Consider the following 72,089-nt stretch of genomic DNA (forward strand, 5'->3'; position numbering starts at 1 on the left):
TTACTGTATGGCAACTATACCTCAATAGAGCTGTTTAAAGAAAAGGAATTAGTTGGTGTCAAAACGCTGCCATACCTGCTATAATTAAGAAAAAACTTTTAAATTTGGTTACTTACTTTTATTGCTGGTCATAGTACTAACAACTATTTAATTTCATCTTTTATATTTGTCAAAATTTAACTTGAAATTGTATTTGGCATCTGTCCTGATCATGCCTGTTCTTTATATTTATCTTTGTCCATGCTAGGAAAATTGTCACAGTCTGGTCCTCCAGCCATAACTCCCCTTTCAGGCAATTTAGCTGTTAATACCTTTTCCTTATTTTCTTCTTATTGGATGAAGACAGGTTATATCACCAGCCCTTGTTCGGCTTGCAAGTCTCACACATTATATATTTCAACCCATGGTAAATAAACCATATATACATTCAGGTTCAGTGGAGAAAACACATAGCAAATGAAATTTTCATAATGCCCACTAAACATTAAGGTTCTAACCTGGCTGTAAGGTACGGAGTATTAGTTGCTTCCCAATGTGGCTTAAATCAATTTCCTCAGACTGCATTTATCTACCTTTTTTCTAGGAGCCTTGGTTCTGAAGCATTGCCAGTAAAGAAATAGTGATTTTCCTCCTGAAATTTATAGAGATTTCTACTCATCCCACCAAGAGTCAAAAGAAAAAACAGTAACTTCCTAAACACTCATCAGTCATTAAGAATTTAATGCACTCATCAAAGGTTTAAGAATTATTTCATCCAAACTGAAAAATATATATATTTCTTCATACTCTAAGGAAATTTTGATCTTATATTGATCAATCACATGATGAGTTGCCTAATTTTTAATTTCTTACATTTTTCCCTTTAAAAACATTTTTAAATGCTAAATTAGTTCATTTAAACATGTACCATTAAATTTAGCTGAAATACATGGTTAGATAATATATAAAATTTACATAACACCTTTCTAATTTCTTTTTTAAAAAATTTAAAATTTATTTATTTTTAGAGGGGAAGAGAAGTTGAGAGAGAGAGAGAGAGACATCAATGTACAGTTGTCTCTCATGTGTCCCCCACTGGGAACCGGCCTGTAACCCAGGCATGTGCCCTGACTGGAAATTGAACTGTGATTCTTTGGTTCGCAAGCCCATGCTCAATCCACTGAGCTACACCAGCCAGGGCCTTTCTTATTTCTTTATATCACATTGTTGTAAAATTGTGAGATTAGGAAGAGTTAGTTGTTATAAACCCACAAATTCATAGGATCTTGAAGTGACAATATCAAGGCTTATTTACCTTAATTGAATATTTGCTCATCACTTTGTCTAAGTTTAGTTTCTTCCTATCAATAAAAATACAAACCCCAACTTGCTAAATATTAGGATTTTTAGTTATGTGCCAATATTATTACTTAATTCTACAAGAATACAGGTGGGTATTACTATCTGCATTTTTGCACACTAAAAACTTAAGATGTAGGGAGTCAAAGATGTTTCTCACAGTTTCACATTCTGTAAGGAGCAAACTTGAGATTCATACCGTTCTCTGTGTGATGATAGAATCTGTGCTCCTTCTTTCCCACTGTCAACCACATCTCATACCTATATAATAAGGAACATATAAAAATTGAATGAGATAAAAGGTGAAAGTGGATGGTATAGTGCCTAGAAAAATGGACTCTTAAGAAATGATAGTGTTCTAATGCTGTTCGAGCATCCCTCAACAGGTGGTCAATTTACCCTCCACTGGAAATCCCAGTGACAGAAGGTTAGCTACTTCACATTCTGTTCCAATTCTGGATAATTCCTAGTCATAGAAGATGCTTTCTTATACTGAACTGAAAACTGCTCCCCCATAGCTATCACCTCTTTGACCTATTTCTGCCCTCCAGTTGGAATATTGATTGCAATTTCATTAAATTTAGAGCTTAATTTAGGGAGAATTGGCATCCTTACAATATTGAGTCTTCCTATGCAAGAATAATTTGAAACTCTGATTAATTCAAGTTTTCTTCAAAGATGTCCTGCACAGGTGATTTTCAATAGTGTATGCCTTTTGGTGGTATTGTGACATAGTGGAAAAAGGGCTACTTTCATTCAAAAACAATTTAGGTTCAAATTGTGAATACATCTTTTACTGAATAAGAATTTGAATTCTCATAGTCTGCTTCTTAATTGATAAAATGAAAATATAATCATCTACCTCATACAGTTGTATGTAAAAATGCTTTGCACAGTGTCTGAAACATAATGATATTCATTAACATTAGCTACTATAATTAATATTGATCATCTGGACTATTTTCTAGCATTTTAAGAAAAGACTCAACACACTGTTTTGGAAATCTATACTAAAGTGTCATTGTAAAAAATTCTTCCCAAATTAATATAACAGCATGAGTATTTTACATTGTCATACTTTTTTTTCAGAAGATAAAAGTATATAAGAACAGGCTTTGAGAGTGTGGGGTCCTGAAAGAGACACAACTGGGCTTCAATACTGATTTCTGCATTTATTAGCTGTGTTACCTTGGGGAAGTATTGCCACTTGTTTAGGCTTATTTCCTTGCTTGTTTACATGAAGGGAAAATATAGTGCTTACTGAAGGAGCTTGAGTAGTTGAGCTTTGAGTATTAAATGAGACTGACACTTGCTAATTTTGCTGCTGAGATTATTAAATGAGATAATGCATATTAAAAACATACATAAGAGTGGATATGTTACCATGTCTATTTCTGTAATTGTCATTTTTCAAACCACGACATATTTGTAACAGGATCTATAAAACAGACTTATGGAACCAGCATAGCAGGGGCACGCTGCCTTGATATAGGCTACTCATTGGGAAACCTGCTAGTCCCATAAGTAAGTTCCTTAACACAGCTGTCACTGGCTTTATTTGTTCATCCCAAGAGAAATGTGGTTTTTTTTAACTACAAGTCAGAACTGGAAGAAAACAGAGCCCACTAGAAACTCTTCAATAATCTCATTTTCCAGCAATACAAGAATGTAATTTATTTCCTTATGATCCTATACTCATATCTTGTGTGAATACTAAGCACTCAGTATTGTACTGAACACTGTACTATGGCCATCATTATTTTATGAAACCAATGATTTGATATATTCATTAAAATGTCTATAAATACTAGGACTCCTTTAATTTAGAAGATGTGGAGATATAAGAATATTGCTTAGTAAAAGGATTAACTCTATAATATAAACATTCTAATTTTTTAATCCTTAGCCAAGGATATATTTATTGATTTGAAACAGAGAGAGAAAGAGAGAGAGATAAACATTGATGTTATAAAGGAACATCAGTTGGTTGCTTCCTGTATGTGCCCTGACTGAGAATTGAACCTATAACCACTTTGGTGTATGGGCAACATTCTAACCAACTGAGCCATCTGGCGAGGGCATGAGTGTTTTAGATATTGCAATAAGAAAGAGAATTTATGGGGGCAGCTTTTAAATCCTGTTTTGTTTTTTTAAAATCCTGTTTCTTAGAAAGTTTCTGAACTTAGTCCTAACTAAGTTACTTCTATCATCTGACAGTTTGCCGTGAATTATTCATGTGGTATGTAAAAAGGGAGGTATTCTCTACCACATAAGGAAAATAATTTATATTTTAGCAAATGTTCGCAGATGATGTCCCTTTTCCTTTCTGCCCAGTGAACACTCACACTATTATAAAAGGAAAATTATCAACTCATTGTGTTAGTTATTAAGTAGAAACCTTTGTAAAGCGAGCAGAAATCATTATTATTTTATTTTTTATGTATGAGAGAAAAGTGTTTAAAATCATTGTACCTAAATTAATTGGTTTATTGCAGTTATTCAAAGCTATATATCAGAGCTACAATCTCCTTTTCCAGTTGCAGTCTTATTTCTCCTTGTGGTAAAGGAAATATCACAGGATTCAAAATGCAGTGAAATATGCATAGCCAAATAACCAGATTATAATTTGTTCCTTTTTGTGTCTTTATTTAATAATGGTTAAAAGTCTAAATGGTTACTTTTTAAAACTGACTGTCTTAAAAAACGGTCCCCTCAGCTTCATTCAGTATTTGTGCTGGAACAATTTACTGGAGTTGGAAGAAATGCAATTATTTTTGACTGAGGAATAATGTAGGAGAAAAGGTTTTTTGTTTGTTAGCTGTAAACACTAATTGTCAAAAAATAAATAGACTGAGTTATTGGGGGGTAGTTCTAATGGCAAACTATTCTGTGATTATTCCTGTGTTGTTCCATAAATTATGAATTTAACTCAGTGGAAACAAAATCAAGTTTTTCTTTCTCTAAAAACAAAATATAGGTTCTAGTTCTTTTACTACTAGAACTGCTCCCTTCTAGATCCCAACCTTAAATATTAACTTGTTCTGAACTTGAGTAAATAAAAGGTTTGAGTCTAATCCTGTCCTAATATACAAGTAGTGAATTATATTCAAACAAATAAGACAAATAAAAACTTTTGATCAAAAGGTACTGTAAAACACCTCATTTTTATATTTCATGTACTCAGCTACAGTAAAATTTTATACCGTCTAGAAATCTAAAGTAATCATTTTATATTCTAGTGTGCTGAATAAATGTCTGCTTTGAGTAACAATGAAAGTGAATAATTGTATTCTAGAAAATAGTTCATGATAATTTTTTCTATTAAAACAGGAATCAAATTGTTAAAACTTTATGGTTTAACTGGCACAGAGAGTGAGTTAATCATATTTTAAAAATAATGTCTTACTAGGTAGAATTTATTGCTAAACATTTTATGTCACAAGCAAATTTAGCAAATATTTTTCATCAGTAAAAGTCACAGTTTACATACTGACAAAGATCTTTAGAATTCCACAAAACCATTGTATTTATTTACAAATGGCTAAATTCGTAGCAGGTTTTGAATTAATTACTGAGTGGAAACTCAAGCAAGGTCTTGTTCATATGCATGGTGAAGCTGTATTACAGTTCTAAAGAAATGGGTAAGTGGAAAGGTTGATACCATTTATCAGCTATCTACTAGGTCCCAGATACTATGACAAGTAACCGTGAATACCATTTCATTAATTTTCAAATAATATCTCACTAACTTATTATTAACATCATTTTGTAGGTGATGAAATCAAGGCTTGGAAGTAAGTGATATGCCCAAATTCATAATGTTAGTAATGGGTAAGTATAGTAGACACAATATATGGTCTACTCTGGTCTGGTCTGACTGTGATGTTCTTGCTTGTTCCAAAAATTGTTCATTTAACCATCAAGCATATAATAAGATCCTACTATGGTTCTAGCTCCCTGATGCTGGGCTATGGAGATTTCTTTTTAAATAATCAAGAGAATCCCAATCAAACAAAAAGAAATAAGCACAAACATTTCATACTCATTTGAAATTCTACTGCAATAAGAGCAGAAGAAATTATTAAAGATGTAAGATCAACAAAAAAGTTTTGTAAGCTGGAAAATAGACTAGTGATAACTAACTTTGGCTTCAGTAATTTCCATTCAACTAAATTTCTACATTAGGCTATTCTGACAACTCAAGTTCTTTACTTCTCGAAAATTTTCTCCTAACTTTTTTGGACAATGTCTTTGTTCCAATTTTCCCTGTTCTCTCTTTCTGAAACTCTTACCTATTAGAGTTTGAAACCCATAAAACTATTCTGTAATTTTCTTATCTTGTTTTTACTATTTATCTTCTACTTTCTAAGATATTGCCTCAACTTTAGTTTCAGACTTTTTAATTTTCAATTTTTAGTATTTTGTTTTGTTTTTGTATGTTAACATTGCTTTATTGTTTCTGAAAATTCTTTTCTATCAATAATCTTCAAGTTCTTTTGTTGATCTATTATTTCTGAAAAGAATAACATTACGTTTTTTGTAATGAGTTCGATATTTTCTTTTATCTTTCTGAGGTTATTACTATAGCTTGCTATTTAATTGATTTATACAGTTGCTTAATACACCTATTGATTAATTAATTAGTGAGGTTGATTTTTCCCCACTACCCAACTCCATAGTTGGAAAGAGTATATTATATGCCTAGCCGATTCATTTTTCATTATTACACTCATAAAATATCATGTTTTTTCCCCTTAAATTTTAAATTAATTGCTATCCCTCATGGCTTTTCCTAATAACAAAAGCAGAAATGAGTCTTTACATGTTGGGAAGAACTTATATTCTTTTCTTAATTAGTGAAGAGGATTCTTTCTTTGGAGAGCCAGCAAGTAGGGAGGACATACAGGAGAGGGGAGGGTACACATTCCCCAAGGGAGCCATTGATTTCCCGGATCGTAACTACCACACACGAAGCACTTGCTTTGTGCCAGTTTGCTGAGTGTTTGGCTTGTATTGCCTAACTTAATCCTGATTATAAACAAACAGGGCAGGTATTACAATCATTTAGAGATGAGGAAACTGAGGCATGGATAGACTTAATAACAAGCGCCGTGCCTACTGCCTGGGCAATAAGTGATAGAGAAGAAATTCAATCTTATCTCTAAATCAATTAAGACACAACACTATAATTAACCTAAAATACAATACTGCCTCTTCCTCTTACCAGAGAGTAAAAGGAAGCAAAGTTGAAGCTGTGCTAGCTCATCTCACTACTGTTCCTTAAATAAACAAACCAATAACCAAAACCCTCATGCCCTGAAAGCTAGGATTGGGAAAAGAATAAAAAAGATGAAATGTTTTCCTTTTCACACAGAACAGGGATAATAATCACAAGGACAATATAAGAGCTCATTAGCTCTTAATGAGAAACTCTGATTTATTGGTAATGAAAGTTGGCTTCAGTATGTCCAATGTTTTCTAATGTGCAAATGATACTGAAATGGCAATGAAATTTGGTAAAAAATTAAGTTAAACAGACACAAACATAGGTCTGCATAGAAAGGAAAATAGGATATATAGCAGAGCATAAGATATGGTTTCAGATTCAACACTCCAACTAACCTTTGTCAGTGTTGGTGAGCCATCATATAAGAACATTCAGAATTACCTGGGAAGGCTATTAAAATGCTCCCCCATTTTCAGATTATATATCTACGTGAAGCCAGATTTTACTAATATATTTTAATCAAAATGGCATATTTTCAGTAGATTAGATAAAGATACAGATATGAGATTCCTACTCTTTTCATTAAAGCAGATACTAAGGAGATTTGAAAAAATATAAATATTGCCACTCTTCCTACTATATTTATTTTGGAAATATACTTGTTTTTTGTAAAATATGTTATTCAACTATATGTACTGGGATCAATATGTCTTTTTCTAATTAAATAATAAAGAAAAGATCTTTTAATTATCTGTTTTAACTTCTAATACAGTAAATCTCAATAGACGTAATCCACATAAAAACACTCTTTGGATCCTAGATAATTCTTAAGAATCTGAAAGGATTCTAATAACAAAGAGTGTGAGAAACACTGCCTTAGATAATAAAGAGGAGATATCTAGAGTTTATAAAGAAAAAATTTAATATAATTACATACTTAATACTTCAAAAAAGGATTTGTGTATTAAATTTAAAAACTGTACTTAACAAATATTTCATAGCATGTAAAACATCCCAGGCATTATTCTAAGAGCTTTGATAGTATTAATTCATTGTGTCCTCTGCATAACTTTATAAAGTAAATACTATTAATATCTTCTTTTTACAGATAAAGATACTAAGGAGTAAAAAATAAAGAAAACAGCTCAAAGTCACATAGTAAGTATTAGGAGCATATTTGGAGCTAAGCAGTGTGGCTTCAAAATTTGTCCTGTTATATTTGTAGGTGACAAGATGTGACTATGAAAATGCTAACCGTTTCTGGGGTGAGAGCAGACAAGATGTTTTGCTTGTTTCTATTTTAGGGGGAAAGTTTTGAGTTCCGTAGCGTTAAATGTGATGTTAGCTCTACCCACAACTGTTTTTACACAATCAGTGCAAATGTCAACAGAGTGAAAAAGGAAAATATCACCTTAGTATTACTATGAAATTAGATTTTACCCTTAGAATATCTGATAATTGTCTTGTGGGTCCACATGGGTCATAGACCTCATTAGGAGAATCCCTGAATTAGGACATGAATGTAACTTAAAATCCTTCCCTCTATCCTACAGACAGCTATGATCCTAGGAGATTTCAACCTACATGTAGGTGGTTCACCTTACACTACATTTTACCCATTACTACAACTATGTTTTATGTACACTTAATCCATGTTCTTCACTCTGACAGCAGCTACTCCCTGGATTTTGTCATTGTCTTAAACTGCAATATCCCTAAAATATTAATCTTGACTATTTTCAAAACATAACATTCTGTCCTTCCAGCCTCCTTACTCTCTCATTCCCACAATTCCTAGCTTTTAACCTACTGGCAGCCTCTAGTCTCTGAGTTGCTCCATTTTTTCCAGACTACCAGCATCCTCTTGACCACTCTTTTCAGCATAAACAATATTCCACTGTTCATAGCTCCAAAAGTCTCTACAGCATCCCTGCTCTCCTTTGCCACTAGCACTATGATATGCGAGCTCAGGGTGTTCCAGTAATACATCATCAGTGCTGCCACATTTAGGCTTCCTAAGCGGGGTTAGAGTGAGGCTTGAGATGAAGGTTGGGAGAGGTGAGGAGGAAAAATAAATACCTGGTATGTTGATGTCTATCCAGATCTGTGGTTTCTGATTCAGTTGTATTACTTACCCAGGTGCTTGCCATTTCCCTGCATCACTCTTTTTTTTTCATTAATGACCCAGTGATCCCACTTCTGAGAATATACCTGAAGGAACACAAAACACGAATTCATAAGCACCCCTGTGTTCACTGCAGCATCATTTATGATCATCAAGATACTGAAACAGCCCAAGTGTTCATTCGGTAGATGAGTAGATAAAACAACTATGGGACATTTACACATTGCGATTCTACTAGGCTGTAAAAAAAGAAAATTTTATCTTTTGCAACAGTATGGATGGAACTGGAGATCATTGCGCTAAGTGAAATAAGCGAGGCAGAGAAAGATAAATATCATATGATTTCACTCATATGTGGAATCTAATGAACAAACTGAACTGACGAGGAAAATGCTGACAGACTCATAGATGGAGAGCAGGATGTCAGCTAATGGGGGAATTAGCGGGTGGAGGGATTGAGCAGAAAGGAAAAAGGACTCATGGACATGGGCAACAGTGTTGTGATTACTTGGGGGAGGGGAGTATAAGAGGACTAAATGGTAATGAAAAAATACAATAAAGTTTAAATTCTAAAATAGAAAAAGAGAGAGTGAGAGAAAGAAGGGAGAGCCTATGTACACACATACCTATCTATATATCATCTGGTATAAGATACGTCTCATCTGCTGGAAACAAGAGACTCAGAAACAACTTTCCCAAAACATCCAAAACCACAATCACTATTAGTTTTGATACTAACACCACTGGATATTGTACGTATGGTGTGTGTGTGGGGGGAGAGAATTGGGATCCCCCTTTAACAAGATTGTTGAATTTTGCTCTAGATCCAATTGTTTCACAATGCATGTAAATTAAAGGGGGATAAAAATCTTCCATGCAACAGCTACAAAATAACTCAGAGCAAACTTTTGCATTATTGACCAACATATATAACCTGAAAGTACAAAGAGCCAAGGGGCTAGAGGAGTCAAAAATTATCAATATGATTCTTTCTACAAGAATTCAGTGCTCCATGGAAGCTGTACACTAGTGAAGTACACATCTACAACAAGGTGGAGAACAGTGATTAAACAAGACTGATCCCTTGAGGAAACCTACATGATTTTTGCAAAGTCACACATGTAGAATCTGTGAGAGGGTTTTGTTCTCTGGATGGGGAATGAAATGGATAAATAATGATGCAAAAATAGAAATGACTGCATTTAATTAAGACATTCCAAGATTTTCTTCACTTAATATATATATTAAGTGGAGCAAATTTAATATAATTACATACTTAATACAAGTATGCAATTATATATATGTATATATAATTATATATTATATAATATATATGTAATATATAAAAATATATTATATATATACACTTAGAATTCAGTGACAAGTATGTCATTAAAAACTTTGGCTATATAAATAAAATGGCTCATGAGAGAGAGAAAGGAGGGAAAAGGAAAGGATACAAGGGAGAAAGAAAAGAATGAAGAGGCAAGAAAGTTTCCTGCTCAATGTTCTTATTCTAGAAAATAAAATCACTATAGAATTACAGGAACATTTCACCATGGAGAAATTATCAGTTTAGAAATTAGGCACAAAGATACATATAAATGGCAGTTTTTATAGATAGAGTACTTTCAACTAGGAATGTGTGCCAAGACTGGACTATTTAACTGTCACAACAAATGATCTGACATAATACCTAATTTTATCTCTAATTCTGTATTTAAACCTAAGCTTTTCTGAATAATAAAATATCAAGTCAGTGGAGTAAAACTCGAAAAACCCCAGAATTTGAATAAACTGCTTTTCAGAGGATAATAAACTCCTTGAGCTTGCCTTTTTGTTGTTGTCATATGACTAGCACCAAACACACAGTGCCTGCAGCAGTCAGAAAATGAAAGACAAAACGATTCATGGGTAGATGGTCAGATATATCAGGGAGCTGAAACAAACAGGCAGATGACTTGAAATGTAGGGCAGAGTATCCAGAAAAAAACATTAATTCAGAAATACTTCCAGGGAAAAATTGGTTCTGATCTCTCAAGTAGCACCGGTAAAAGACCTTTGATGTTGTCAAAAGCATTGCTCCAAAAACAGCCCAGATTTTCTGCAATGGAAAAAATGTAAGACCATGTAAAAGATAGTGAAACCTAAATACAAAATGTCAAGCTGATCTTCAATAGAACTAGATTAATGAAAAAAAAGAAGGGTGTACCTTAAACAATATTACAATATGCAGATTAAAAAGTACATCCATCCTTCCTTTTAAAGTTAAGAAATGTAAAAGAAAATGTGGGGAGGGGGTCAGTATTAGTTAATGTATTTAATTGAAAAATAAATATGTTAGAATTTATTACTAGAAATGGAATTTATTAGATTGGTGAATGTAGGAAATGTATAAAGATTTTTAAGACCATGTGAAATATTGAAATCATGAAGCAAAGATTGAAAAATATATGCATTCTTGTAACTGCAAAAGTAAGAGCAAACAAGACAGTGGAATTTATGAGAGTGGGTCAGTGAAGTACATGCACTTGAGAGACTGGCTGTGAGGGCCCACTCTCAATGAACTGGCTGTGTGCCTCCTTTCTACTGTTAGAAAGGAGTAAGAAAAGGCATGCAAATCGGGAAAATATCAGTCAATGGCGGTGTAACATGGGTTCAAGTGAAAACTAGTTTCTCCTGGAAAGAAGATCTAGGAAGAAGTTAGGAAAGGGTTTTTTCAGTGATCAAAGGATGAAGTCACACAGTGAATAGTCTTGGATTATAGATAAAAGAGGCTGCACTTAGCATGTGTAGTCTTCTACTTCTCAAACACTGAGGCCAGTGATATGTCCACTAACTGGGAGTTTTGGTATCTAGAATGAATTAAATGCATTGTGCCATCACACTGTTCCACCTGTTATGTCTGATGAAATTCTGAATGGAGGCAAACTAAAGAGAAAAATAAGCTATTTGAGTCAGCAGTTACCATACCCCCAAAAGGTTAATGAAATGAGATAAAATAACCAAGAAGTGGGAAAGGATCAACTCAAAAAATAGGCTTCTGACATCTAGAAAAAATGCCAAAAATGTTTGTGATCAATAATTTAAAGTGGAAAATAGACTTGTTTATCAATTACAGAATTCTTAGAACCAGAACTTGGACTTTTAAAGCAGTAAATTCTGAACAAATAAAGTGACACTAGCATATCAAGTGCTAAATAAAAGGAACATATTATGGCAAACAATAGTACGGACTAAAAATACAGATAGCTGCAAAGAGTTTTAGTTAAATTCATAGCTGGCAACTCAGTAATTGGTGGTGACAGGAAAACAGGATATATTTAGAAGCATATTTTAGTATTTGAAGCTAACATTAAAGAAGGCAATTGTTCAGTACAGTATTCTTCTGGCATAGTTAGTTTCTGAGAATTGGTGTAGACCAAAGAACTAGCCAAATAGGATGACTTATATGCTTCCAAATATGAAAAAAAGCCACTGGTCGCCTTCAATAAAAAGGTCAGCGATTTTGAATTCTGGTTAATAATCACTTGTAGTGATGATAGCGGTTTGGGATATAGGACCTTTGTTTCAAATTCCTTTCTACCTATGGATATGTCTATACAAAAAGACTTTGGTGTTAACAGCACAATTTGTTCATTCCATAAGGTACAGCTTATGCAAAAATGAAATGATACATTACGTGGAAAAAATCTTGTTTTGGGCTATACAGTCTTTTTCAATCTTTCCTGATTGGGTTTATTTTCCATCCATTAGATAATGTCCAGCATTACTGTTGCATATGCCCTAGTATTCAATAAGGACCTATTTCACAGTGGAAGTACTACATTACTGACTCTTATTTGCCTTAATACTGAGCCCCTGGTCTAGATCTGGCCACTTGTTCTGGCCATTCCCATCTTTTATCAGATTAGTGATAGTCTGAGCCTAATATTTGTTTTGTACTTGCCCTTTCCTGAACTTGTGTTGACAGTCAATTTCTTATTTGTCAGAGTTCCTTTGAATTAATTTCCTCTTTTTTCCTGCCTAACTGGGTTATTGGTAAATCTAATAAGGAGGCTTTTTCTTCCATCATTCAGAGCATTGATAAATGTTACTGGAATCAACCTGATTTCAAAGGAATATCTGTTACATGCCTTACCTTTGTATCTTCTGCTTCTCACGTGAGTCCAGAATTTTTCCCTTTGAGAAATTATCACTGATGGACAGTTCAGCATAACAGTGGTTTATAGCTAAGTTCAATCATTTTAATTCCCCTTTGCTAGCACTGATGTTCCCCAGTTCTTGACTTATGTGGAAGCCATTAGATTTATGAATGCTACCCAAATAATGCTGTCCATTCCCTATGTAAACATAAAGCTCTAGAAGTTCTTGAGGAACAAAGGTAATCTTTATGACATACAACACCATATATAATTGACCAGACAGTTGTTCCTATTTGATAACTATGCAGCCTGAAGATATTAGGTTGTGTCATGTTCATTTTACAGGTGGAAACCCAGTCATTCTTTGGTGGTCATACAACCAATCATGGTGAAACTGGGGTCTTAAAAAAGTGTCACATCAAAAGTTTGCCTTTGCATTATGTTAAATTTCCTAATGAATCAACAGAGTACTTGTTTTAGCTGTACTTCTGAGATTCAGCAAGGCCATGTGAAATAATTTGAAGGGAGAGTTATGTAAGTGATCTCTTTATTGCTGGGTGTGATTTGATAAGGAAGAAATTTAAATGTTATTAAATGTAATAAAATTAAGCTGTATGTATCTACATTCTCATTCAGTTTAAAAAGCTTTGAATGTGTACATCTGTGTTTGTCATATAGTTGACATCCAGAATGCAGAGATACTGAATAACTCTGTCAAACAACAAAGCTCCTTGACACAGCTAAAAAGCTGATATATAAATAAGAACTTAGGAATGCTTTTGACTTACCAAACAAGGAGACTCTTTACAGTTCATTCCTTCATGTATCACTGCATTAAAACTGTTGGAAAGGTATGCACCACACTAATTTTCATAGCACCAATATCAATGCAACTGCTGTATATCCCACCTATCCAATCACTAAACTTCCAGACAAACAGTTGAAGAACTGGTCAGCATCTCACCCAAAGTCTGCACGGTGTGCCAGGGGGGTGTCATACTACATACGGCAAAGGAGCATCTCCTTCAGAGTAATCACATTTGCCTATTTCCAAGCACGGTGGCAAAGAAGCTTCTACATGGCAGTCCTCAAATTGGCAGTCTAGTGTAAAAATGATAGCAAGATGTCTGACCGCTCATTATCTTACTTCCAAAACTAAGTTAAACATAAGTTTTTAAGCATTTGTTGTATTCAGTAGAATTTTAAAGGCTAAGTGTTACAGAGTTCACATGTTATAAACTAGCAGAAAACATAAGAAGAAATAATTAATATAATTTAGACTATTGAATATATTTAAGTTGATTTATTTAATAACACGTATGTAAATGCTTTCAATGTGCCAGGCACTCTTCTGAGTCACTTACAAAGGTTAACTTCTTTAATCCTCAAAGCAACCCTATGATTGATGTATTGTTATTATCATTCTCATTTTTCAGATGAAGAAATTGAGGGACTAAGAGATTAAATAACTTGTTTAAGGTCATATTACTAATAAATGACAGAACTGGGATTTGACCCCATCTAGTCTGGCACCACATTCTATGCTTTTAAGCACTATTCAATTCTACCAAACAGGAATGGAAGGCCTATAGCAAGTTGATAAGTCTTTCATTTATGACATTATACATGCTAAAATTTGTACGATACAAAACATAATCCTGACACCATACATAGCAGTATATGCATTTTAAGCCCCTATTTTTGTTGCACAAAGATTATATTTTCATGAAATTTTATGATGATGAAGTTTCAAATTTGAAAGAAAAAAATCTAAATTGGAGTAATATAATTTTTCCCATCATTTAGAATGTCAGGCAAAAAGGTAAAATGATCACTTTTCAAAAAGCTGTGATATCACAAGACAGCGAATCTTAGAAAATGTAACAAATCTGAACTCCCTGTGACTCTGGAACACTAAGGATGGTGTCGGGTGCACAGCAGAGGGTTGGTCAATATTTGGGATAAATGGAGCTGCCTGCTGGCAGATATTCCTTCATAGGACATACTTACATTTCCATCCCTAGAGGTAAATTTTCCACTAAACTGTTTTCCTTTCAGTATGCCCAGTCAGAAAAGATCACCTATTTGGTACCTAGCACCCATCGCGGAATTTTTCTTGATGAAATGACTGCTGGCTAAAGGTAACATTGTCTTGTCCTTGCCCTTGCCTTTCTACTTCTTCATTTCCGGATCCTTCATCAACCTCATTTAGAGAGTAAGATGATAAACCCATTCATGCAGAGATGCAAATAACTCAGGGAACTCTGAGCATCACTCTACCAAGTTGTATTTAAATCATAACAGCAAATGTAGGCATCAGCCAGTTGGGCTAGGAAAGTATCTGTTTTCAGCTCCCCCCAAATCATTTTATCTCTGCAATCTTTCAATAAGAAAAACTTTGCTCCTCTACATTTTACTTATGAGTGTTGTACCGAGGGGGTATATAAAGGAAACCTCAGCTGATAGAGAAGGCAGCAAAACTGCAAAACCACTAACGGAACACAGACAAAAAGGCCACATCATGCACAGCACTCCATTCCTTATGAAACTAAACGATGGTTGACAATGAAATTCAAGCTTCTGATTCTTATTAAGGCTGACTATTGAAACTTGATTAGGCCTATAATTACATGCTGCTTGAATCAAGAATGTCAAATAATGGGGCAGGACCTCTATAGCTGAGGAATCAACTTACAACCCACATTGGTCCGAAACAACCTGCTCAGACAGCACTCAGTCATAAATTGTCCTGAATTTAACCTCATAAGAATTATTGGGAGGATATTTTTGTCAAGTACCCCAAACTGAATTCTTTATTACTGAAACTCTAGCTGGTTCTGAGTAAGAGAGGGTGAGAGAGAGAAAGAGAAAGAGAGAGAGAACACAGATATGGGCAAAATGCCTGTAATTCTGTGGCTAACAAGTAAAATAAAACACAATTACTAAATTTTATCCAAATTTATTATGCATAATTACACAAAACTAACCGGTTTGATTAAAATGATTAAATTTTATTTCCCCTTTAAAAAATTATTAAATTTTAATTTTTGGTTGATTATGCTATAGAAATAACCTATAATTTTTAGCATTTGGATTAAAAAGAAATAAAATTTGATGTACTACATGCTAGGAATATGAATTGTTTAAATGTATAATTAAAATATAGTATTCTCTGTTCACTGAGGTTGAATAAAATCTGATTTAGGGAAAGAATAAATAGGATGTGCTCACAATGTGATGTATAATGTGTGTAAGAAAATTTGTAGTTGTACCATGGGAAGTCTCCCCAATTCTTAGTTTTAGGAATTTCACAATGGCTACCAGTTACATGCACTCACAGTTACATCAGTATTAATTACCTGTCATAAACTAGTAGCAGGTCTGGGTGAAGGCCTCAGGGTGTATGTCACATGGCAGCTTAAAACTGGTAAGTGTACACAAGAGCTGTAAAGCATTCACATTAAAAACCAGCAAGTCTAGGCAAAAGCATCCTAATCTTGGTTTTTTTAAAAATAATCTTCCCTATGAATTCTATGACCTATGATTACCTAACTCCTTAGCTCCACATCAGCCCAGTTGACTTAGACTTAACTCTACTCCTTCCTGGCCAACTAAATTAACTTAGGGTTTCTGGCAGTAACTATACTTAATTCAATTCCATTCTGACTAGGCTTGTCCTCCAGCTTAATCCTATGGTGTAGACCAATCTACTACTGCTGTTTCCAACATTATGCTTCTCTTTTGGGAATAACTGACTTTCAAAAGCTGTAAGAGTATATAAAAATTTAGTTCTGTCTTAGAGGTTAGGAATTCTGTTCCTTATTCTGCAAAAAAACAGGGCTGTGACCTTGGTGTATTATCTACCTTTTCAATTTCCTGAATTATTTCTTTTGAAATGTGATGGCTGGATTATATGATTATTAAGATCTTATAGAAATTATGGTGTCAGTTTCATATTACCGTGTCAATGCAATCATTTTATCAGTTCTGAGAGTAATAGTCTATTTGATAGTAGATAAAGACCAAGCATATCATAAGATGTAGTGCCAATGCCTATCAATAAAATAAGCCAAGAAATATTTTAAATGTTTGATATGTGTGCTTCTTCCTGTAATTCCCTGTGAAATTATTTTATCATACAGTTTACAACCCTTCTAGTTTCCATGTTCTGACGGGAGATCGGTTTAAATCAGTGAGATGTTAACATCAAGCTATCTGCATTTTTTCAGCTTTTAATTTTCAAAACATCTACAAGTAAAATGATTGTTTTTGACATTATTTGACTTTCTTGATTCAAGTAGGGTGTAATTATACCCCTGATCAAGTTACTGTAGACAGCTTGAATCCAAAGAGAGATACCACATATGGAAGTGTTATGGTTAATCACAAACAGATACAACTGGGTTTTTGTTACCACACATTTATGCTTGAGGTGACATCTACTTTTTACAATAAGTATAAGAAAAAAACACTGTACATATGCTAATACATATATGGTTTTCATTAAATTTGAAATATTGAAGTCGGTGTAAATTTAAAAACAATATTCCCAGGCTTGCAATGTATGTTTATAAAGACTTAAAAGTATATGGATTTATTTGCTGTTAAAACTCAGTTTTATCATTCTGACCTGGACCACAGAACCTAAAATGTAGAATCAACAATCAGTTTAAAAATAACTTCAGGAAACAACAACAACAAAAATTCAATCTGTTTGAATTTTTGTAGATACAACCTGATTCATGTAGACACAACTTGCATAATACTCTTATTTTAAAAGATTTTATTTTTTATTTTTATTTTTTCAATTTTTTATTTTAAAGTATATTTTATTGATTATGCTACTACAGTTTTTTCCAATTGTTTCCCCTTTCTACACCCTCCACCCTGCACCCCCAGACCTCCGGCATTCTCCCCGCTTAGTTCATGTCCATGGGGTATGCATAGAAGTTCTTTGAGTTCTCTGTTTCCTATACTATTTTTACCTCTCCCCGTCTATTTTATGCCTACCAATTATGGTTCTTATTCCCTGTTTCTTTCCCCCTCCATTCCTCCCTTCCCCCTTCCCACTGAAAACCCTCCATGTGATGTCCATTTCTCTGATTCTGTTCCTGTTCTAGTTGTTTGTTTAGTTTTCGTTTTTGTTGTTGTTGTTTTTAGGTTCATTTGTTGATCGTTGTGAGTTTGTTGTCATTTTACTGTTCATATTTTTTATCTTATTTTTCCTAGATAAGTCTCTTTAACATTTCATATCATAAGGGCTTGGTGATGATGAACTCCTTTAACTTGACCTTATCCGGGAAGCACTTTATCTGCCCTTCCGTTCTAAATGATAGCTTTGCTGGATAGAGTATTGGATGTAGGTCCTTGCCTTTCATGACTTCAAATACTCCTTTCCAGCCCCTTGTCTGTAAGGTTTCTTTTGAGAAATCAGCTGACAGCCTATGGACACTCCTTTGTAGGCAAGTGTCTTTTTCTCTTGCTGCTTTTAGGATTCTCTCCTTATCTTTAATCTTGGACAACTTAATGATGATGATATTCCTCTTTGGGTCCAACTTCTTTGGGACTCTCTGGGCTTCCTGGATTTCCTGGAATTCTATTTCCTTCATCAGATTTGGGAAATTTTTCTTCATTATTTGTTCAAATAAGTTTTCAATTTCTTGCTGTTGTTCTTCTCCTTCTGGCACCCCTATAATTTGGATATTGGAACTTTTCAAGTTATCCCAGAGGTTCAAAACTCCCCCTTCATTTTGTTGAATTCTCGTTTCCATTCCAGTTGGATGTGTATTTCTCCCTTTTGTTCCAAATCATTGATTTGAATCCTGGTTTCCTCCTTATCACAGTTGGTCCCCTGAATATTTTGCTTTATTTCACTTTGGGTATCTTTTATTCATTTTTTTCATTTTTTTGACCAAGCTCAATCAGTTCTGTGAACATTTTGAATACCAGGGCTTAAATTCTCCATCAGATAGGTTGGCTATCTTCACCACTTAGCTCTTTCTGAAGTTTTGCTCTGTTCTTTCATTTGGGCCATATTTCTTTGTCTCAGCATGCCTGTTAAGTTGTAAGGGGGTGGGACCTTAGGCATTCACCTGCGCAGGGCAACCCTCCTTGCTGTGCTGTGGTGCTACGTTTGGGTGAGGGCCAGAGAGGGAACGATGCAGGTCCCCTGCTCATCTGTAGCACACTTTTCAAGGAACTCTCATGTGAGACTGGGAGAAACTCCCACCGTGGCAACCGCTGTGGTCCACAGCCACCTCTCAGTCTCAGTTTCCTGTTCAGCCAGCCTCGCCCACATGGTCAGCTGACTCACCTCGAGTTCTCTCCATGTGCTGCCTTCCTGGTCTGGCTGTTTTGTTTGACTGTTTCTTTAATTCCGTGTTTGTAGCAGTTCCATGTAGTTTGATTTGGGAAGACTTCTGGTTGTTTATTGATTTTAGATGGGTTGTTATCCTCCTTTTAGTGGCGCTAGGAAGTGAAAGGTTTCTACCTACACCTCCATCATGGCCAGAACCTCCATAATACTCCTTTTGATGACTTCACATCAGAGGTACTATAATTACTGCAGAGCATTTATCTCACAAAGTCAATTTTCAGGAAATGAGAAGCTATAAATTCTCATACATGTTATTTGCTTGTATTTCTATTTACCATAAACTATCTTCTGGGATTACCTTTATTGTCTTCAATCACTAAAATGAAGGTCAATTTCTGAAAATAAAATGAAATTAGTATTAAAACAAGACTCGAAGAGACCAAATAGAATTATCACCATGCTAAAAAGTTTGTTAGTTTAAGTAAGCAACGACTATAATTCTTCCTACCTACCTCGGCTGAAATGTCAACATTTATGAATCCTCTAAATGTTCCACCCACAGGAGGTCAAAATTTTAACATTTTGAGATTCTAAATATATAAGGTGCTAAAGCTACATTTAAAATGTAGTTACAAATTAACTACTAACTATAAATTATAAAAATATAGGACATTTAAAGAGATGGTATAGAAAAACAAGTATGTTGTACAGAAGAAACCTATTAAAAGGATGGTACAAAAGCAAAAACCTTTCAAAATAGGAAGCTTGAATCTCCCAAATCTATTTTCAAGGATTTAATCTAATGAATGGAAAATAAAAGATAAAATAATAGAAAGTTTGTATTTGTGTCAGCAATAGAAATAGAAAAGCCCGTTATATTTCAGAATTTTATGATTGCCAAGCAATAATTTTTTTTTAACTTTAAAAACACTTCAGAATGATACATTTGCAATACTTAGTTCTTGGAGTTCAACCTTCTATCACTTACATCCCTGTTATGGGTTGAATTGTGTCCCCCTCCTAAAGTCCTAACATTGGATACTTGTGAACATAACTCCATTTGGAAATAGGGTCTTTGTAGATGCAATAAATTTAAAATGCTGACATTAGGGCAGGTTCTAATGCAGTATGATGAGTGTGTTTATAAAAGAGGAAAATGTTATGTGAAAACAGAGACTAACAGGGGAGTGGGCCTTGTGACAAGAGAAGCGGAGGCTGGAGTGATGCAGCGGCAAGACAGGGAATGTGGAGACTGGCAGCCACTACCAGGGTGAGGAAGAGGCAGAGAAGGATTTTATGCAGAAGGACAATGGCCCTGTGGCACCTGGTTTTCAGACTCCTAGCATCCAGATTATGACAGTAAATTTCAGTTGTTTAACACCACCCAGTTTCTAAGCTGCCCTAGGAAACTTATATAGTCCCTAACCAGCAGGTTTCATATTATGTTGGTTATAAAGGAAAATGTGAACAGTATGAAATAAAGCTTGATATGACAGTATCTTATCAGCCATCCTGCACTCATGGGTGACAGCTTTCAATTCTAGCGTATAACTGAAGACAGCCTGAGGTTTAGATGTTGTAAGGCTTGATGTTTTAGACCAGCATTAGTTCAGGGTATGACATCCTATTTTAATTTATGGAAATGTTGTTTTCTTTCTATAAGGCTTATTAAGAATTCATACTGAGAAAGTTTATCTTGCAAATTTAGAATTTTTTTTTTTTTGTGGAAGCAAGCAATTGACAGTGGTTGGTTAGGATGTCTGCTTTTTTTTTCTTTTCTGATTCTGGACCAGTTCTCATTTAAAATGGGAAAAAGAAAGAAACTCTTTGATCTTACAAGCATATCTTTATTTTAATTAAGCTCTAAATGGAATTTTTTAACTTGAATTAAATTCTTTCCTTGTTACATATGTATTTATCTTGAAAAGTAAAGGAGGCATAATAAAGAATAAGAGTGGAATTTTGTGTGTGTGTGATTTCAGCTGTGCCTCGATTTGGTTAAGATGTGATAAAATACAACGAGGCAAAATGAAGATGCTTTCTAGGTGTTTGAGCAGTGTCTTATGGTGATATCAAACTACCCACCATTAACCATTTTAACAACAAATTTCATCCTTGGTTTTTCATCTAAACAATGAAAAACCCATGTCTACAAGTATTTATAAGCAGTATTACTGTCTCCTTTTCTGTTTGGAGTGCTCCAGGTAATAGAAAAAAATGAAACTTTATTTCTTTAACTCTAAGAAGAAGATTACAATCTGTTTGAGAAAATAGGATGTATAGTAGATCCATTAAACAGTTAAAAAATAAGACAGCAAAATTTAGGCTGACCCTCAAATTTTGTGTGAAATGTCAGCTTTCCACAATCACAATTTTAAGTGTTAATTGAATACTGAAGTTTGCCTAAAATTTATCTAGAGATGAGAAAGCCTAGAACTTTACAGATATAAAATCAACTTTAGCTTGGGGTGTGACTTTTGACTCTGAATTTTTTGTTTGTTTTTAAAAAATAGGCCTTTGTAGATGGAGTCACCTGGGGCCTGAATGGTGGAGTCAAAGAAGACAAGGGACATAGGAACTGAAGGAACTGGAAAAAGAAATCCCACTCTAGGATAGCAGTAGTGCGGTGGGGAGGATCATCACTAAAAGAAACCACAAAATTAGAGTTGTATTGTACACTCTTAGTACTATAAAACAGCTAATATAATGAGATTGGTATTATCTGCTTGTAATATTGGAAACAGCAAAAATGACTCAGACAGAAGTGAGATAAAGAAAAAGAAGGTTGTATCTTCAATCAAATAGGCATCTGACATCCAAGCAAGGGGAAATCTATTTTCCCAGAATGCCTCAGTCAGTACTCTACCAAGTGTCTGGCCCGCCAGAAACACCCCAAAAAACAAAGAAAAACAAACCCTGTCTTGTAAACATGCTTTTTGTCTACTATTCGTGTCAAAAACTTATGATTAACTCCAACTTTTACACAGATGGGCGCTAGGGATTGAGACTGCTAGAATAGTAAACTAAACTGGGATTACATACCTATAATTTTAAATAGTGTTGATTATATTATATTCAATACATATAATATTTCATATCCATAATTTTCCCCTTGGAATATGCTATGGTTTTTGTTTTAGTTTTGTCTTGTTTTGCTTTTAGAGAAATGCAGTTCTTTTCCCCATATGTTAGATATATATTAATTTAATATAACCCTCTCAAAGGTAATTGTATGATTGGAAAGCAGAGTGGCTACAAGAATGTTTTAGAGCTAAATCTGATCAGATTTATTGTATGTTTGATTGACTGGGGAAATGACTTTCAGTTGACATCTGAGCCAACAAGTTAGCTGAAATAAAATTTTGCTTAATACCTTTGCATCAATAATCTAGGCACAGCCTCATTGATTGAGAAAGTCTGATCAATAGAGTATTACAGGCTGCCTAACTGTAACTTTGCTCGACTTTTTTGCTAATTCTGCTGATGACCTTCTTACCACTGCTTCTCAGGTTCACCTTTTTTCCACTTTGAAATTCAATTTGCTCTATTTGCTGTTATTTAAAGAATTTACACATCCAATTGATTTTTATCCACCTGCTATGGTTAGTATATAGGATGCACAAGATTGCACCTGATTCTGGTGAAAATTTGAAGCTGCCTAAGTAATAAAATACTTAGAAAGTATTTTCATCTCAAATATCTTGGAAAAACAGAACAAATAAATAATGGGGCCTAAAAATTGAATAGCCCATTTTTTTGCAATGAATTACATACCAAAGCATCTACAAGTGTTAAAAGGGATATTATCAAACTGAGAAAAACAGAAATAAAAAAATATCTGGCTTTCAGAATAGCAATATAAAAAAGAAAATAGGAAAAAGACACCCTATGGGAGAAAGAAAGCTCATGAAATGTGTTGTAGCTCAATGTAATTTAGAAACAATTGTCAAAAATTTTGAAGTCTGAGATTTTAATCTACATGCAGCTAAGAAGTTAACCTGCTGCAGTTTCATGGTTGCTAGCAGAAGACACAATACCCCTGGGTCGGAGACACAGAACTGTATAGCTCACAGCAATAACAGTGGCTAATTTGTCAGCATTTGTGCTGTCCCCCAAGCCCTAATTCCCAAGAGCCATGTGAAAAGGACCAGGTAACACTTGCACATAGCATATTTGTGTTACAAAAGAGGAACCTTGAACTTGGTTATCCTAACCTTTTATAGCAAAGCACACTTGTCCCTTATTCCAGAGGGACACAGTGTCTCCATCTTGCAAGACTTTACAAACATCCTTGAAACAATAATCCAGAGCAAAAGTAGATACTGTCTTGGCTTGCAAAATCTGTGGAAACAAGGGAAACTCATGGAATTGTTTCCCAGAAAGTATACAAATAAGTAACTATAGGGGGATACAAATCCCCCAATTTGTAGTTATTAAAACTAGAATAGAACCAGGTGATCGCGGTTCAGTTCCCAGTCAGGGCACATGCCTGAGTTGCAGGCCAGTTCCCAGCAGGGGACGCATGAGAGGCAACCATACATTGATGTTTCTCTCCCTCTCTCCTTCCTTTCCTCTCTAAAGATAAATAAATAAAATATTTTAAAAAATAATAAAAAATAAAACTAGAATAGGCTGAGATATGAAGAACCAGGTTCTCCCAGTAAGTCCCAGACTCCTCAGTTTCTTGACTATGTCACCTCCAATGACCTTTTCCACTCTAATACCGCCCCGTTCATTCTCATGGCTGACTGTGGAGTTTCTCATCCCTCAGACCAATCCTGCCTCTGGAAAACTAAAATTAAACATCATCTCATCCCTCATCCCTCATCCCAAGCTTCTTCTCTTTCAGGCCTCACTTAGTGACTTCACCTTTTCTTCAGGACCTCTGTTACCTCTCCTGCATCCATGTTTATTGAAAATCATTAGTCTCAACATACTTTCCTTTCCAGTTTAGACTTCATTCTCCAGCCCTTCAACTCCTCTCATGTCAACATCTTCAAATTCCTCACCTCATTAATTTTCCTGGCAGTTTCCCAATAAAATCTCAGTTTTAAATAACGTTAACTACCAGCTTGTCTCTTAGGGATACCTGAAATGCTGGGTGCTACTAGTGAAAATCACACAACTGTGCAGATTGGTTTCGATCTAAATGGATAATCTCCAATCTCAGTCTGATTCTCAAAACCTCAAAACAGCATATTTCTAGCTCCCTTACTCTTCTTAAATCTGACTCTAACTGACCCACAATTACAGAAAATGAGACTATTCCCTCTGCACAGAAAAAAAAAAGGTAGAAGCCACCAGATAAAAATTCTCTTAACACCAAACATGTAAAAATAACTGTACTGCCATCTATCCTTCATCTATTCAAATGGAGGCAATGCCTCTCCTGTGCTATGAGACAGGTAAATTCTGTTATCCATGCCTTGAAGTTGTGTCAGAGTCTCCTAATTGTCCTGCAATTAGCATTGTCCCTTCTTCTGAGCCAATACAATTACAAAATTGTAGCTGGAAATGTGACTATTGAGAATTAAGACTACAATTTCTATCCATACCTTCAGTTAAGTGTGGTTATGGAATAAAAGCAAAAATTATGTATCTATGGGGAAGGATTCTTAAAAGGAGTGAATGTAATCTTCTCCCTCTCCCTTCATACTGCTGCACGGAACAGGGATGTCAAATCTAGAGCAGCGATGTTCAATAGCAATTAAATAATTCCCCCTTACTTGCGATTTTGTTTTCCATAGTTTCAGTTACTTGAAGGCAACCATGGGCTAAAAATATTAAATAAAAATTTCAGATATAAACAATTTATAATTTTTAAAAGGGACTTATGTCCAAGATGGAGGTGTAGGTGGATACTATACTGTATCTCCTTGCACAACCAAAAGAAGGACAAAAATCAATTTAAAAACAACAAAAAAACAGAACTGACAGAAAATCAAACTGTATGGAAGTCCAACAATCAAGGAGTTAAAGAAGAAACATTCATACAGACCAGTAGGAGGGAAGGAGAAGGGCAGCTGGGATGGAGAGGACTCAGGCAAGGCAGTAGCTGGAAGAGCAGGTGGTCTCATATTTGCATTCAGATAAACTGGGAGGAACAACTGGGGAGTGAGACAAACCATGCAACCCAGGGTTCCAGCGCAGGAAGTAAAGCCTCAAACCTCTGACTGAAAAAACCTGTGGAGGCTGGAGGAGAAACTCCCAGCTTCACAGGGCAGTTTGTTGGAGAGACCCAGAGGGAAGGATAAATAAAGTGCAGATAAAGTCAAATTAAAGGAGTTCATCATCACCAAGACCTTATTACATGAACTGTGTTAAAGGGTCATATCTAAGAAAAGGAAGAAGATCAAAAATATGAATAGTAAAATGACAACAAACCCACAACTATCAACAACTGAACCTAAATAAGACCAAAACCAAAAACAAACTAAGCAAGCAAGTAGAACAGGAACAGAATCACAGAAATGAAGATCACATGGAGGATTATCGACAAAGAGGAGAGGTGGGGAATGGGGGAAAAAGTGTAAGGAATAAGTAGCATAAATGGTATGTAGAAAACAGACAGAGGGGAGTTAAGAATAGTATAGAAAATGTAGAAGCCAAAGAACTAATATGTATGACCCAGGAACGTGAACTAATGAATGGGGGGTGATGCAGGTAGGAGGAGGTGTGCAGGGTGGAAGGGAATAAAGAGGGGTAAATGAGACAACTGTAATAGCATAATCAATAAAATATATTTAAAAAGGAAAAAATACAGCATAGGGCAAAAGTATATCTACAGTTATGCATACGCAAAACGGTTTATTCTTATGTTCTTATTTATTAATTATTCTATTCTTTTTCATATGAACAACTGTAAACCAATTTTGCCTCATCCTATGTACCCCTGAGCCTCATTTTATGTTTTGATTTGAGTGCTTCCCATTTGCAAATTGTCTTTTTGGTGTGTGCACAATAAACTCTTACTAATTACTAATTTTTTTTAATTTTTAATTTTTAGATTTTGTACCATTCTGAGTAGCATAGTGAAATGCCACAATTCCCCTGTCCTTTATGTATAGGACATGACTCATTCTTTTGTGAGTATCCCACCGTTCAGCTCACCTACACTACGCATGCTCCCCACCCTTCAGTTATTTAGCAGCCATCTTGGTTATCAGATCAACAGTAGCTGTATCTCACTGCTCGAGTTCGAGTCACCCTTATCTCAGTCTTAACTATTCTATATTATCTCCTACTATGCCTAATTTTTAATTAAGCTTTATCATTAGTATGTATACATAAGAAAAATACAGTATGTATAGGATTTGGTACTATTTGCAGCTGTAGACAGTAAGGAGTCTTGGAATATACACCCCATGGGTAAGGGGGATTACTGTACAATGTAAGCCCCAAACACAAGTGACATAAGTTATTTTAAAGTTTCTGCAAGCCACATGAAAAAAGTGGAAACAGACAAAATTACTTTTTAATAATACATCTCATTATTGAAAGATATCTAAATTTTCAAAATTCCAACAATTAATATAGAATAATGAACAAAGCATTTTACATTTTTGTACTATGTCTTCAAATCCTAGTGTGTGTCTTCTAGTTATAGAACACCTCAATTTGGTGAGAGCATCAAATCCTAACCACTAGACCACCAGGAAGCCTCAAGCACATCTCAGTTTGGACTGGCAATGCTTTAAGTGCTCAGTAGTCCATGTGGCCGGTGGCTACCATATTGGCTAACACAGGGATAGAATTCCACTGTGAGGGTGTTAGTCATAAAAAAATAAAACAACAATATGGAAATAAATCAGATTCCTTACAAAGCAACATCATACCATACCACACTATTACCTGGAATTTTGGATGACAATAAAAAAAAATAAGTTAAGACCAAATTATCCTAGATTTTCTGTCACTTGCAACAGAACCTCATCCCCTTTGCTTCATCGGAAATTTATTTCCATTCTCTGCCATATGTTTTACAGTCACTATTCCATCTCATCAATAAACTGAGATAAAGGCAACCTAGCCCAGGGACAGCAACATTGTGGAGTAGTTAAGAGAGGGCATTGACTCTAGGGCGGGGCTGCTATTCATTTCATTCCAGCTTGACAATGTACTTGCTAGTGACCTTGGGCAAGATACCTAACTCGGTGCCTGTTTCCTCATGTATCAAATTTGAAAACTAATAACATTAATCTTGTATGGTATATACATACCATATATATTTATATTTCATGGTAACCATATATATGTGTATATATATATATATATATATATATATATTATTCAAGTTTTTTCATCTTAAAGGGTAGTAATAAGTAATAAAAATAAATCCTCTACTGCTTGTCAGTTACTCCTTCATGGCCAAATTACAAATTTCCCATGTCCATGTCCCCACTTACTCATCCTATACAGATGTTTTAATCCACCACAATCTGGCTTTCCCCATGTCCAAGTATTTTATATTTCATGTTTTTTATGGTTCACTTAGTATTTTTTCCTTTCCTCTTTGGTCATCTTTTCCCATGCACCTCATATACCTTAGTCCCTATCTTAAAGTTTTTCTTCTTTCTCTATGTCTTCTCTGGATTATCTCCTCATTCCCCTGGTGTTCACAGTATCTCTCAATATAAATAACATTCCTGTGCTCTACACCTATATTAATGTTCCACTTAGATGTTCCACAAGGACTATATTATCTTCCCTTTAAAATCTACTCTTTGTAATGATATTGTTATCTCAGTGAATGTCCGGACTACCTCTCTGATGTCCCAAGCCATGAATGCAGGTGTTATGGCATTAGCTTTTTGATGCCTTTCTCTCCCCCAATCTCGCCAGAACAGTAACCAAACTGTCCTAATCCTCTTCCTGAAATAAATCTTCATGCTCACTTTTCTCCATCCCCACTGCCATCCACTTATTCAAGTCGCCATTATTTTATTTGCTGTATTGTCTTCTATGTTGTCCTCGATCTTCAGTCATAATTGTCTTTGATCTATTCTCTACAGTGTATTTCACAAGCAAGATTACTTATTACACTGCTTAAAAACGTCTCACCCTGTCAAGAAGAAGCCCAAAATCTTTAAAATGTTTTTAAAAGTCTTGAATTTTCGGTTTTTTGCTTACTTCTCTGATGTCCAGTTTGCCATTTCCCATCCCCGGCTGCCTCACATGCCAGGCGCAGGCTGATTGAACTTATTGCAGCTTCTTTAGCACACCAAGCTCTGTCTCCCCCACTGGCATTATTGGTTTACTCCCCGGGATCTGTTCTTCCTCTCTGCTACTGGGTAGCAGCTTGATTCGTGTGTGCGATTGATTTAAGCGCCCGAGCACTCTGAATGGCCAAACGATTCAATGTGACCTCATGACCCATAACCCAGTTATAGGTTCAGGTATAAGCACATGACCTTAGTTGATCAATCATAGTGAATCCCAGGATTTTTGTTTGATAGTTGGAAAGGGAAAAAAGTTTTCATTTCTATTTGGGGGCATGAGGGCTAAACTAAGATAGTCCTCTGGCTACCATGGGGACAAAATCGAAACAGAACCAACAAATTAGAAGGGAATCAAATTAGAAGCTAGATAAAGCTCCAACTGAAATATGCTCTGCCTGTGGACTTTTTATTTTAATGAACTAATAAACCTCTATTATTGTTAGCCCATCAGGGTTGGGCTAAATGCAAAAGAAATCTTGACTGCAATAGGATATTTGGGTGCTGGTTCCTCCACCTGAAGTCTATTTCTCTCATTTCTTCACCTAGTTAACTCCTACATATTCTACTCTGGTCTCCATGTAGATACTACTGCATGCATAAATCTCTCCAGACTGGTGTGAGTGCTCATTCTTTGTACTTTTAAAGCCTCCTAGTTGACCTTGGTGTCAAGGATTTATAATTGCTTGTTTGTTTGTGGCCTTTACACAATTAAAAGCTTTGTGAGTCTAGACATCATGCTTTTAATTTTCATAATTATTTTTCTGGCATTTAATATATTTACCAGCACATAGTAGATGCTTCATAAATATCTGCTTAACTAATTATAGCTAATGTTTATAGAGTACTTTCTATATGTCAGACATTTTGCTAAGATCTTCACATATTGTATCTTATTTAATAATGACATATACTAGCTGATTTGAGATAGAATATGAAACCAGGCAGTCAACATTTCTGATCTTTGGCATTATGTTATACTATCTTCATAAAAATAAAAGACTGAGTCATACTGAAACCTGTAATCCTCTTATTCTCTTCAATTTTTTTCAGCATGCCACTATTGAAAACCATTTTACTCTTTTTCCCAAATCTTTATGCCAGACCAAAAGCATTGGGGTGAAGTGGTCAAAGTTTTAGCCTAACAAGAAAGAAGAAAAAACATCAACATTGTGATTAGACTCCTTACTTTTAGTGAGACATTCCACCTAATACATCATGAGGTTAAGTATAATTGTACTATTTGCAATGCTCTTTTTTAATGTAGTTCCTTCATATTTCTTTATGCAAGAAATATTTAGGATTGACTCCAAGTAAGTTGTTTTGACAAGGAAATTTTTCACAACTGCGAAATTTCAGAACATTGAACTGGAGCTTCCAGCCACCAAGACAGGAATAGAGGATCGCCAGCACTATGGCTGCGTAGCATTCCTGACATAACTCAGTGTTTATTTGTGGAAACTAATGCCCCAGAATATCATCATGGGACTAGAAATCTCCCTTTTGCTCTTTTCCTATAGTTGGCAGTTCTTAATGTCCATTATCCAACTATAATAGTGTAAAGATGTATTTTGCCTATGTAAAGAAAATAGTTCACCCAATTTTTCTAATGAATATATTAATATTCATTTTAGGAGAATCTATTTGAGTACACATGAAATGCTAGGATTTAAAAAAAATACTTGAAATGAGGTCCCTGCCTATTTAATATGTGTGGTCTTTAACTCAAATAGCTGAATTTTTTCAGACCATCATGTAAATGTTTTTTCTAAGTTTAAACATATGTTTTTAGTTAATTTAATCTATACAATGTTTTAAATTAGCTTATTTTGTTACACAAGTAATGCATGTTCACTTTTTAAAAATTTAAAAAACCTTGCAAACAAAAAAAAGAAAACAAAATGAACCCATGATTGCAATACTAAGTGATAATCACTTCAATTATATTGTGAGTGTTCTTCCAGACTTTTCCTGTGCACAAACACACTTATACACTCAAAAAAAATTCATAGATATAAGATTTTTATTTACATCCTTTCTGTTAAATTTTTTGCTTTATTTTGTAATATTTGCTGTAACAGTAATTTGAGATATGATAAATTTATTAGACAAACCATGGTGAACAGACAAATAACTAAGTGACTTTATCTGGCCCGAGTACAGGATCTACAGATGCATGATATATAATATATTTGCTTTCTTCTAATTTAGGTAGAATGTTAACTCTAAAAACAATCTGACAAACATATTCAAGCTTCCTAGGCAAAGCTGAGAGGATATTTCAGATAATTATTAAGAAAGTTTATAGTTTTTGAAATGTGTAATTGAAGAAAGAACTGAAGCTTGAGGTCCTATATTATCTCAGTTATTTAATTACACTGGTCAAGTACACCAAATTTATTCAACAAGCCATCCAATCTAAAACTCTAAATAGAATCCAACTGCAAACCATCAAAGAATCATAGAAGAACTGAGAACAGGGACCTTAATTTTGGCACGTGCAGATGACTGGCCTATGTATTTGCCCTTAATTTACATAACTTGCATCAGGAAGACACAGACCTACTATGTCCTGTAACAAAATACATAAACCTCCTCCAGTATAGGCAGTGATTCACATCATGTTTCAAAGGATTTTAAAAATAGTCAGTGTGTGAAGGGCATTTGGAGATTTAAGCTTTCCCCTCTGCATGGTTCACTGCTAATATATCTGGGATATATCTATTTTGGCACAAACATAACCACTAAAATAATGTTTCAAAGAAGACATTTTTAATGCGGGAGAGAAAAGTGTGACCTAATGTTAATTACAGATGTCAATTATATTTGTGTTGTTTAGGGAACATTATGTCATTGGCAGTGTATTAAAAGATAGGCAGACATAATTTGAAATTATTTTGGCAAGTGACTATCTGTAATGGAAAAGAGCAGAGGCTGCCATCTACTAATTTCTCAGGGATACCAGAAGGCTTAGTGGCCCTAAGAAGAAATGATATCATTAGAAAACCCAAGGATCTATTAAAAATATGAGTAAGTTGTGATGACTTCAGTTAAAAAAGAAAAAAAAAGCATTGATCATTTTATTGTTATCTTCAAGCTTAAGGAGGATGATCATAAAGATGGTGACCAGCTGTTCTTCAGGCCTGCAGCAGGAAATGGCTTAACTTGCAAGACAAATTTAGGTTGACATAATGCAAGAACTTCTTGACAGCATTGAATTTTAATCACTTAAAATACGCTTCTAAGGACAGCTCAGGGAAATGTCTGCCTTGAAAATCTTTAACGTTATGATTATGATAAGTATTACAATTGGCTGCTGGGATTTGAATAAGGTTCCGTCTAGAAGGACAGAGCAGATTTTAGGCAGGATTACTAAATGTGCCCCAAACTCCCCCTGTCCTTCATTCCTGTATTGTCTCACATAGTCACTCCAAAAGTATTCCAACCAAATAACCAAATAATTTCTTATTTACTTCATGAAACTAAGAGCTTTCTCTGTGCTTCAGTGTGTGGAGAGATTGCATCAATTTATTTGCCCCAAATGTACTGATATAACATTTTTCAATGGATCCTATATTTAGAGGGGTCTTTTTGTTAATGGTTATTTTTATATCTGTGCTTTGAAATAATGGATGTTATGTATATAACACTGGTATGACCACAGCATAATGTACCAATGGCTGAGAAAATGTTAAGAATATGGAATGTATTTCTTCTGACACTGAGATAACAAGTATTCTTCAGACCATGTAGGATACCAAGAAATACACAGAAAAAAAGGAAAAATCATTCTGATAAGTTTGTATCTCTTATAACTTCAAAGTTGTATTTGTTCCTACATTTTTTAAAGAAAATTTTTATAAAATGCAGTCAAGTTCAAGGGAAACCCCACATAACATAAAAGTATTCTAATCATGATATAAAATTACTAAGATGAGAAAATCATCAGAAACAGCTTAAAGAACCATTGAATTCATTGGAGATGTATATGAGCATCTTAGGCTCTTAAATATAATAAAAGGGAATAATTATTGGCAGGCTCAAAACATGAATTAAAGAAATAAGTTCTAACATTAAGAAATCACAGATTTAAAAAGAGAAAAAAGTGACATATAGTGGGTGATTTTTCTTTAACGGTAGAATTTCTTTGGAAGGGAAAAGGAAATTACACAAATTCAATTAATTCAATCTGAAAGGGAGTCTGTATCATTCACATTACCAGATGCTTTCTGGAAGCAGTGTGGCTCTCTGATTCTGTTTCTTTATATCCTGAAGTCAATGCTTTCAGGCTTATTCAGCCTCATCAAACTGGGTCTCCCACTGAGAGATATCATTAAAATGGCAGCTCCCCCAATCTTCCACCTGAGAAATGGCCACTGAATTCACAGATTTTTATCCCCCACTGCACTCCCTCATATCCCACCGATTTCAAAGGGACCTGTGCATCCAAGACAGATGCAGGGAGGCAGACAAGGATGTTTAGGTCCTTATTTTTCTAAAAGCAAATAGTTGTACAAAGAAGATCAGTATCTTTTACATAATTTAATCAAGTGACTTGCACAGAACACAGGTATTGTATGTATCAAGAAACAATGCTTTAATGATTTGTTTTATTTGTTATAACTTTATATACAGAGAGAAACATATATTGTTTTAAAATTATATTGTCTATAATGTATTACTGCAATATAGGTTTACCCTCTCCCCTGAATGCTGATGTTTGGGTTCCCCAGCCAATGTCTCATAAGGACACTTAAATATATCCAAAAGGGTAATAGTATACATACAACATAGCTGTTCTTATATAATATTGCTTCCCCTCATGCAACAGGTGTAATTATGAACATTTGGGTGATGATTTAATTTTGTAACTCAAGACCTATCCTAAATGACCTCAATGACTTAAATGAGCTAGTATTTCAAGAAAATCTGGATTGATTCTTTCTTAAAAATAGATAATTCTTTGGAAAAATAAGGAAATCCTTATTCTATGTATGTGCTTATTATATTTTCTTAAAGTGGTATAAACGTAAGCAATTTTTTGCACATATTAAATGACTATAGTTATGCATTGATTTCTTAGTTATCTCCTTGACATCACTGATTTGTCACCTTTCTTAATGTCCCACATTTGGCTCATATTGCTGAAGATATGCCTCTGCCAACATGTTCCAAGTGGTGTCTTTACATTTATCTCCTTTTGTATTTCTACTTATAAGCAGTACATATAATATACTTGATATCTGTTCTTAAAATCCAGATAATGCATATACCATATTTTTAATACTAAGCTCTCTTTGGATAAAGTTAAAATTAATTAATTAAAATTAATTTGGATAAAGTAAGATTAATTACTGATTAAAAGAGAAAAATACTTTGTTTCTTTTTAAACATTTTTAATACTTTCATATTGAATACTAAAAATAAAAATTTTATCTTTTATCTAGTCTCAATATTTTGGGGTATCAAATGTCTGGATATTATAATGTATAGCTTTTCAATAAGATGCATAGGTTTTTTTTGCATTTTGCTCTAAGAGTAATGACGAATGTATTCTTACAAACTATTCAACCAATACAGAAAATCTTTCAGTTTTCACACTTGCTGATCTGTCTGCAACACTCTTGTCATTCCAGTCTCAGTTCCAAAGTCACCTTAATCTTAGAAGCCTTCACTGACCACTTCTGAATACTATATTATATATTTACTTGTTATCTTTCCCCTTTGAAAAAAATCAATTCTGAAAAAATGGGGTGGTCAATGAATGGGTTAGGGAGGGTTTCAGTTTTATTCAATGATATATCCCCATTTCCCAAATCAGTGCCTAACACATATTAGATATACATTTAGTTCAATGAATAAATTATTGGGGAAAAATAAAATGAAAGCATGTCAAAGAAGTTGTAGAAAATATTATTGAGCTAGAAGTACATGGAGTTCATGTGTGGAAAAATTAAACAGCCAACCTTGGGTAGCTTTTTATTGTTACACCATAGGTCTTAAGTGCACAGAAGCACAGGTTATATACAGTAGATATTCAAGTAGACTTTATGGCATCTGCGTGCTGTCATATGGCTCTAAGTTTAGCACAATCACCAAAAAGTCACTTGAAATTATCATCTCCAGACAAATTGATGTCAGGTCTGAAACTTCAAATGCAAAACATATATTTCCAAAAAAGGGTAAATTATATGTGATGCTGGTTCAGATTGACATCCATAATTATCTTCAAGTTTATAATTGTCAGTGAGTACTTTTCAGAATTAAAATGGTTACATATATCTCATCCAATTATCTCTGTGAATATTCATCATTGTAGGATTGAAGCAGGAGGAGGAGCATTTAGATTAGTGCCAAAATCAATATTTAGGTGAAACTATACAACAGCTAGCTAACTCTTTGTAATAATTCACTGAAACAAATAAACCTACATAAAAATCTTTGTGATCATTAAAATTGTCCAAATAGGAAATAGCTTTCCCAGTGTTATAGTCTAAAGTATATAACCACAATTTCTAAATTATAGAAGCATAATTTGAATCATTATCTTTTGAAACATTGCAAAATAATTGTTGAATCTAATCTAATCAAAGTGTTGGGTTAGATCAAGGATGACTATTTTATCATAAAGTTATGTCCTGTGGTAAAGTAATTTTTCATGGTACGAATTCTACAGTATTTATGTTAAATAATTTTGGGATACTTATTTTTGATACTTCAATGAAATAGCTGTTCTGTTTCATTTTGTACCATGTGATGCCTCAGAGCCACTAGTATGTTAATGTACATTAGGTAGCCCTTAGATGACGATGTACTAGGCATAAAGAGTTTCTCAGATATATTGACCATGGAATCCAGGTTTTAGTGAGCATATAATGAGAATGGTGTTCCAAGGAACATCTTTTGACTAATACTGAGGTTGATGAAATCTAAGGCCATCTTCAAAAGTTCTGTTATTAGGTAATTTTTAAAGTCTGCTCCTTAGGGCCTTGAGAGTAAGGTAGTTTTAAGCAGCTATATCTCACAACCATCCATCTCATTTCAAACTAAACCATTATAATTTTATCTCTTATAAGTATTGGAGATCTAAAGTTTTATTGAAAACAAAAATGATTTGACCAACTTAAAAATAAACACCCAGTATCTATAAATATGGTTTCTCAAAATCATTCAATAAAATCACACTTATTTGTCATGGTAGTGTCAGTTTACTTTTATACTATGTTAACTACAAAAATACATAGCTGAATAACTTTGTTAAAATATGTTTTATAATCTGAATCTGCTATATATCCATTTATGTATCTTCTATTAAACTAATTGTGGTGCCCTGGCTGGTGTAGCTCAGTGGATTGAGCGTGGGCCTGCGAACCACACTATCGAGGTTCGATTCCCAGTCAGGGCACATGCCTGGGTTGCAGGCCAGTTCCCATCAGAGGACTCATGACAGGCAACCATACATTGGTATTTCTCTCCTCTCCTTCCCTTCCTCTCTAAAAATAAATAAATAAAATCTTAAAAAAAAACTAATCGTGGTTCCTTGACCCATATGTAACCTTAAATTTGATAAACAGAGTATCTTAATGTTAATTATAATAGATTAGTCAGTAAAATGGTATATATAAATGTATTTAAATAATAGAAAATATTAGGCTAAATGAAATGTCAGACAGAGAAAGTTAAATACCATGTGATTTCACTTACATGTGGAATCTAAGAAACAAAATAAATAAACAAAATAAAAACAGACTCATAGATACAGAAGACTGATGGTTGTCAGAGGGAAGACAGATTGGTGGGGAGGTGATGAGATTAAAAAGTACAAATTGGGCCCTGACTGGTGTGGCTCAGTGGATCCAGTGCCAGACTGTGAATTAAAGGGCCGCAGGTTCAATTCCCAGTGTACAGCACGTGCCTGGGATTTGGGCCAGGTCCCCAGTAGGGAATGCACAAGAGGCCATCACACATTGATGTTTCTCTCTCTATATTTCTCCCTTCCCCCCTCTAAAAATAAATAAATAAAATCTTTAAAAGAAAATGCATAACTTGGTAGTTACCAAAAAGTCACAGGGTTGTAAAGCATAAGAAACATGGTCAATGATGTTATTATAAATATGTATGATACCAAGTAGGTACTTGAGATATCAGGAAGGTCATTTTGTAAAGTATATGATTGTCTAACCTCTATGCTATATACCTGAAACTAATACAAAATAGTATTGAAAACTATAATTGAAAAAGAATGTTTAAATAATATAAAATAATGAATAAATAAAATGAAAGTTCTTTGCAAAATATATTATTGGAAGACTTTCTTGTATGTTATAATTTTAATAAATGAAGACAAATCTCACTGCAAAGTTTCTCTGCATAGGTTACAAATGAAGTATGTGAACTTATTAAACATGTAAAATAAATATTACTTCACATAGCAGTACTTTTAATGTCAAAATGCTAATTAGAAAAGAAAATCCAAACAATATTGCTCTAATGAGTGGAAACAGGACAAATAAAGCAACAGGATTAGACAGTACACACTCTAATGTGTGTCTTTGTCACAAGACCTTACCACATTTCAATTCAAGAAAATGTTAAGTAAGATAAAGCCTAATTCATTGGATAAAAGATGGAATTTTAAAAATGGGTGATGAATGACAAATGTGAACTTTGAAGTACCTTGTAATTAATACAGAAAATGCGATCGTGTCATCATTACTTTGTAAAAAATATGCATATTGGAAATAACAAATACAGTGATAATAATAATGAAAATAAGAAAATTTAACTCATATGCTATATAAGCAGAAAGCAGAGTTGTTAGGAGTTAAAAATCTACATAAAAACAATGTAAAATGAATGTGTAAAAAAATCCATCGTAACTTAAGCTTTCTTTTTCCTAACATCAGTCCCCTGGTTTGTAACATGATACGTACATTTGGTGGCCGGGCCACATCACAGCTCTGGCAATGTGACACGACATTTAGCAATTATATAAATTTCAACATACTCAGTTCTCAACTGTAAGTATTGGGGGTTGCACCCACGTCATCCACTCCACTTACTGCTTTTACATAAGCACTGAGCGGTTTGGCAATGTGAAGTTTTCCTTTGCTTTTGCCTTAGTAAAGTGGTCAATAGAGTGTTATTAGTGCAATTATAGTCTCCAAGTCAGTGTGAAAGATTAGAAATTAGGTTAAAGATGTTTTTTAAATATAGTTTCTTCTCCACCTCAACCAAAGGTGGAAGTTAGTGTCTTAATTTAAAAGTTATTTATATATCATATTAGTGTATTGTTGGTTAAGATTTTACCAGCATTTCTATCTAAATAGCCTTGTTTGAAAGAATAAAGAATTATGCTTCCAAAATTTAGAGAAATTCAAACTTGAGATAATCAAAATATTTTTAAAAACTTGTAGGTTCTTATCAATTCATGAGCATTTAGGCAAAGATAGTTCGGTTAAAAATCGGGAACAACTATAAATGACATATGGACAAAACCAAGGGGGTTGGAAGCAAGGGAGGGAGGCAGGGTGGCTGGGGTGTGGGTGAGTGGTGGTGAATAAATGTAGACAACTGTAATTAAATAACTGTAATAAAATAATTTTAATAATTATTTAAGAGTGGAACACAAAGACTTGTTAATCTTGTTAATATTTGAGAAACTTAACTAATTTAGATTAAGTATATATACATTGCTAAATATATGTTGATTTGTTTGTACTTGTTCCAGAACTTCTTTTGCCATAACATGTCAGTGCTATGCCCTGATCTAGAAAAAACTATGAAAGAGGAGAAAAATGTGTTATAGGTTCTCCCCTGAACCGTATGGAGCATTCACTGTCTCAGTGCGCCCAGCTCAAGGTCAGTAGTTCTTTGCCTTAGCTTCAGATTGATCCTTAACTAGATTGATCCAGTTATGACTTAGGGCTAGTGGAAATGGTCAGGCAGAAGTTAAGGGAGCAAAAGGAATAAAAAGGAGAAGTTTGGCTAATTCTTACCCTCTGATGATAGCAACAGCAAAGCTAAGACTTGAGTTAGCTTGAGTCACTAGTAAGACACTAGTGAAAACAAAGAACTTCCCAATTTCTCTTCTAAACAGTTCAACTACTCAAAAGTCAACTGGATTCAAAATCCAGTCAAATAATGCAAAAAAAAAAAAGCAAATCTAGACTAAATTTATTGCTCTTGTCTTCCCCATTTTCTCTACATTCAGCCTATGGTTTTAAAAAAAGTCTCCACTACCCACCCAATACTCAAGAAAGAATGATGCCCAATTTCAAAAGTGAAAATGTTTGGAGACACTTAAGGTATCACTGCTCCAACTTAGCCTTAGTGTTTTGAGTACTATCATTGATTCAAGCGGGGATGAAGCTGATTCCCATTTCTCCTACTAACAACAAAAGGAGACATTATTAAATGTCTGCTTATCAGTGGTCGCTTCTTTCTACAGTAAAGCAATCCCTTCAAGTTAAAAATGGTGGCAAAAGAAATCCAACCAGAATGAGATTGATTCTGTAGATATGTAACTAATAGTTTGGAGTAAATTAAAATATAGATAAGCATGTTAAATTACACCATAGCAATGCTGTCTTCCAAGTACAGAATGTAAATCCTGTAAGACACAAAAAAATCAAAAAAGGAATGAATAAAGAGGGAAAGAAAGCACTGCTAGATTGAAACAAACTTTATATATATATATATAAATATATATAATTTGCATTATATATACTGTAATTTTCAAATATCAAATTAACAAAGAAATTTATGAATAAAGGAGAATTAAATACTGAATATGTGTTAAATAATATTAATAATTTTAAAAATTTAAGTTATGATGCTTCTACTGTTATAACTTTTCAGATTCTAATTTCTTTGAGATCTAAAATTGATGGCTTTAAAAATATGACTTGAGATTTACTTTAAAATAACTTACTGGTGTATATAGGTAAAATAAGATTAATGAATTATCAATATTTGATTATAATATGTGTTTATTATACTCTTCTACTTTGTTTATGTTTAAAATCTTCCATAATAAAAACAATGTATAAATAATGGTGATGATGGCAAGAGTGTATGTATATGTGTAAATATGTGTGTCTTTGAGTGTTTTTGTGTCCATATGTATTTTTGTGTATGTCTTTGAGTAAATACATATAATTTTGCAGTGAGAAATTAACAGTTGATCTGAGAAATTCTCTACTATAAGTGAATTAGGCAATTATGACAACAGTTGCCTTTGTAGTATTTTGCTTGGTCAAATTAAATGTTTAAAAGGCTTGACCTTATCTGAGAAGCACTTTATCTGTCCTTCCATTCTAAATGAAAGTTTTGCTGGATAAAGCAATCTTGGCTGTAGGTCTTTGGATTTCATGACTTGGACTACTTCTTTCCAGCCCCTTCTTGCCTGTAAGGTCTCTTATGAGAAATCCGCTGACAGTCCGATGGGTACTCCTTTGTAGGTGACCGTCCCCTTATCCCTTGATGCTTCTAGGAGTTCATCATCACCAAGCCCTTATTATATGAAATGCTAAAGGGACTTATATAAGAAAAAGAAGATGAAAAATATTAACAGTGAAAGGACAGCAAACACATAGTTATTAACAACCACACCTAAAACAAAAGCAAACCAAGAGGACAGCTAGATCAGGAGTGGAACCATAGAAATGAACAACACGTGGAGGGTTAGCAACAGGGGGGTGGGAGGGGGAGAAGGGGGGAGAAGGTACAGAAAATAGCATAGACGGTAGGTAGAAAATAGATAGGGGGGAGGGCGAGAATAGTGGGGGAAATATAGAATCTAAAGAACTTGAGACACGTGGTTATAAACTAAGGGGGGGAGAATGGTGGGGGAGGGAGTGTGCGGGTGGAGGGGAATGAAGGGGGGGGAATAGAACAACTGTAATGGTATAATCAATAAAATATATTTTAAAAAAATGTTTAAAAGGCTAACGCCAAGTATTGGCTCATAAAGATGAAGCAAAGAAGAGGGAAGATGACCAAAATAAATCCTAAGTATGAGATACACAAAGTAAAGTTTACGTTAACAATGAGAATGATTAATAAACCTCCAGCAAGCATCACATTGAAAGATTAAAGACTGAAACATCTTCAATTCAAATATATATACAAAAAAGAGGGTACCTGATATTGCCACTTCTATTTAGCATTGTGTTGGAAATCCTAACATATACAAAAAATTAAAAATACAAGGATTAAAAAAGAATATAAATAGCCCTAGCTGGTGTGGCTCAGTGGATTCAGCACCAGACGGAGAAGCAAAGGGCTGCCACTTCCATTCCCAGTCAGGGCACATGCCTGGGTTGTGGGCCAGGTCCCCAGTAGGGGACATGCAAGAGGCAACCACATATTGATGTTTTTCTCCATTTCTTTCTCTCTCCCTCCCTCTCTCTCTAAAAATAAATATGTAAAATCTTTTAAAATTTATATACATAATTTTTAGTAATTACAGATGACAATTTTATGGAGAGAATCTAAAAGAAATGATTAATATTAATGAGTAAATGTATTAAGGTCACTGTAGAAAAAGTCAATATACAAAATCAACTGTATATGTTATTACAACCAACAAATAATTAAAAAATAAAATGTACAAAGTGATATTTATAATAACATCAAAATATACAAACATCCTAAAACTAAAGTTCAAGAAAGACAAAGACTAATGTTACACTAAAACACAGTGAATATTGAGTCCAATGAAGACAATTTAAAAAGAGTAATAGAAAATACCTTGATCATGGATTAGAGTATTGATTCAATATTGAATAATGTCAATCTTTTTCAAATAGATCTGTCTACTCAAAACAAATAGCCACCAAAATCTCAGCATGATTTTATTTTAATTAAAAACTCAATTTCAGTATATTTTAATCAGATTAACTAGTTTCTTTTTAATATAAAATATACTAACATTTAAAAATTATTTTTGTGTGACAAAAAGTCAATTCTAAAATACAATGAAATACAATACAATGAAAATGCAAAACAAGAATATTCAAGATCTTGAAGAAGAAGGACAATGTTGAAGGACATTCACAACCAAGTATAAAGATACATTGTAAACTACATTGATTAATAGTTAGCATTGGTTGAAAGACAAAAAAATAAAAATCCAATGAAATAAAATAGAAAGTCCAGAAACCGACCTACATATATGGTGAGTTGATTCATGACAAAAGTGGCAGTGCCATGCAATGAGTAAAAGACTATTTTTTATCATATGGATTGGATCAATTAGATATAAATACTAAAAAGAATGAATCTTAACTCTCCACCTTATATCATACTAAGAAATCAATGCCAAATATTGTAGAAATCTAATGTGAATGTAAGGAAATAAACTCCTTAGAAGAAAAGATGGAGACTGTTTCATGACATTTGGTAAACAGGACAGACAAACATGAACCATAAAGAAAATTAGTAAATTGGATGATATTGTCATTAATAATGTATTTTTATCAATAGAAACAACTCTTATACAACAGTATGTGAGATGTGGTAGGGGTTGTGACTTTCAGTCAGCCAGACAAAGGGGAGATCCTACTAATGAATGAGCCAACAACAAACAAAGCACCATTACAACAAAAGAAGCCCCATAAACTACATAAAGGGCATCCCTAGAGCATTCACTTCAGAGTTTAAGGAGACTGCACCACTGAGTCCTACAGGCATCTTACCAAAGAAGGCCACCCCACAAAGACAGGGAGTCAAAACAAATCAATCTAATACACAGAAACAAATTAAAAGAGCCACCTAGAATAGGGAGACAAAAAAAACCAATCCAAAGGAAAGAAGGAATTCCCAGAAAGAGTGCTAAAGGAAAATGAGGTGAGCAGTTTCATAGACATCGAGTTCAAAGGAATAGTCATAGGGATGCTAAAGGAACTCAGTGAGAACTTCAAGGAGCTTAGTGGGAACTACATCCACATGAAAAAAGACATGGAAACTATGAATAAGAACCAGGAGGAAGTGAAGAATACAAAAGAAGAAATTAAAAGCAGATTAGATAAAGCAGAAGATTGATTCAGCAAGTTAAAAGACCAGGTAGAAAAAAAACACACACAAAGTCAGAACAACAAAAGGGAAAAATTTTCAAAAAGAATGATGATGGTTTAAGAGAGCTAAAGGACAACACAAAATGTAATACTATTGACTTCATAGGGATACCAGTAGGAGAAGAAAAGGTGTAAGGAATAGAAAAACCTGTTTGAAAAAATAAACTTCCTAACTTGGTGAGGGAAAAAAGTAAAACAAGTTTAGGAAGATAGGGCCCCAATCAAAATGAACCCAAAAAGACCCACTCCAAGCCACATCATAATTAAAATGGCAAAATTTAAACACAAAGAGAGAATATTAAGTGCAGCAAGGAAGAAATGGCTAGTAATATACAAGGCAGCTTCAATAAGGCTATTAGCTTATTTCTCAACAGAAACACTACAAGCCAGAAGGGAATAGCATGAAATATTCCAAGTAATTAAAAGCAAAGGCCTACAATCATGACTCCTGTACCCAGCAAGGCTCTCATTTGAAATGGAAGGCAAAATAAGAAGTTTCCCAGACAAAAAAACAAGCAGTTAAAGGAATGCATCTCCACCAAACCAGTATTTCAAGAGATGTTAAAGAGACTGCTTTAAAAAGATAAAGAAAAAGAGAGAGAGATGGAACACAAGCACAAAGGGAAAAATGACAATGAAAATTTCTATCAATAATAGCTATAAATGTAAATGTATTAAATCCTCCAATCAAAAGACACAGGATCAGCCAAATGGATAAGAAAAACAAAACACACATATATNTTGAAATGGAAGGCAAAATAAGAAGTTTCCCAGACAAAAAAACAAGCAGTTAAAGGAATGCATCTCCACCAAACCAGTATTTCAAGAGATGTTAAAGAGACTGCTTTAAAAAGATAAAGAAAAAGAGAGAGAGATGGAACACAAGCACAAAGGGGAAAATGACAATGAAAATTTCTATCAATAATAGCTATAAATGTAAATGTATTAAATCTTCCAATCAAAAGACACAGGATCAGCCAAATGGATAAGAAAAACAAAACACACATATATGTTGTCTACAAGAGCCCCACCTCAGAACAAAAGATGTACACAGGCTAAAAGTGAAGGGATGGAAAAGATGGTACAAGCAAATGAACATGAAGAAAAGCTGGAGTAGCAAAACTATGTCAGACAAAATAGACTTTAAACAAAAGTCATAAGAAGAGACAAAGAAGGTCACTACATTAATTCTTAAGGGAGTTTTTCAACAAGAAGTTTTACCCCTTATAAACATATATGCACCCAATATAGGAGCACCAAAATACATAAGGAAAATCTTGAAGGGCTTTAAGAAGGAAATTGACAGTGATATAGTTGTAGGGAATTTTAACACCTAACTGTCAACAATGGATCGATTGTCCAAACAAAAATCAACATGGATATTGTGGCATTGAATGACACCATAGATCAAATAGAATTAATTGATATTTACAGAGCTTTTCACACCAAAGAAACAAAATATATATTATTCGATGCACATTGGTTATTTTGAAAAAGAGACTACATGGTAGGACACAAAACAAGTCTCAACAAATTCAAGAAAATTGAGATCATACCAAGCATCTTCTCAGATCACAATGGCTTGAAACTAGAAATCAACCTCAAGGACAAAAGTTAAAGACATTAAAATACTTGAAGACTAAATAACATGTTATTAAATAATGAGTGAGTTAACAATGAGATGAAGAAAGAAATCAAGAAGTATCTGAAAACAAATAAAAATAAACATTCAACAAACCAAAACCTATGGGACACAGTGAAGGAAGTCCTGAGAAGGAAATTTATAGCAATATAAGCCTATCTAAAAAAATAGGAAAAAAACCCAACCTAACCCTACACCTAGAAGAACTACAGGAACAACAAAAAAAACCCAGAGTGATGAGAAAGAAGAAAACAATCAAGATCAGAGTAAGAACAAATGATGTGGAAGCTAAAAAAATTCAAAAGATCAATGAATCCATGAGCTGGTTCTCTGAAACAACAAACAAAAGTGTCAAACCTTTAACCATACTCATCAAGAAAAAAAGAGAAAGGTCCCAACAAGAAACAACATCAGAAACAAAAGAGAAGTAATAACTGATACCAAAGAAATATAAAGAATTGTAAGAAATTACTATGAACAACTGTATACCAAAAATTGGACAATCTGGACAATTTGGATAGATTTCTAGAAATGTATAATCTTCAAAAACTGAATCAGGAAGAAGCAGAAAGCCCGAATAGACCAATAACAACTGGCAAAATCAAAACAGTATAATCAAAAAGCTCCCAGCTTTTGATTACACAAAAGCCCTGAACCAGATGGCTTCACAAAGCAATTTTACCAAACATTCAAACATTCAATTCCTATCCTTCTCAAACAACTCCAAAAAATTCAACAAGATGTAGGGCTCCCAAATTATTTTTACAAGGCCAGTATTATTCTAATTTCAAAACCAGGTAGAGACACAACAAAGAAAAAAAATTACATGTCAATGTCTTTGATAGACACAGATGCTAAAATCCTCCACAAAATATTGGCAATCTGGCTCCAAAAATATATTGAAAAGATCATACATTATGATCAAGTGGGATTTATCCCAAAGATGCAATATTCACAACTCATAAATGTAATACACCTCATAAACAAAATGAAGGACAAAAATATTTTCTCTTAAGATCAGGAACACAACAAGTGTGTCCACTTTCACTGCTCATATTCAACAGGGTGCTGGAAGTTCTAGCCACAATGATCAGACAAGAATAAGAAATAAAAAGAATGCCTTTTATTTATTTCTTAAAAAGAAATAAAAGGCATTCTTTTTATTTCTTATTCCTTTTTATTTCTTTTCTTTTAAGGAAAAGAGGAAGTAAAACTGTCATTGTTTGCAGATGACATGATAGTGTGCGTAGAAAACCTTAGAGTCGCCACCAAAGAACTACTTAACCTAATAAGTAAGTTTGGTAAAGTAGCAGGATACAAAGTCAGTATTCACAAACCAATGGTATTATGTACACCAACAATGGACTATCAGAAAGAGACATCAGGAACAAAACTCCCATTTACTATAGCAACAAGAAAAATAAAGTACCTAGGAATAAATTTAACCAAGGAGGTTAAAGACCTGTACTTGGAAAACTATAGAACACTGAAGAAAGAACTTGAGGAGCATACAAAAAATTGAAGTATCTACCATGTTCATGGATTGAAATAATTTACATCATTAAAATGTTCATACTACCCAAAGCAATCTATAGTTTCAATATAATTGCTATTAAAATACCAATGGCACATTTCACAGATCTAGAAAAAATCCCCCCCAAATGGAACCAAAAAAGACCCCAAATGGAACCAAAAAAGACCCCAAATAGCCTCAGATATCTGGAGAAAGAAGAATAAAATAAGAGGGATCACAATACCTGCTACAAAACTATACCACAAGGCCACTGTAACCAAAACAGTCTGGTACTTGCATAAGAACAGACACATAGATCAATGGAACAGAATAGAGAGCCCAGAAACAAACCCATGTCTCTACGGTCAATTAATATTTGATAAATGGTCACAAGCAAACAATAGAGTAAAAATAGTCTCTTCAATAAATGGTGTTGGAAGACGTGGACTGGTACATCCAAAAAATGAAACTAGACCACCAACTTAAACCATACACCATAATAAACCCAAAATGAATAAAACACGTAACTATAAGTCATGATACTATAAAAGTCCCAGCAGAAAGTTAAACCACCATGAGATATCACCTCACATCTGTTAGAATGGCTACCATTAATAAATTTTTTTAAAAGTGCTAACAAAGATATAGAGGAAAAGGAACCCTAGTGCACTGTTGGTGAGAATGCAGACTGGTGCAGCCACTGTGGAAAACAGTATAAAATTTCCTAAAAAAATTAAAAATGAAACTGCCTTATGACCCAGAGATTCCACTGTTGGGAATATACCCTAAGAATTTTAAAATACCAATTCAAAAGTACTTATGCACCCCTGTGTTCATAGCAGTGCTCTTTACAATAGCCAACTACCAGAAACAGCCTAAGTGCACAGCCTAGATGAATGGATGAAAAAACTGTGGTAAATTTATGCAACAGAATATCACACAGCAGAAAGAAAGAGGGAGCTCCTTCCCATCCTGACAGCATGGATGGAACTGGAGAATAGCATGCTAAGTCAAATAAGCCAGGCAGCAAAAAACACAAACTGTATGATCTCACTTATAAGGAGTCTAATGCATAAAAGAAGCTAATGAGCATAATAGAACCAGAGCCATGGAAACATGGAACAGACTGACAGTAGCCAGAGGGAGGGGTCGTGAGGATAATGGTGGAAAGAAGGGGAGGGAGCTACTCAAAGAACATGTACGTATGACCCATGGACAGGGACAATAGACTGAGGATTGACTGTGGAGCAGGGGTTGGGCTGGGCAGAAGAAAGCAAAGAGGGAAAAATTAGGATAACTATAATAGAATAACAATTAAAAAAGAAAAAATCCATCCAGTAGTACACTTACTATTTGTGTGCATTTCTGCTGTGTACATTATACTGAATTAAAAGTTTAATTTTTAAATATGAAAATGACATTTTTGAAATGGTCCATTGAGTGTTACCATGTAAGTAGCAGCCATCAAATGTTCAAATATAAAACCTAAATATTTGAGGCATGTGAAAAGAACCACACAGTTGGAGGAATCTTGGATCATTTGAAGTTACAAAAGCCCTGCAGCTGGTTTCATAAAATACTTAAACACAATCCTTCACTAAAAGCTTATGCAGAAATACTGCCGGAAGGGACCAACGGGTATAAACCTATGATACTGGGAGTTACCTTTGATATATTTTTAATTGAGTTTTGAACATATCTATTTACTTTTCAGTTTAAACACATTAATGAAGGGAAATATTTTAACATCATGTTTCTGTATTCACTCTAAAATTTACATACGGGGTCTATCCAAAAGTTATCCAGCCACATAATACGAAAAATAAAGACATTCCTGACTGGTGTAGCTCTGTGGATTGAGCACCAGCCTGCAAACCAAAGGATTGCCAGTTTGATTGTCAGCCTGGGTTGCAAGCTAAGTCCCTAGTAGGGGGCAGGAGAGACACAACCACATATTAATATTTCTCTCCCTCTTTCTTTCCCTCCCCCTCTCTCTGAAAATAGATAAATAAAATCTTTTAATAAAATGGAGTTATTTTTTGAAGAAGATACAAGATATAAGAAACATTGTGTACAAGCCAATTATACCACAGTGCCTTTCGAAGTAGGCCCCTTGAGACTTCACAGTCCAACCAATTGCCATCAGCTGCCCTGTGGTATTTTCTTGAATCTCACCAGCTGTCTGAAATCTCTTTGCTTTCAAAGGTGATTTTTAGTTTGGGGAAAACCCAGAAGTCACAGAGCACCAAATCTGGGCTGTAGAGGGGCAGAGTCACCTGGGTCACGATCTTCGTTGATTGCAGCACAGACATGATCAGCATTCTCAGGTGTTCTGCTTGTTTCGGGGTCTTCCAGAACATGGATCACTTTCAGCATACTTTCCAATATCTTTGAAGCAACCGAGCCACACTTTTATTTGTGCTGCACTCACCGCATTATCCCCCAAATCATTCTGAATCATCCGAATAGTTTCCACGGAGGAATGTTTAAGTTTAAAATTTGAACAGATTTGTTGCTCCACTCAGTCATTTTAAATGTGATAGCCACACAGTACACATGCTCACTCAGTGGGAGCATCTACCCCCCCACACACACACTCATACAGTGAAGCTGTCATAGTTCACACATGCGCATTCCAGTCCTCTCCTTGGCTGCCAGGTCACGGTCGATTATGTTGATGTCACTCAAACCATTCCCATTATCTTAACAATGGCTGGAATTTTTCTGGACAGATCTTGTAGGACTATAATACAAAATGAAAGTGCTCCACAAATGCAAGGTATAATTATAGCATTATTATTTAGAAAGAATCTATTCAACATTATCTTTTCCCCTGAGCCCAGAAGGCAAAACCTGTACTTCCACTTAGCTTTTGTTAATGGCTTTTAGTTAATACAATTTTTGTTAACTCTATGAGAAGCTAAGGATGTGCTTTATTTTAAGAGCAGTGAATAAAATACAATATCCCAAGCCATACATAACAGTCAACCTTGTAACTGTCATTATACCTCATACTGTTTTTACCTATCGAAAGAGGAATATTAAATATACATGCCCTAATTTATCTCATTTAGATATTTTTGATAGAGTTACTGTTTTTAAGAGAAAATCTTAACCCTCTCTCAGTTTTCTGAAAATGCGGAAAACTCCAGATTATACAGAAACAAATAAGTAGTGTTTGTCTCCCCAAGTAAGTGGCTGGTTTGATTTCTCAGAGGGCAGGTGGTGAGTGTAGGAAGGAAGTTAGGCAAGACTTGGTGGGAATTATCTGAGCCTTAGAAAAAAGTAAAGGTTTGAAAGTTAAATGTAGTTTAAGTTGCTTCTCATTGTGAATGTCTAAACTGTTTGCCCTTCCTTGGCGAAGTGCCATAAAGTCAAGTGTGAATAAACTGTGCAATGGGCTTTTCTTACACAGCAAAGCCAATCATATTTTATAAAGCCCACAATGTATAATAATTTTCTTGACTGTATACAAATCCCCCCAAATTAGCAGATTGTGATAGGAAAAGTAAAAGGCCTCAGTCAAAATTTTACTTCCACCACTGAATCATGGGGATAAGTTAAATCCATAGTGTATTTCCATGAATTGTACAGCAGTCACAATTTGGTCATTTCTACCTACATATGAGAAACAAACCCGCCATATTTGCGTTCAAGGAGAGAGATGGTTAGCAGTCTTCTTATTGAACCCAAGTGTTTGAGAAAATGAAGTGAGCAGAAATCAATTATAATAGCTCCCTCCATTTATTTAAGCAAAATCATTGTATCATTAATAACCACAGAACTGTATAAGTGAGTTTGTGAAGAAGCTGATCTCTTTTTTCCTTTCATCTGGCATAAACACTAGCTCAATACTGCTTCTGTTTTAAAATGGGAACCTGAAAAATCATCCATATATATAGTGATAAATGTTTAGAGATTTAGACAAATGAAAATACGGTTCTCTTTCTGGATTTTTCGGTTCTTATTGGAATATTCTATTTCACTTTAGCTACTACCTTAAAGCAGAAGTAAATATGACAAGACAGAGATCTGGAAGATACCACTGTGGAAAGCTAATAATTTCACTAATTGACCTTGGACGCCCCCCTTAAATCATTCTCCCAGATGGGACTTGGAGGTGAGTGGAACGTGTATATTCAGTGCCTCTTGTTCTGAGTGAAATAGCATCTCCCTGAGTAACAGGGAGAAAAAAGGGCAGAAGCTACCTTCTGTGAGTTTATGTCATTGTATTTGCTGACTAACTCAAAATCACTAAATTGTTTCTTGCACTGTCCTACAAATCATTCCACATTTTGTCTTTAGAATTTCTTAAAACAAGGTTTGACTTTATTTACCTACTTTAAAAATATATCACTTTCACTTTTATGAGAAATCTAGTAAATATTATGCTTACTTCTCTTCTGATATAGAGTAACTCGTGCATGAGAAATTTTGCTGCTTTATAAACAAACTCAAACACTCATGTTACACTGAGGACAAATGTTCTCACTCTAATAACATCTGTGATAAAAAAGGAAATAGGTATTAATCTGCACATCAAAACAGACATCCAGATAAACACCTTTGCCCTTTTCTAAATATTTGTCACCATTCCAGCCATTTTCTATTGTTCCTTTGCATGTTTTAATTCTTCTGTAGTAATAGAAATCTTATAATAATCTGCCACTTACACTAAAAACAGCAAAAAATACATAAAATTAGATAAGGGGAAACAGTTTGATCACCAAGTGTTATCGTGTATGGTACTAGAAATTTTCATTAGTTCCTTTTTATAGTTGTTGAAAGTTACTCCAGTGACTGTAATATATAGTACATAGTTTACTTAATGTCACTAACTAGGTGTTCTTTCTTTTTCTGGACCACTTGTGCTATAAAGAGAGAAAGAATCTAAGAAGTACATATAGTGAGGATGTTTCTATGCACTATATAATTTCAAAAACTTAGAATAGTCTTTCAAAATGAAATTCTACATCAAGAAGCAATAGTTTCCACATATTCTTCTGTTGAAAATTTTATCAGGTACTGGAGTTCCAGTACAAATTCAAGGTATCCTATTTGTGACAGATGAGCTTCTCGTTGTTCCAATGTGGATTAGATTATTTTTCTCCTACAGGTGGTGAAATTTAAAGTGAGCAATTGCCTGCCTTAAACCAGAACATGCATAAGTCAAGTGAAGAGTCAAAAATAGGACATGAATTTTCTGGCCCCTAACCTCTTTCTCCATAGCACTAGTTTTCTCCTTGCTCTAGGATGGCAATAGTGGGCATAGCTAAATGCCAAGAATTTCTTCCTTCTGTCCTCAGGAAATAAATTTTACTGGTAAGGGAGCTCACCAATCACTGATTGCAAAGCATCTTGAAAATGGAAAACCAAATACAGCATAAATGCTAGTATTTGCTATTATTCACAAGGTAAGAGACCAAGAACAAAACTATCATTATGATTATTTGTAACTGAGATACAGAAGAATTTTGGAAGTGAAGCAAGAAGGGATATAGCTAATATGATTGAGCAAAGGGATATAGCTAATATGATTGAGCAACATCAAGAAAATTGAAGAAATTTTAACTTATTTTGTGAGGCATGGACCCTGAAATAATAACTGGAAGCTTTGATTATGAAAACAGATTAGTAGCATTCTACTTCTTAAATATTTACCAGATCAAAGATGATCATATAGACAGTGTATTTTCCCAAGTCGTTCTACAAATAAGAAACAAACTTCTCAGTAGAAAATTGCAATAATCCTCAAAATAGAAACTTTCATGGAGGAGCTGATGAATATTGTAATGATTCATAGTACTTAGATAAGACGTTTAAACAAACTCCTCTTCAATTCTTCCAATGAACATAGAACCTCTTATTTAGGGGAAATTGATACTATTGTACTACAGTATAATTACAAATAAAGTTTTGGAAAGCCAACTGCATTGTCCTCAGGAAAGAGCTCCCAGGAATAATTGTAAAGTGAGGCAAGTTAAAAGTAACATGTCATTTTCATCCTAATAGCTTGGGTTTTGTTTCTAGCCTTCTCTTTCAGGCATGGCCACACTCTTTTATTCCATCTACCTAATTTTGACCATTTTGAATGCCTAACAAACCCCACAAACCTTCAATAAAGTCTTCCTTGATCAGTTTAGCTCACATTGATGGCTCACTTTGACTAAGTGGTAATAGCCAGTGCCCAACATTAAAATGTTGTTCAGATATCAATTATAACTTTAAACATACAGAAAAAAGAAAAGGATAGTTCAATAACTACCCATATACTCAGCACATAAAATTCAACAATTGACATGTTCATTCTTTTCATGCATACCTGTAGCATTAGCAAAGTGGACAACTTTGGTACCATATAACATACCTCAATTTTTTAATAAATAAAACCATAAAATGTCTTTTACCCTAAGAAAATTAAGCTAGAAACAAACCATCAAAAGATATCTGGGAAATACCTGAATATTTTGTAAATAAAAAAAACACTATTTTAATAACCCATGGGTTAAAGAAAAAGTCAAAGAAGAAATTAGGACTTTGAATTACATAAATGAAACACAATGTATCAAAATTACAGGATACAGTTAAAACAGAGATTCAAAGAAAATTTTATCATTAAATGCATATTAAGAAAAGAAGGAACATCTCAGATCAATTATCTAAGCTTTTACTTTAAGAAACTAGGAAAAGAGGAGTAAACTAAATTCAAAGTGAGCAGAGAAAAGAAGTAATAAAGATTTAAGGGAGATTAAGTAAAATGAAACATAAAATAATGGAGAAAAATTAAGAAAATTAAAAGAAAATAATTTTTCAAATTAGTAACTCTTTGCAAAAAAATGTCCTAAAAGTAGACACATTTGCTAATACCAGTAATGAAAAAGAAAGCAGCATTACTGATCCTTCAGACATTAGCAGGATAAGAGAATGCTATAAAACAATGTATGCCCATAAACTTAACAATATAAATGACTGAATAAATTTCCTGAAAGACACAACTACTGAAGTTTATACCAAAAGAAACAGATTCCCTGAACATGCATATTGATTAAAAAATTGATGGTAGTCAAAATCCTTCCAAGAAAAGAAACACTGGGTTCCAATAATAGCACTGGAAAATTCTACCAAACATTTTAGGAAAAGATCATATTAATTCTACACAAACATCTAGAACATAGTAGAGAAGGAAGAACTTACCAATGTATTTGTAAGGCAAGCATAATCTAGAGAAAGGCATTACAATAACAGAAAATTTAACTAATATAGTTCATGAACATAAACACAAATAGCCTAAAAAAATAGCAAAGAGCATCCAGCATTATATCAGAAGTATATTAGTACTAGACTGTACATAAAATATTGCAATACTCCATTAAAGGACTAAGATTTTTAAAAACTATTTGAAGTGTGCTTCATGATTTCTAAAGGACTCATCAAGAAATATTGCTGATTGTTGAAATTAAAACATATTATAGATCCCACCAGTACTAAAATGATACAAATTAGGTTTTATGAACACTGTCAGTCCATTAATAAAAGAAATTAAATCCTAGGTAAAAAACAACTTAGAACAATCAACTCAGTAAGAACCAGAATTTATAATTTTAAATCTTCTGTATGAAAATATATTTCTAGGATCAATTTTTTTAATTCCAATTTTACACAAAGTATTCCAGAATTCAGAAAAAAAAAACAGAACAAACTATGTAACTTTTAATGAATCTAGAGGAAAACTATTAGAATTCATAAGAAACTTAACAAAGTCTTTGTATACAAAGTCACTATTAAAAATAAATGGTTTTTATATGCCAAAACAAAAAATTAGAACATGACAATTTTTAAAGGATACAATTCAAAATAATATTTAAAATATTAGATACCAAAAGTAAGTTTCTCAAAAAATGTTTAATAACACTGTACAATAATCTATGATACATGATTGAAATAATAAAAATAGAAAGATATGACATATCATGACAATAAATATGTTGACTCATCTACTCAATAAAAGCCTGGCAAAAATGCAGGTAAGTGTCTTTCTTGGGTTGACATGTGACAAGATGTTTCTAACTAAATATAAAATATAAAGAGCTGAGGAAAAGCAAGATAATCTCAAAAAGAAAAAGCAAAACTAAAGGATGTTTGCAAATTATAAAAGTTCCAATAATCATAGAGACATTCTGATAAAATAAAATACCAAAGAAACATAATAATAGAATCAGGAAAAGATCAAAACTTCTACAGTCAATTTAATCATGATAAAGATTCCACTGCAGTGTAGTGGGGGAAATGGTAGTCTTGCCAATAATTTGTACTGGGGTTATATATACAAAAAAAATCCAACAATTTTTAATTAACATAACAAGAAGGGTTTGCATGACATTAATATAACATGGCAGCCAAGGAGAGTGGACTGGAATGCCCATGTGTGAACAATGACAACTTCACTTTACTAGTCAGTGGGATGAAGGATACCACTGACAAGGATGTGTATTGTGTGGCCATGACATTCAAAATGACTAAGCAAGTAGAGCAATAAGTCTGCATCAAATTTTGCATTAAGCTTGGACATTCCTCTGCAGAAATTATTCGGATGATTCAGAAGGCTGCAGCTATGGGCAACTGGTGATTGGCAGCTTCATCACAACAACATGCCTGCTCACTCATCACGTCTTGTGTAGAGTTTTTTGGCAAAACATCAAATCACCCAGGTGACTCAGTCCCACTCCAGCCCAGATTTGGCATCCTGTGACTTCTGGCTTTTCCCAAAACTAAAATCACCCTTGAAAGGGAAGAGATTTCAGATTGTTGATGAGATTTGGGATAATATGATGGGACAGCTGATGGCAATTGGGAAAACTGTGTGAGGTCCCAAGGGGCCTAGTTTGAAGGGGACTGAGGCATCACTGTTCTGTGTACAATCTTTCTTGTACATTGTATCTTTTTCAATAAATGTCTCTATTTTTCACATAACATGGCTGGATACATTCCCAAAATGTTCTTTCTCTTTTGTAAGAGAAACACACCTTTAGATTCACTATTCCTGTTGTTATTTAGGATTATCGTCCAGTAATAAATCCTTTTTTGCCTTTTATCTTCAATTTATTACTTGTGTTCCTCAAACTGCAAACATGTGTATCTCAATCTCAATTAAAAGAGACAAACTCTGGCTTTCTGTCAATAAATTCCAAGGTTTTATCACATGCATAAGCTGCTGAAAATCTTGTCATCCAATGTGTACTAGATATACTCAACCTGCATTACATATAGGCAACTGAAAGAGATTCATGAAGAATTCTTACAAAAAAATCTTTATTTATGTGCTTCACATAGTGCTGTCATGCTTCTGTGCAAGCTGGATGATTGAAAGTTGTTCTCGAACTTTCTATGCTTTCTATCCAAAATCATCAGGTTGTATCTATTCTATCTTCTAAAAATCTCTCTTAAATGCGTCTAGTCAAATTTGTCTGTTATGGCTTTAATTCATGTCATTATGTTTTTTTTTGAATGATACAATGCATTTCATTTTTTAAATTACGGTGATATTAGTTTACAAAATTATATAGGTTTCAAGTCTACAATCTATAATACATCACCTGTATATTGCTTCTTATGTTCACCACCCACAGTCAAATCTATTTTTGTTACTACATTTGACATCCTTTACCCTATGGCCATACCACCCTAAACATGCTCCATCTTCTTTCACTACCTTTAAAATGATTTGATTTAATTAAAAGCAAATCTAGCTATATTCTCTGTACAATATTTAAGAAAATTATAAGGTTTAAAAGGAAAAAATATAGAACAGATTGCTGGAAATCAAAATCAGAGATTCTGTATTATATTCTCAATATATTTAATCAATATTGATCGAACTAAAAATATTACCTTCTATGTGAGGGTTCATAGAATATTTAGGAAAGTGGATATAATGTTAGCTCATAGGCAAAAACTCCACCATAATTTTGAAAAAAATTTAAATTATATATATATGTCTTTTTACAAATACAATAAAAGAAGCAAAATACATTTAAAAACAACATTAAAAATTCTTACACAATAAATTTTAGTCAGTGTCTGTTAAAACTTTTACAGAGTTCCAGCCAAGATGGAGAAATGCTTTGTTTCCTCGCACAACCCAAAGAAGAATAACAAACAACTTAAAAACAATAAGCAACCAGAACACTCAGAATAGCAAACTGCATGGAACTCTGACAACCAAGGAGTTAAAAAAAACATTCATCAGGACCAGTAGGAGGTAGGAGAGATGGGCTGCCTGGTGGGTGGGAGGACCTGCAGCAAGATGAGGAACTGCACCCACCGAGCAGGGCCTGGCTAACTGGAAAACTAGAGACTCAAAACTTCTAACAGTAAAGTACAATGGGGGTGTCGAAGGCGGGAGAAACACCTAGTCTCACAGGAGAGTTTGTTGGAAAGTGGGGCTAGAGTGAAGCAAGCTAATGAGATTGTTCCCACGGTGACCCCTCCCCCCCCAGACAGCACCACAGTGCAGCCAAGAGGATTGTCCCACCCTGGCAAATACCTAAGGATCTGCCCCCATACAACTTAGCAGGTGCACCAAGGTAAAGGAATATGGCCCAAATGAAAGAACAGATCAAAACTCCAGAAAAAAGACCTGAATGATGAGGAAATAGACAACCTATCAGATACAGAGTTCAAAACACTGATAATCAGGATGCTCACAGAATTGGTTGTATATGGTCAAAAATGGAGGAAAAAGTGAAGGCTATACGAAGTGGAATAAAGAAAAATACTCAGGGAACCAACAGGGAAGGAAACTGGGACTCAAATCAATGATTTGGAAGAAAAGGAAGAAATAAATATCCAATTGGAACAGAATCAAGAAACAGGAATTCTAAAAAATGAGGAGAGGCTAAGGAACCTCTGGGACAGCTTTAAACATTCCAACATCTGAATCATAGGGGTACCAGAAGGAGAAGAGAAAGAGCAAGAAATTGAAAACTTCTTTGAACCTATAATGAAGGAAAACTTCCCCAATCTGGCAAAGGAGATAGACTTTTGTCAGAAGTCTATCTAGCAAAAATAGACTTTTCCAGATAGTCTGTTTTTCTGCCAAATAGACTCTACCAGATAGTCTGCCAAAAAGTCCAGGAAGCCCAGAGAGTTCCAAAGTCTTCGGACCCAAGAAGGAACACACCAAGGCACATCATAATTACATTACCCAAAGATAAGGAGAGAATCTTAACCGTAGCAAGAGGAAAAGAGAGAGTTACCTACAATGGACTGCCCATAAAACTATCCGTTGATTTCTCAAAAGAAAGCTTGCAGGCAAGAAAGGCCTGGAAAGAAGTATTCAAAGTCATGAAAGGCAAGGACCTACATCCAAGATTACTCTATCCAGCAAAGCTTTCATTTAGAATGGAAGGACAGAAAAGTGCTTCCTAGATAAGGCCAAGTTAATGGAGTTCATCATCACCAAGCCCTTATTGTATAAAATGTTAAAGGGACTTATCTAAGAAATAGAAGAAAAGAAAAAGTATGAACAATAAAATGACAGCAAATTCATAACTACCAACAGCTGAACCTAAAAAACAAAAACAAATAGCTAGAACAGGATAGCATCACAGAAATGGAGAACACATGGAGGGTTATCAGTGGGGAGGAGAGAGGGGAGACTGGGGTAGAAGGTACAAGATATAATAAGCATAATTGGTAGGCATAAAATAGATATGGAGAGGTAAAGAATAGTATAGGAAACAGAGAATTCAAAGAACTTATATATAGGACCCATGAACATGAACTAAGCGGTGGGATGGTGGAGGGTGGGGGGTGCAGGGTGGAGGCTGATAAAGGGGAGAACAAGTTGGGACAACCATAATATCATAAACAACAGAGTATACTTTAAAATAATTTAAAAGGTTAAAAAAACTTATTTTATATAAATAAAATCATAAGAACACAAATCTAAAGACAAGACACTGCAAAAGCTACTAGAAGCAAACTATAACACCAACTATTTTCAATTGCCAAATGAGAAAAAAAATAACAAATTGGCACTTAACTCAAGAATGAAATTAACATAAGCCAAAATAAACCTAAGGAAAGCAGGACTTAATACAAATAAAAACAGGATTTTTTTAAAGGCAGAATATCAGGAAAGTTGGGGAAAAATGTAGGTTAACAGAAGTAATAATGCCTTTCGTATGTAGCATAGAAAGTACTTACAATAAAACCACATTAATAATAGTATCCATAGAATTTGTATCAGTAGAAATTAGCTTTTTAAGAAATATAGAACATTCATGTTAAGAAAAACTTGAGAGACTTAAAAGATCTGAATCAAATCTGTGGCTTTTCCCTGACTGGTGTAGCTTAGTGGATTGAGTGCATGCCTGCCAACCAAAGTGTTGCCCATTCAATTCCCAGTCAAGGCACATGCCTCAGTTGCAGGCCAGGTGCCCAGGACAGAGTGCAAGCACACATTGATGTTTCTCTCCCTCTCTTTCTACTTCCCTTCTCCTCTCTCTAAAAATAAATAAATAAAATCTCTAAAAATAGATAAATAAAACATAAAAAAACCCAAAGCTGTGACTTTGTAGATACTAATTAAATCTATCTGATCTGGTGTGTCATTTAAGGCCACTGTCTACTTGTTGGTTTTCTGCCTGTAAGATTTATCCATTAAAGTCAGTGGTGTGTTAAAAGCCCCAACCATAGCTCTTTTTCTGTTGATCTCTACTTTTAGGTCCATCAAGATTTATTTTTAATATTTAGGTGCTCCTGTGTTGGGTGTATAAATGTTTACCAAGGTTATATCCTTATGTTGGATTGTTCCCTTTATCATTATGTAGTGTTCTTCTTTGTCTTCTACAAAGAAGAGTTGTGTAAGAGACTCTAGGTTTTGAAGTGTATTTTGTCAGATATAAGTACTACTACCTCAGTAGTTTTTCTTTTCCATTTACATGAAATATTTTTTCCAACACTTGCTTTAATCTGTGTGTATCTTTTGATCTTAGATGGGTCTCTAGGAGGCAGCATACATATAGGTCTTGAGTTCTTATTCATTCAGCTACCTCTGTCTTTTGGTTGGAGCGTTTAAGCCATTTACATTTAAGGTGATTATTGATAGATATGTATGTAGTGCCATTTTATTGTTAAACTGTTTTCTCCTCCTCTTCTTCTTCTTCTTCTTCTTCTTCTTCTTCTTCTTCTTCTTCTTCTTCCTTCTCCTCCTCCTCCATCTCCTTCTTATCCTCCTTTTTTCTTCTTAAAGCAAGCTCTTTAACATTTGATGCAGTACTGGTTTGGTGTTAAAAATCTCCTTTAGTTTTATTCTGTCTGAGAAATTCCTTACTTCTATTTTAAATGATAATCTTGCTAGGTAAAGTAGCCTTGATTGTAGGTCCTTGCTTTTTATCACCTTGAATATTTTACACCACTCCCATCTGGCCTGGAATGTTTCTGATGAGTAATCAGATGACAGTCCAATTGGTGCTCCCTTGTAGGAAGCTACCTGCTTTTCTCTTATGGCTTTTAAGATTCTCTCCTTGTCTTTAAGCTTTGACATTTTAATTATGGTATGTCTTGGTGTAGGCCTCTTTGGGTCCAACTTCTTTAGGACTCTCTGAGCTTCCTGGATTTCCTGGAAGTCTATTGCCTTTGCCAGATTGGGGAAGTTCTCCTTTATTATTTGTTCAAATAAGTTTTCCACTTGTTGCTCTTCCTCTTCCCCTTCTGATACCCCTATAATTCGGATGTTGGAACATTTAAAGGTGTCCTGGAGGTTTCTAAGCCTCTCCTCATTTTTTTGAATTCTTGTTTCTTCATTCTTTTCTGTTTGGTTGTTTCTTTCTTCCTTCTGGTCCACTCCATTGATTTGAGTCCCAGTTTTCTTCCCATCACTATTGGTTCCCTGTGCATTTTCCTTCATTTCACCTAGTGCAGCCTTCATTCACTTTTTTATCTAATTTGCAATCAAAGTCAATCAATTCTATGAGCATCCTGATCACCAGTGTTTTGAACTGAGCATTTGCTAGGTTGGCTATTTCATGGTTGCTTAGATATATTGGCTCTGGGGCTTTGATGTGTTCTTCCATTTGAGGCATTTTTTTTAGTCTGGTCTCACCTGTTATGTAGTGAGGGGGGGAGCCTTAGGTGTTCACCAGGGTGGGGCAACCCAGTTGCTGGTTTGTGAGGCTGTATGTGGGGGTGGGGTCAGAAAGGGAACAATGGTGCTTGCTCTGCCCTCTCTGGGATTTCAGTCCCCTCTGTCACTTCCCCCAAACAAACTGGGCCTGTCTGGTGCTGGTTCCCAGGTGGGTGGGCTTGTGTACAATCTAGGACCCTGTGGGTCTCTCCAACAAACTCTCCTGTGAGGTTGGGAGTCTCTCCTGGCACCTCAATCCCCACAAGTGTTTTCAATCAGTGCTTTTAGGCTTTATTTCCCGGTGCTGGGGCCTTGGTCTGTCTCAGATCACTCGGTCTGTCTCACTGCCTGTTTTTGCCTGGTTTATCTGCTCCTAAATGTGTGACTGGGGTCAGCCTCCTTGTGTACCTCACTGGGTCTATTCCTTGCCACCCCGCATCTGCCCAGGTCACCAGCCACCCCTTTTTCCTGCTGAGACCCCTCTCTACCAGCTGCCAACTTTGCCCCTTTTACCAGTCTGTATGAATGGTTATCAGACTTCCATACAGTTCAATTTTCTGTCAGTTCTGGGTGCTTTTTTTTTTTCTAAATTTTTGTTTTCCTTAGATTTGGTTGTGTGAGGAGGTAGAGTGTGTTTAGCTACACCTCCATCTTGGCCAGAAGACTGACGTTTAAGTGTTTAAGTCTTTAATTAATTTAGAATTTGTTCTTATATGTGATGTGATAAGGTGGTCTAGTTTTATTTTTCTGCACTTATCTGTGCAATTTTCCCAACATCACTTATTGAGTAAAATATCTTTAGCCTATTGTTTGTGCTTCTTCTATTGAATATTAGTTGACTATAAAGATGTGGGTTTATTTCGGGCTCTTTATTCTGTTCCATTGATCTATGTGTCTGTATTTATGCTGGTACCAGTCTGTTTTTGATTACTATGTCTTTGTAGTATTGTTTGATAGGAGGTGGTGTGATTTCTCCAATTTTGTTCTTCTTTCTCAACATTATTGTTGCCTTTAGTGGTCCCATATAATTTTTTAAAATATTTGTTATAGTTCTGTGAAATATGACATTGAAATATTGATAGGAATTGCATTAAATTTATAGATCGCTTTGGGTAACAAGAACATTTAAATGATGCTAACTCTTTCTATTCATGAACACATTATGTGTTTCCACTTGTTTGTATCTTCTTCAATTTATTTCACTAGTGCCTTATGATTTTCCAAGTACAGATCTTTGCCATCCTTGGTTAGATTTATTCTTAGGAATTTTATTCTTTTTGAAGCGATCATGAATGGGATTGTTTTATTAATTTCCCTTTCTGTTAGTTCATTTTTTGCATTTTATAAATGCAACTGATTACTAGATATTAATTTTCATCCTGCTTCTTTGCTGAATTCATTTATCAGTTATAGCATTTTCTTGGTAGAATCTCTGGGTTCTCTGTGGATAGTATCATGTCATCTGCAGACAAAGACAGTTTTCATTCTTGCTTTTCAATTTAAATGATTTTTATTTCTTCCTCTTGTCTGATTGCTGTGGCTAAGATTTCTGGCACTATGTTGAATAAGAGTAGTGAAAGCAGATACCCTTGTCTTGATCTCAATTATAAGGGGAACAGTTTTAGTTTTAGCCCATTGACTATGATACCAGCAGTGGGTTTGTCATATGTGGCCTCTATTTTGTATCAGTGTGTTCTGTCTGTTCCCACTTTGCTGAGATTTTTACCATAAATGGGTGTTGGAATTTATCAAATGCTTTTTCTGTATCTACTGATATGATCATGTGATTTACATCCTTTACTTTTTTATGTGGTGAATCATATTTATTGATTTGTGAATATTCTACCAAGGTTGCATTCCAAGAATAAATTCTACTTGATCATAGCGTAAGCATTATCTGATGTATTGCTGTGTTTGGTTTGCTAACAATTTGTTGAGGATTTTGGCATCTATGTTTATCAGTGATATTGACCTACAATTTTCTTTCTTTGTACTGTCTTTATCAGGTTTGGGAGTTAGGATGATGCTGGCCTCATAAAGTGAGCTTGGGGCTTTCCCTCCTCCTGATTTTTTGGAACAGTTTGAGAAGGAGAGATTTTAGTTCTTACCAGAATGTTGGGTAAAATTCACCTATGAAGCCATCCAGTCCAAGGCTTTGTTTTGGGGGATTTTTTTGTTTGCTGCAGCAGTTCTACTAAGTGTAATCTATTTATTGAGATTCTTTTTTTCTTCCAGATTCAGTTTTGGAAGATTTTATATTTATAAAAATTCATACACTTCATCCAGGTTGCCTCTTTGTTGGCATGTAGTTATTAATAATATTTCCCTACAATCCTTTGTATTTACTGGGTGTCAATCGTCATTTCTCCTCTTTCATATTTGATTTTATTAATTTGGGTCTTTACTCTTCTTTTCTTGATGAGGGGGGTTAAAGGTTTGTCCATCTTGTTTATCTTTTTAAAGAACCAGCTTTTGAATTCATTCAACTTTGACACATTTTATTTTATTTTATTTTATTTGTGCTCTTCCTTCAATTGTATTTATTCCCTTCCTTCTACTTATTTTGGGTATTGTTTGTTTTTCTTTTTCTAGTTCCTTTAAGTGTAAAGTTATATTGTTTACTTGAGCTTTTTCTTATTTGCTTGTTTGTTTTAGATAGGCCTTTAATGCTATGAATTTCCCTTTTTAGGATTTCTTTCCCTGTGTCCCCTGATTTTGGGTTGTTGTGTCCTCATTCTCATTTGTTTCAAGGTATCTTTTGATTTCTTCCTTGATTTTGTTGTTAGCACATTAATTGTTTAATAACTGATTATTCAGCTTCATGTCCTTAAATGCTTTTTCGGTGTTCTTGTGATTGAGTTTTAGTTTTATAGCACTGTGGTCACAGAAAATCCTTGATATGACTTTAATCTTCTTACAGAATATTAAATCTTCTTATTGAGACTTGTTTTCTATACTAACATGTGGCCTAGCCAAAAAACATTCCATGTGCACTTTGAAAGCATGTGTATTCAGCTGCTTTGGGGTGAAATGGTCTAAAGATACCAACAAAGCCATTTGATCTAGTGCGTTGTTTAAAGCTGCTGCGTCCTTGTTGATTTTCTGTCTGTAAGATTATTCATTGAAGCCAAAGGGGTGTTATAGTTCTCTAATAGTTCTCTAATCATTTGTTGCAGTACTGGTTTGCTGTTAAAAAACTCTTTTAGTTTTATCTTATCTGGGAAACTTTTATTTTTTTTAGAGAGTTACTTCATTCTTTCTTTTGATTTTTTAATTAATTTTTAGAAAGAAGAGAAGAAAGAGAGGGAAAGAAATATCAATGGTCTGTCCCTTGAGCACCCCCAACTGGGGACCTGGCCCACAACTTGGGCGTGTACTCTGACCAAGAATCGAACCAGTTACCTTTCAGTTCACAGGCCAGCACTGAGTCCACTGAGCTATAAAGGCCAGAGTAGAAACTCTTTATTTCGCCTTCAATTTTTTATGATAGCTTTGGTGGGTAAATTAGCTTTGGTTTAGCTCCTTGCTTCTTATTACCATGAATATTTCATATTTAGGTCAAGCTCTTCTTGCCTACGATGTTTCTGTTGAGATATCAGATAACAATGTAATTGGAGCTTCCTTATAAGTAACTACCTGCTTTTTTCTTCCAGCTTTTAAGATTCTCTCTTTGTCTTTAAGCTTTGCCTTTTTAATTATAATGTGTGCTGGTGTTGGGCATTTTAGGTCCATCTTTTTGGGGGATTCTCTGTGCTCCTTTGACTTGTGTGTCTTTTTCTTTTACCAGACTGGGAAAGTTTTCAGTCATTATTTCTTCAAATAGGTAGGTTCTCTGTCCTTTGCTCACTCTCTTCTCCTTCTGGTATTCTCATGATGTGCATGTTATTACATTTCATGTTGTACCAAAGTTTCCTAAGCTCTCTTTATTCTTTTCAATTCTTGTTTCTTTTGCTGCTCTGCTTTGGTGTTTTTTATACCTCATTTTCCAAATCCCTGATTCAATCCTCTGCTCGATCTATGTACTAGTTATTCCTTCCAGTGTATTATTTATTTCAGATATTGCATTCTTCCTGCTGTGTAGTATTCCATCGGCTAAACATACCATAGTTCTGTTGGATTTTTTTAATCCATTTATTTACTGACAGGCACTTAGGTTGCTTCCAACACTTGGCTATTATAGATGGAGCTCCTACCCTCAGCAACAGCCTAGATTGATCTGGAGAGTATGATGCCAAGTATGAAATAAGCCTGACAGTGAAAGAGAAATACCATATGATCTCACCTCTAACTGGAACCTAATCAACAAAACAAACAAGCAAGCAAAATGTAACCAGAGACACTGAAATAAAGAACAAACTGATAGTGACCAGAGGGGAGGGAGCAGGGAGGAGGGGCATAAGGAGGGGAAAACGGGAAAGGTCATCCAGGAATGTGTACAAAGGACACATGGACAAAGCCAAATGGGATAGGATCAAGGATGAGAGGTGAAGATGGAAGGGGTAGGGGTGACTGGCAGGGAAATGGAGACAACTATACTTGAACAACAGTAAACAAAAATAAATATAAAGAAAATGTTACATTCTTTATTTCTGGCTGGTTATTTCTTTTTTATTGTTTCTGTGTCTTTTTTTCATGCTCTTGAGTATCCTTATTATCATTACTCTAAACTTCATATCTGATAAACTGCTTACCTTTCATTTAGTTCTTCTTCCTCTGGTAAAGTCTCTTATTTTTTCATTTGGAGCCTGTTTCATTGTCTTTCCATTTTGGCTGCTTCTCTATGTTTGTTTTATGTATTAAGCAGATCTGCAAAAACTGTGTGTGTACCTGTGTCAGATGCTGGCTGTAAAGCCATGGGCAAGCTGTTTGGCATGATCAGTGATCCTCAGTTGTGGCTCCCTCTGCGATGTCTGTTTGTATGTAGAAAACACACTAGGCTGCACCTCGAGGCTGACTCTTACTAGCACCAGGTTCAAGGAAGTCGGCTAAAATCTCAGAGCTCCCAGAAATCTGCCTTAGTTGTTAAATTTAATCACTGAGATATCCTACAGCTGTACTTCTCAGCAGCCCTGTAAGCTCCGCAGAGTGTAGCAAAATAATTCCTGTGGGTAGATCTATTACCTTCCCTCAGGCTAATGCCACTTGGAAGGGTGTGCTCTGCCTAAGAAAGATGCCCTCTTCTCTATAGGGCATGAATCAACACAGGGATCCTGGTGGCTGTTCATCAGTTTTCTTCCCAGAACTCTCCTCATGCATCTGTAAACCACTCACCCTTCCTCTGCCAGCCCCCAAGGTAAGTGGCTGCAAATGGAATTTTGTGCATTGGCCCTTTAAGATACTTTCTGCATCTCCCACCATCACTCCCTGGTGCACAGAAACCCGGCCACTTCTCACAGCCAGATGTTTTCTTGGTTCCTTTCCTGGCTCTGGTGCTGGAGAATGGGGAGCCCAGAATGGGGTCTAAACCCCACACTTCTCAGGGGGGAACCCTCCTGGCCACTGAAACATCCCTCTGGAACTTCTGCTGCCACCTCTGTGAGCCCAGCCAGCCCTCTCATGCCTCCTCCTCATTCTGTACTAGTCACATTGTGGTCAAGTGGTTTCTTCTATCTGTCATTGGGTTTAAGGCTTCTCTCCAGCCAGTGTTCAGCTGGTTATTCAGGATGATTTCTCAACGACTTGGTTGCGATTCCAGTTTGGTCCTGGGAGGAGGTTTGCACACCTTCCACTTGCCCCTCACCATCTTAGATCCCTCTAAAATTTCATACACTTTAACCTGAACATATACAGAAGTGCTTTTAAAAACAGTGTTACTCATAATGGCAAAACAGAAATAATAAACAATCAAGCTTCCTTCAATAATTGTTTGGGTAAATAAACTACATTCACAAGAGTAAGTATATGTAGCAATTTTAAAAGTCTCATTTTATAAGCACATTTAATGTTATGTGAAATGTTCTAATATTTTAAGTAAAAAAATACGTTATGAAACTTCCCAGATAATTTTTTTTAGATTTTACTTATTTAGTTTTAGAGAAGGGAAAGGAGGGAGAAAGAAAGGGATAGAAACATCAATGTGTGGTTTCCTCTCACCTCCTGCTGGGGACCTGGACTGCAACCCAGGAATGTGCCCTGACTGGGACTCAAACCGGTGACCCTTTGATTCGTGGGGTGGCACACAATCCTCTGAGCCTCACCGGATACTTTTTAAAGTATACAAGTGCACTCTACTTAAGAGAAGGCTAAACAAAATATACTAATGGTGTCTTTTTTCTATCTATTGAGGATTCAAATTTTAATTTTGTGTGTGTTATTTTTCTCTATTTTCTTTGTCAGGTTATACAATGAACATTAATTATTTTGTGATTATAGCAAAAACAATGTGTTATTGTTTTTAAAATCATCTTAACAATAGAGCAAAAAGAATATAGAACAATTAGTTTGCCCTCAATCAAGTCTTAATTTTTTTAATTAATATTTCTGGCTCCCCACACACCTCCCAACTGACTTGATTCTACCTTAATGTTTAACATGTTTATATCACTATGAATGGATAACATCTTATGTAGATCACCCCTGGTCTGACCGACACAAATGTACTTGTATGCTTCCTACCAATGAAATTTTCTCCAGTACATCTCAGGCAGGACTTGAGGTTAACTGCCCCAGAAAAGTGATAGCTTAAGTAAGAGTATAGAAAGTCTTCCTAATTCATACCCCTTAAATATTATCACCGAACCCTGGAATAGTGCCTTGGCCATCTTTGTCACATAACAATATAGGTTCAACTCAACTCCAAAAAGAAATTCTTGAAAATAGGAAAAAAAAACTCAGAAAGAGGATAGATCCCAGTTAACAGTGTTTAAATTTGTATTTTAGCCTTAGTCTAGTTCTGATATTGATACTACATCAGACATAATTTTTCTTTCTGTCATCCCCACATGGCTCCCCACTGTTGCTCTGATTCTCCATAATACTTTCTTCCTTCATGTTTGCAATTTCACATGTATTTACTTTTTGACTATTTTCCCCTTTGAAATTATTTCTATGTCCAATTACACATTGTTATCTAAAGATACCTGGATTAGTATATTTAAGTTCTAAAGTTAAAATTAAGAATTTACCTTGTTTGCCCTGACCAGTATGGCTCAGTTGCTTGGTGATTGTCTGCAAAGTGAAAGGTCACCAGTTCAATTCAAGGTCAGGGCGTGTGCCTGGCCTGTGGACCAGGTCCTTTGCTGAGGTGTTTATGAGAGTCCACTCATCCTTTCTCTTTCACATTGATGTTTCTCTCGCTTCTTTTACCCTCTCTCCTCCTCATTCTGAAAATAAATAAATAAATAAGTTGTATTCCCTTGCTTTTTCCTCATATATCTCCATCTACAAACACCTGAAATTGAAAATTTACAGCATATTCCCTCCTTCCACAGGTGGCTAACCTGAGTCTGGAAAGTGATCAATGGCCATAGTGTGGCTTTCATAAGCATGACAGTCTCCCAATTACTGCAGGAACTTAGAAAGTACTGTCATGGGGGCACACTCAGTGGTGGGTGCTGCATACATTTCATATATGAAGCCAAGAATAGAACATTAATATACAAACAAGACTCTTATTTTGGAAAATAAAATTGTGAGTTGTGCAAGAAACAGAATGGTCATCTTAGGAAAATATTGTATCATGTGATGCTTGCTTGAAAGAGGTCAAAATTTTTATTGTTAATATCAGTTCCCACATTTTTCTTACTCATATCATCTCTGGAAATATCACCAGCAAATATTTTTCTTTAACTGTCCTTTCAATTTCAAAGCTAAACTTTCAAATGTTTAGTAAAAAAAAAAGGACTTTGCTTAAGAAATTTGACTTGGAGAAAATCTCAAACATGGTATAGCATGCACTTCAATGTGAGACATTAAATTAATTACTAAGTCCGAAATATGTTTAAAACAGAATTTTTCCTTTCTGTTTTCCAGTCTTTATCACTCCCTCAACTATTTCTAAACAGAATTTCAGGTTGGTTTTATAATCCTAAATCCTTATACTGAAAGCTATATTTTTTACATTTAAAGACAAATTTTGAAGTTATGGATAAAACATGAATTCATTATTTAAAGAGCTTTCAGGTTTTTTCTTCTCATATGTTTGTTTATCTGTTCTTTAAATTTTCCTAATATATATCTAAATGATCTGGCCAGTTCATTCAATTCTATTGACCAATTAATTCATGGCCAGTCAATTTAACCTGAATAGTGGGTTTGTGTGAATAGACAAGGCATAGTCAAATGCAAATTTGGATGTCATCCAGCTAATTTGATCTGGGAACAGAATAAATAATAACCATTACTGCGGAGTTTGAGATCTGATTCACATAGCCATGCCTTCTAAATTGGTCAGCAAGATAATTGCCGATATCTAAATGTTGTGTTTGTGTTGATCTGTTGTGCAGACACAAGGGGTATTGCTTGGCTTATTCCTTCTTCCTCTCCTACTCCTAGAACATTATACTCTAAACTGCATCCAACCTTTTGCACATTTGTTCTGAGTTCTTTACATTTTAACAACAATCTAGCACATTTGATGTCAAATCTGTACATTCTAATTATGCAAAACCAAAAGCAGACAGGCCCTGTGTGTTTGTGAACCTAATGCAGCCAAATGTTTCCATTTGTGAGCCCAAGATTACTGGAGAATTTCAAATATTTTTGTATTTCTCAATGACAAAAAGGGCATAGTTTCAGACTTAAGGCAAAAATAGTCTTTTCAAAATTTATACAGCTTGTGATAAATAAAAAATGTTTTTCTGTATGTGCTTGTTTAGAGTCTGGTTTTAAGAATTTCTTACAATGTTTTCACTAGAAATGTTGTTGGTTAGTTTTGTCCCCTGGAATCTAAGAGGTGAAATGGACTGGCAATAGAAATTAAACTGACTAGTCCAATTTCATTGACCAAACTAAAAGAAATTTTGGATGCAGAGAAAATAAAAAAGTGCTAAAAATACATTTATATTTTAAAAGTCCATTTTAATCTTCTAAATTATTACTGAAAACAAAGTAATAAAATTTATGGGACATAACTTTATATGTGATTACGTATTTAGGAATAAAAACAAGCCTGGCACTGATTTATGAAATTCTTTGTGCTTTGACGTGGCTAAGGGTGAAAAGGTTTCTTTTGCTAAAAATAATGACACCCATACCTAAGAAAGCATCTGGATGCCATTCTTGGAACTATATAAAACTTTTCTAAAAATCAGGCCTGTGACCTTGGTAACTAATCAGTCAGTCTTTAATAAGGTTTTTTTTTTCCACAGGTTTTTTTTAGTACCCTTCTTAGTTGTAACTTTGCTTTTGAATACAGAGTGCTAGCATATGAAGGGGGCCATTTCATATGTGATATTTTCACTATAGAATTGAATACTATTTTACACAATTTTATATGCATTTTAGATGCACGTGAGTGGGAGTGGTTGGTGGTGGTATAGAAAAAAAGAAATATAATATGCATAATAGATTTTCATAGATCCATTTCATAATGTTTATCATGTATATAAAGGTTAAGAAAAGTAATATATAATTTCACATTCAAGGCATAAAATAAATCAGAGAATAAAGAACATCAAGTAGTAGACTTCAAATTTTGTAAAGTATTGCCTACCTTTTTTTTCTAGTGTGATGTTTTTCAAGAGCGTGTGTGTTGATAAATTTTCTTCTGAAGTTATGTGTGACTTGTTGTCCTAACCATATTTTCACTGTCATTGTCTAAGTAAGTAAATGGTAAATGAGTGTAACATAACAAAAAAAAGTTGTCCTATCAATTTCATATAACATTCACAGTGGAAGGCTGACTAGTTGTCCTAATTTATAAAGATCACAGAGGAAATAGACTATGTGAGACTTGTTTTTTGATGTGAATATAAAATGGACAAATTAGTATACTTTTAACCAATATTTATTAGGGAAAAGAATAAAGTGTTGGTGATAAGCTCAGAACTCAGTTCTTTTTTTCTTTTTATTTTACAGAATCAAATTTAAAATTTTTTAAACATGTATATAGTAAGACACATGAGTATAACATGGTGTTTAAGTAAGTATAATATCTTACGGTTATCTGAATTACAAAAGTTTGTAATTATACCTTGATATTATATTTTATGCATAGGATTTTATTTACATATTTTCTCATACATTAATATGTTCTTGAATAGTCCTTTTGAATAGAAAAATCCTTTTGGGGGGCAGGGTGGAAGGTAGGGCAAGAATGGTTCTTTCAAAACATTATATTACCCAGCAGGGCAGGAGGAACATGATGTTTACACGCTGAGAGTACACAAATTAAAAGTGGTGCCCAGTGACTCTCTTACCCATTCACAGCTCTACTATTGGTGCATCAGCAGTACACACACAGCATTGGTTTTGGAAATCTAGGGCCTGGCAGGTTGTAGGTCCTCACGCATTCATTCATTCAACAAGTATTCACTGAGTACTTATTACATTCTAGGCAATTGTGCATTTTCTGGATATACAGCAGTGAACACAATGGGGAAATTTTACCAGCTATAGTGAGTTGCATTGTGGTTCCCCAAAAATAAGTTCATTGTCAAGCTCAGAATGAAATAGGGTCATGGAGAATGGAATAAAGGTAAGGATCTCAAGGTGGCACTAGGGTGAGCTCTTAATGCAATAATCTGTGAGATAGAAAAGGAGAATGCACAGAGTCCCAGTTAAAAGAAAGTCAATGAGAAGACAGAGGCCAAGACTGAAGAGTTACCAGTTGGCACCAGACGCTGAGATAGATATGGAGCCCACTATTCTTCGGCCCTCCACTGGAAACCACCCTTGCGGACACCTTGATTTTGGGCTTCTGGACTATGGTGCACTGACAGCGTAAATTCTGTTGCCAAAGCCACTAGTTTGTAGACTTTAAATTCCAATGTGGGGAGATAAAAGAAAAAAGTGGAACATAAAGTATGCTAAATGATGATAAGTGCTACGAAGACAGGGGAAAAAGGGATTTAAAAAAAATGTGAACTCGGCTCCTCACCACTGTCGTGGCAGGCTTGCCGAAGAAGAAGACGGCTGGCCCCGTGGAATTGGCTGTATGTGACAGTCCACAGGAGAGGCCAAAACTACAGGACACAAAGGGTCTTCATGTTCTTGAGCAAATCCCTACAAATGCAGTGTATAGAAAGTACAAAAACAGATTACAAAGGAGAAGCTGATATAGTTAAACAGAACCACATGTTAACAAATCAGAAAACCAACTTTACAGTGGCCAAACAGGAGATTCTTCAGGTTGAAAATGAATTGTGTTTGAGAAGAAAAATGATACAACGTAAACCACGGAAGACTTAAGTGCAAAAGCCTCCTGCCAGCCAGTGGAAATGGCTGATGTAATCATCATCGAATGACATGTGTGTTGAGGGGGAATTGATGTCATTAAATGTTGTTATATCAAAAATGTTTCCATATTATTAACATTTATAATAAAAAAAAGAGATGCAGAACATATTTAGGAGACTTGTTAAAACTGATGGAATAATAATCAGGAGTTGCGAATCAGTTTTTGTTAAAGCATTTATTCAATTTTTAAAAATATTTTTTTCAAAAGAGAAGTTCTGAGGAGATCTGAAAATTTGGGGAAAATTCCATATATTTCAATGCAGAGGCCATATGTGTTAGGTGATGAGACTATTTTTAGTGGTCAGTGGTCTCTTAAACGCATTTATTTATTTTCATTCTTAAAAATTCAGAAGAGGGCCCTGGCTAGTGTAGCTCAGTGGATTGAGCGTGGGCCTGTGAACCACACCATCGCAGTTCGATTCCCAGTCAGGGCACATGCCTGGGTTGCAGGCCAGTTCCCAGCAGGGGACGCACGAGAGGCAACCATACATTGAGGTTTCTCTCCTTTTTTCCTTCCCTTGCCCTCTAAAGATAAATAAATTTTAAAAATCTAAAAAAAATCAGAAGAGGAACTTAATTATTATTGCATAAACAAATGTGTAGGTCCCTGTTTGAAGTGAAGTAGTAAGAGTAAAAACCACCAAATCAGAATTCCTTCTAGAGTTGAGGAAATTGATTTTATATTTAAAAGAAAGATTTCTTATTTAGAGTGGTAGTTGGAATTTTTTTGTCCCATTGAAGGTAGCCTTCTGGCCTTTAATCAAACTATATCATGATAGAAAATTTCTGTAAAAGAGATATTAAGAGTTGCTAAAGTTAATCTGACATATGGTTGGGCTTATATTCAAAACATCTTAGTTGCATGGTTATAATTTCCAAATGGGATCACTTAGGAGTTTTGACTAAGTTTCCAACAAGTGCAGCTGGGTATCAAATAGAAGATAAACTTTTCAAGGAAAGAAGCC

Source organism: Sturnira hondurensis, unplaced genomic scaffold (assembly GCF_014824575.4).
Source record: "Sturnira hondurensis isolate 20B ecotype Veracruz unplaced genomic scaffold, ASM1482457v3 Scaffold0004136, whole genome shotgun sequence".
Taxonomy (NCBI): Eukaryota; Metazoa; Chordata; class Mammalia; order Chiroptera; family Phyllostomidae; genus Sturnira; species Sturnira hondurensis.